Here is a 72,089-nt window from a genome sequence, read left to right as displayed (position 1 = left end):
AGACAAATGCTTTAGGAATGCATAAGGAATATCATCAGGACCAGCTGCAGTGTTTCTACTATTAGCTAAGGCAGATATTAGCTCGTGGATAGTGAAAGGAGAATTAAGCGATCTACTATATTCAGATGATATCAGACGATTTCTGTGTGAATATAAGCCATGATGAGATAAAGTAATATTATTGGTTTTATTCTTGAACTTTTCTTCGAAATGTTTGGCAAAAGCGTTAGGAATAAGTTCATGTGAAGTGATCTCTATATCATTTGAAATTAAACGAGTAATTTTTGAATTAGTTTTGTGACCTTGAATTTGTCGTATTTTTTATCAAAGTTGGCTAGGATTGGAGTTTTCGTTGATAAATGATACGTAATCTTGCCAGGATGATTTTTTACTTTTTTTAACTACGTGTTTGGCTTTGACTTTGAATTTTTTGTAATTTATTAGATTTTCAAGGCTTCTATTTTTTTGGTACCTATTTAAAGCTTTTTTGGATAGACGAATCGCCTCTTCACAAGAAGAGTTCCACCAAGGAACTGCTTTATGATTTGGAGAGAATGATGTTTTGCCAATGTGAGTCTTAGCAGCTGAAAGAATAGTGTCTGTTATTGACGTTAACAAAAAGTCTACATCATTGATTATTAGATGATCATGAGCGAGCAAGAGGGTATCAACAGCTTTTGAATACTCTGGCCAGTTTGCTTTATTTAGGCGCCAATAGCTTTGGGCAGAGGCAGTCCGATTACAATTGTTGAAAATTATTATAGGATAATGATTGCTATCAAAGAGATCGTCAGCTGTTTGCCAGGTTAAAAAAGGTGCAGATTTAGGGTCACTAATACTAAGATCTATAGCAGAGAAAGATCCAGAGGAAATATTAAAATGAGTATTAGATCCTGTGTTAAGAAGACATGAGTTTGTGCAGTTAATAATATTTTCAACTACTTTTCCCCGTCCAAATGTTGATTGAGAACCCCACATACTGTTATGTGCATTGAAGTCTCCTGTGAGTATAAACGGCTGTGGAAGTTGGAATATAAGGTCTAGGAGCTCTTCTTCTTTTAGAGAATGGTTTGGGGGGATATATACGGAGCTGATGGTAAGTTTATTAGGGCAATATATAGTTATGGCAATTGCCTCAAGATTCGTTGTTAATGGTAGCATTGTTGAGAAGATTTCGCTGGACGCAAATATTGATGCACCTCCACTAGCTCTGAAGCAGTTCGTCCTAATAAAGTGGTATCCTTCAAACGATCTAGGATGAGGAATATTAGTTGTATTAAAATTAGTCTCTTGGAGACAAAGAAAATCTGGATGGTAAATTGATATAAGGTATTGAATATGTTCAAGGCGCGGATAGTATCCGTCGCAGTTCCATTGTAAAATAGTGAATTTAAAAACTTATTTGGTTAGTAGAAAGAATATACCTTGTACTAATTACGTAATTTTAGTAAAGATCGATATCATTGCAGTTAGAGTCACATGAATTATTGGACGTAAGGCTAGTAAGTTCGTCAGCGTCTATAAAATTTAATGTGCGTTTTAGCTTTTTAGTTATTCTTGTAATGCGATTTTTAAGTGATCTATCGGATACAGTTTGGTATATTTGTGGAGAGAATGAATGTTCGTGGTGAAATTATGAGCTTCTTTGAGAGGATCACTACTCCCAAAGGAATTTTCTAGGAAGGCAATTATTTGTAATGCTGATAACGAAATTTTTTCTGGATTAGCACAAATTAATTTTTCAATACTTGAATGGGCAGAAGGATTAATTTTACCAATTTCTTTGTCATCAGTTTTTGTTTTCTTTTTAGGAGCTGATTTGGGAGTTGTGAAGGTTGTTGTGTTTGGTTTATTATTAGAGTTTAAGTTTAGGGGGCTAGCGGTAACCAGTAATGAAGGTGATTCAAGACTTGTGTCAGTGGAATGAGTTCTTTTTATCCCGGAGTTAGAAGGGACAGATAATGGTGTTATAGACTGCTTATTTGGGATTTTTATGTCAGTAGGTGGATTATTTGAATGTATTTCTTCTTTTGAGGAGGGTGAAAGAGGAGATATACTAGAAGGAGGATCAATTGGGATTTGGCTAGAAGTTGTATTTGGAGAGGGATTGCTAGATATTTCTTGAGGGTTAGGACAGGAGTCTGCAGTGTGTCCAGATTGCTTACATAAAAAGCATTCTAGTTTGTCCGAAGTAATAAAGATCCTATAATTTGTATTTTCATATGAGATTACAATTGAAGTATTTAACTCAAAGTATTCTTTATCTGGTATCACAAAGACTGAGCGTCGAAAACTGAAGATGTGAGCATATTCGTCTTCCGGTGAACTACAAACAATAAGCGAGATAGGGGAAGCAAGTTGTAATCCAAGTTCATTTTTAAGTGATTGCTCTATGAGTGCATTCGGAATCGAAGGACACACGTTAGAAAGTAATAGCCTTTTTGCAGGTGTGATATGTAAGTCTCCGAATAGCGATTATTTGATTTCTAACAGAAATAGTCGGATTATTTTTTAGAAGATTATCTACTACGGTTACGGAAGAAAGATAGATGCATATACGCTGGTTAGAAATACGTGAAGCAAAGGTTATTTCTTTAGGGGTAACAATTTCGCCGATTGCCTTTATGTAATCAAATAGCACTACGTCTGGGATAGCGTTCATAACAATGGCTTGAGTTCTACTGGGACATGATGTTGCTGTTATAGATTTTTTCTTTGTGATTTTGGTTACTGCAGCGAAGCTAGGTTGAGCTGTTTGTGATGATGATGCCATAATTTGATTTTAATATTTTGGATGCCAAAATATTAAGTATGGCCAGAAACGACTGGCCTAATTTTATTTGTCGAAAGTATTTAAGTGATATCGACTTACCAATATTTACTTGATAAACAATCACATTAAACTAACAAGTTTTTATTAAAAATACTATTAGTAGAAGCCTGATGTTCACTCGTTGGCTTCTGAAATAGGAATGAAATCCATTCAATTGTTCTCGAGTTGTTATAAAAAAATATATTGTATATTTAAAATCATAATAAGCGTATATATATATATATATATATATATATATATATATATATATATATATATATATATATATATATATATATATATATATATATATATATGTATTATGTATGTATATTACGGTAAACCGCAAGGTTACTACACCGTCTCGATTTTTTGCGTCACGCTTAATAGGATTTCGAACCCATCCAAAACCGTTACTAAATATTTTGTAACCAGTTTTTGTTCCAAAGTATTTCGGTAATTAATAATTATTAATATTAATATCAATGTTCTATAAAAACGTAAAAAAAATATTAGAAGTAATCTTTGCTTAAAATACCGGCAAATAAATTGATAGGCGTTCTATAAACAATTGTCGTGATGTACAAAATATTTAATTGTGATACAGTATCAACGACAATGTGTAACCCGTAAAGGACATAGACATCCGTTCCTCAAGTCAAATAAAGTGGGCAGATCTCCGATAACAAAATAAACTTCAGAAAAAAATACCAATACCTTGCAAATAAGTACCATTCAACAACAATCGAGAAATACACCCTCGTCTAGCGAATCACAAAACAATGACAACTATATAACAAACATTATACTGCCTCAAGAAACAGAGTCGACTGACAATCAACACGAACAGCCAGGTCTCTATTTTTTTCTAATCATTCTTAATGAAAAATTCCCGCAACTTAAGAACAAACTAGAGGCCCACAGAACAGGCACCAAGGAAACTAGCAATCAAACAGTAAACTCTGGTGTTTATAATGCTCAAAAAACTTCAGGAAATAGTCAAATAAATAGAGAGAATGGACACTATGCTTAATTTCCTTACCTTACTACTATGACTTCCAAAATGCACTAATGCAACACATACCTAAAATAGGCGCCTGAAACTCAAATGGCCTAACGCAGCACATCCAAGAAATAAAAAGTTTTTTTCGACGAGAAGAAAATTGATGTTATGCCAATATCAGAAACTTATCTAATAGAAAAAAATTATACTAAAATTCCAAAATACATTGTTCACTACACAAAACATCCAAATGACACAGCAGATGGGGCACAGCATTGTCATTAAAGACTGACTAGGCAACCTTACCTTATCTGCAGTCTACTGTCCTCCTGGCCAATCCATTAACGAAAACAACTTAAATACCTTATTTAGTTCTCTTGGACATAAATTCAGAGCAGGAGGAAACTTTAACTGCAAATATTACCACTGGGGCTCTAGGCTGATTACAACAAGGGGTAGACAACTCCTGAAATCAATAATGGGAAAAAACCTACAATGTATATCTACAGGAGAACCAACTCATTGGCCTACAGATTCAAATAAAACACCAGATCTTTCGTCAGACTATTCTTCCATTCTAATTGACGTAGACTTCAAAGTCATATTCAGAAGTAAGCGTCCAGTCCTAACCAATACTTGCCACTCAAAACAGAAATACAAATTGAAAATGCTATACAATATCTTACTACTTCCATACAAAAGGCGGGATAGAGTGCTACTCCTTAACAGACAATATTTAAATGCAATATCTTTGAGTGCAAAAAACTTGATTGAAAGAAAAGAAAACTTTTTTTCTTTATTGGAGAGAAAAGAAAAAAAAAAGAAAGTGGCAAAACACACACACGTCCATTAGCGCAGCAAACCTAAACAGAATTACCACAAGACTTAAAAATCTGTTAAAAAAAATAAGAGGATCCAAACTTATCTTTAAAATCTGACGCCGTTCAAAGATATAAACTATTCTTAATGAAAAGCGAAGAGAAAAGTAAAACGCCACAAGACGCCATACCTCCTTTAAAAAATGCCAAAGTTAAATGGACAAGAACAGATACATAGAAATCCGAGACATTCGTAGAAAATATTTGGAACATATTTAGTTCATTTACTGAATGGTACTATAAATCTCCCAATTTAATTACAAGGTACCAGAAACAACCCCATTACAGGTAAGGTCATTCAAGAACTAACCCATGATTGCTACACATTAATCACTATAATCTCCAATGTTATGTTAAGTCTGTACTACTTTCCTTTGCAATAAAAAGTGGCACAGATTATATTCATTTAAAAACCTGGTAAATATTCAAAAGATGTCAACTCATACCGACCGATTAGTCTACTCCCAGTCAGTTCTAACGTGTTTAAATGTTAATCAAAAAAATTGTACCTTAATGTAAGATGTCACTACTAACCATTAGTAGATGGTGCAACTGACACTGAATAATAAAAAAATTAAAAAATTAATTAATTGGCTTAATCTCACTTAAACATAATATTTAAATAATTTTAATTTGTTTTTAATTGAGTTTTAATGTTCACATTAGATTTATTAATTACTTATTTATTTTATATAAAGAGGTTATTGATGTTATAAAATCAAATGATACAGAGAATACCATTTCCTTTGGATTTTATATACAAAATTTTATACACTATACATTTAAAAGAAGAAGAATATCTCCGTTTTTATTTCACATGTCCGTTATAACAAACATAAAAATAAAAAAAGACAAATTAATGCCTAATATCTCTTCCGTGACAAATTAATCATGACGTTCGTTGCGTTTTTCTGTTGTCATCTTTTTTATTAATTAACATTCAAACTATGAAACATATTTATTAACATACATTCATCAAACACAGTTTTTATTCGTTGACAAATTATTCAGATGTTTTCTAAGCAATAACGTCACATACTTGGACGAAAATACTAACGAGAGATTATTTTTATGGTTTTCGAGAGTACCGTTACAGCAAATACTAAACATATTTTCGTTCATTGCTTTGAAACATCTATAGAAAGTGATACCTAGTTTTAATATCTAATTTGAGAGACATATTTTTAATGCGTCTGAAAAAAAAACGTTAGTTAAAAATAAATTTTAGTGTTATGTGAAACTACTATGTGAAAAGTGTGCAAATAAAACTAAAATAAAACGTTTCTTCATCGATGCATATTAACTGCTCGTCAAGAGCGAAGGACATTTCTAGTACTAATAGAAAAGATTTGCATAAAAAATTAATATTTTCAGATCAAATAAATACAAATAAACTCATTTTTTCTTCAAACGTCAAATAATAATGACATTACTTATCTAACTTGATCCTGTCAAAGTTTGATGTCTCCGCCGGCAGCAATTTTTTTTCCCATTTCTTTACGGCGGAGGGAAAAATGTTGCCATGGCAACAACATGAAACATGTCACAAAGCAACAATACAAATGTCATTAACAAGAATTAAACATCATTTTTATTTATAGTAATATTAAAAGTACAATTAGTTAGGGAGACGCAAATCCCATTGACGACTTAATTATTTTAATTTCTAACATCTAGACGACTTTGATAGTTGTCACAGTTAATTTCGAGTAAAAATAGCGTATGAATTGTACTATTTATGGTTGAAAATTGCTACGTTTGAAAAAAAAATAGTATACTTTATTTGGCAAAGAAGCGACTTTTCTTGACTTGCCCTAGTAATATACTTTTTTCCAACAAAATATCGATACATTTTTATGCAAAAAATCAAGCATAAGTTATGCATTGGAAAGTATTCAGTCCCTTTTATGAATTGTACGGAATAAAGAAAGTATCTTCCAAACATTACATTACACAGGAAGTATTTAAGAAGCTGTAAAAATGAAAGTTTATTCATCAAGTTATGCATTGGAAAGTATTCAGTCCCTTTTGCGAATTGTACGGAATAAAGAAAGTATCTTCCAAACATTACATTACACAGAAAGTATTTAAGAAGCTGTAAAAATGAAAGTTTATGTTAGGCTACTTACTCGAGAAAGAACAACGGAAAAGAAAATGAAACAGTTATATATATATATATATATATATATATATACTGTTAAAGTACAGTAAAAAAACACGATAGAACCAAGAGTGAAGTATTCATTTCCGTACAAGATGATATAAAAAGTATATTTAGAGCTGAGACGAAGTCACAAAATGAGCAATAATGTTAGAAATTTGTTCAAACTTAATATGATAAATAAATTGTAAAGTAGCTGTAAAATTCAGCTAATAATGACGCAAATATAGCAACAATACCTTTTATCAAAAATTGACAAGTTCTTAAAAATATAGATATAAAGCAATTGGACTTCGTATGTCCTAGGTTTTCACCCAGCGTAACCGAAAGTAGAACTGAAAGTCGATATTTAAACTCCTTGTATAACTTTGTATCGATTGATATACTATTTTACTAATTTTGAGTCATTTTGCTCCAAACATCCAGTCATAACTTTTTAACCAGAAATAAAATTAAAACCTGAACTAAATATTCTAATTCGACTTTTCAATACGCGTCGATTTATATGTTACATGTTTTATTTCTGCCACTATAATGTGGCACTTCCAGTAATAACTTTTTATAGGTTATATAAAAACTTGAAGTATTCATTTGTTTTCATCTTCCCAACGCTTGTCAAATGATATACCACTTGTACTATTTTGGCGACTTAAAAACAATACTTCCGGTTGCAACTAGAAGAACCAAACTAGAACTCTAAAACCAGAAGTCCAAGGTCTTTCTCAGTTCTCTTTAGTAGCATCTTTAAGTTATAAGCTTTCATTTGACACCTCAATTGTTATTCTCTCTCTAATAACGTAGGAGTTGTATATACGCACAGACAGGCAGATAAAGAGATTCAGGGTTTTTACATTATAATGTTGTAAAATGAGTGAAAACAGTAAATAAAAGAGCAATACTCATCGTAGGAGACCTACATGTAGGATAAAATTATCTATTATAGTAGGGTATCTGTAGAGTAAGGAGGGCAAATCAAGTCCCATAGCACTTATGCCACAATTGATGCATTTTGCATCCTCCCAGAGAGCTGTCGTCCTTAGCTCATTATCCCCCTACCATTTCCAGGAAGGTAGACAAGTCACCAGGTGACATCTCCATTATGTGGAGGCAAGTGTACGCCAGAGCTCGCCGAACGCATACTCCAGGCGATAATATTGTATTGACGATAACTCTGGATATTAATATATAATATGCTTGACAGTTTCGTCTTCTTGTTAACACTTCCTGCATAGAGGTATGGCTACTAGCTCCAGTGTGTGGAGATTTTTGCTTAGTTGACAATTACCAGTTAAAGAAACAACTGTCAAGCGTAGATTTTTACCGGTAATTCCCAAGTACTTCTTTCATGCTGACTTTGTAAGGTTACTTAGTGCTAAAGAATGAAATTTCCGCATTTTTTCAAATTGACCAATCAAAAAAATTACCAGGTCATAAGAGTCTTAGGCTTACCGCTTTTCTAGCTAGCTAGCTAGCAATGCGTTTGCCATTATTTTCATTATGTCTTTTAATCTACCTCAGGGTGATGTTATTACCATTCAAAGATTGAGTCAGTCACTCGTGACATTGTGGGCATTTTTGCCCACACCTTACTTTATGCTTAGATTCAATGATCTGACATAAATCCCTGGAATATAACCTTTTTCCATTTTAAAGCCATCGGTGTATATGCAATACGAATTTACCACGTTTGATACCCTGTGCTGTCTTCTTTCGTAGTGTTTTTCAAAAACAAACTTATGTTTAATTAAGGTACAGCCCCGTCAAGAAACGACATCTCAATTGTCTCATTCCTACATCAACGTTTGCTCCGGCTGAGCGTAGTCACATTAGTGTCACCAGCGCCATATCTTTGACATATATATCTAGAGGGGTGGTGCTAATATGCTAATAAGTAACACCATTGGAACAGTTGGTGTTGTTTTCATGGCACCTGTTATATTTAGGTAAGCCATCTGCTTAATATGGTTTAGTTTTTTTAATCGGTGTTGCCTGTAGCACTTCTTCTGCCCAAGAAATAGCTTCGTTAGTTAGCATTGGCCTAATATCAGCAATGTAGATCCTGGCGACAGTTTAGGATCCTTAAGGTTATTAAGCGCGTGATCCTTTTTTTTTCCGGTGAAGATGAACATCTTTGTTTTCTTTGGATTTCTAGATAGTGATTGTTCCTTAAACCATATTTCTATTACACTAAGAGCAACTTGTAATCTCCTACATAGTGTGTTCTCAAACTTATCACTTTGCAGGGCAGCAATATCGTCTGCATATGCTAATGCTATTGTTTAGAACGCGTTGCTGCTAAGTGAGTCAACCAGAGTTAACTCCCCTCTGTACACACTTTTGTAACCATGCCGGCGTTTCCACCGCTGCATACCTTCTTGTGCTTCTGTGGCGTGGGGGTTACTTGGGTTACAACGGAAGTTGTCAATCCCTGTCTTTTGTTAGAGGTGGCACTGTTGACAGCCTCTTATACGTTCACATTCACCTTTGTCTTGGGAGAAGCAGAAGAGGGATGAACAGATGCCGCGTACGCTCTTCATATCGCCTCTCTGGCATTCTTTCTACTTTTTGCTTCGGCACCGCATGTTCTGCGGCGTTTTCGCCGATCCCCCGAGGTGATCCTTGTTCAGTCTTCGCTTGGGCTGAAATTTGAGATAAACATTAATGCCCATTCTCAACTGTGGCTTCAGGCTAAGGTGAATGTTTTGGTTCAGCCTCCGCATAGGCCTAAAGTTGAGGTGAACATTGTTGTCCCTCCCCGGCTTCAGGCTGAGATGAACGTTTTGATCCAGCCTCGGGATTTGATTTTTGTTTTTTAGTTTTTTGTACATTTATGGTGTTCCCACGAGTATCTAGGGAAAGATTAGTCACTCCTGGTAGAGCCCCGTATTACCAGGGGAAGGCTGTAGAGATTCCCAGATATTCTAAGTAGTGATAATTGCTAAGTAGTGACAGGAACTGCTCGGGCGAGGTCGTTTAATATCTGTTTATATTTCTTATTCACCAAGCCTAGAGATTTCACTGATTTACATAAACATACTTGTTCCACTTCCGGCGCCAGACAACTGCCCTATCTGAACATTCCGCCTACGCCTCCAAACTTACGTTAAGTTTGTGTAGCCCCTATCTTGGTAGATTCTAATTCTATAAAAAAAAAGTATCAGAAAAATGAACTGTGTGAGGTAATGTTAAATGTGAGGTACAGAATTAGCCGAAGTTTGGAAGTCTGCAAAATGTAATAAAAATTCTTAAGTATTTTAGTTTTTTATTATTAGTAAAAGTGGAAATAGCACATTAGAGAGTTTCTAACGCAGTAGGTATATACGCGAAGTCATTAAAATTTGGTTTAGAATCTGCTGATAGGGAATATTATCGAATTTCCACAAACGTCTATTTAACACTATCGCTGACATAATATTTGTGTTCAGCGACCCCAAAAACTCATGAGTAATGAGTTTGCACTGATTTATATCGAATTTCCTCAAAACTCCTGAAAACGAGGCCCAGGTGCACCAGGTGCCTAGGAGACCAATGTCTTCATGCTGTTCGTGTTCAATGACCCTCAAAATCTCAAGTACCAATATTGAACTTATTTCCGTCAATTATGTTCGAATACCAAATTTATCATTTTTCATCACTTCGAAATGCACTTGTGCAAAAATGCAATTTTAATTTTCAAAATTTGAATTTGTTCATAAAATTTCTGAACTAAAATTTAATGAAAATTTGGCAGGATACCAGTCTAATTTAACATTGTTGGCGGCGAAGCTGTGCTATTTGAATAACCCCAGCGTATATATATATATATATATATATATATATATATATATATATATATATATATATATATATATATATATATATATATACCTTAGGTGTACACTACTGTATCAACGGTAAGTTTCTAACTTAATATTATATCACACCGTTTGTATTTTGTGGTAATTTATTCCTACTAAGTTTCTAACACTAACTGAACTAAATTAAATAAACCTTGTAATCTATACCCCTAATTAGTAACTAAATATCTAACTTTACTTGTGATCTAACTTAATCTAATTATACTTTAAACTACTAATTATAATTTAAGGTTACTTTTATTTTAGATATCAATAGTTTCAATTATCTAAACGTCTGATGGAAGAGAAGGTTATTATAAATACATCAGTTGTATGTAACCACAGATAAACTATTTGAATATGTGACTAGTATTATCCCAAATATGATAAGGTAGACAAGATGGTTGCAGGGAAGGTAAAATGGTTCATTCTCACCAAGTTTATTGTTCACTTTCCTTCTTATTGTCTATAGCTTGGTCTTCTTTATATCCAATAACCCTACAATCAGCTTCTGGAAGTTGTAGATCCAAACGACGAACAGCTTATATGGAAGCCAATAAAAAGTAAACACCAGATAGAAGATTTGAAGGAGGAGACGAATATAAAATAAAAGTATAAGGTCTGAAAGTAAAAGAATAGTCTTAGAAAGTGTTTAAGTTGTGATTGATGGAATAATAGGTCTTAGATAGGACTTACCGTTGATGTAAGGTGACCTTAAAGTAAAATAATTCTCAATCAAGAATTTAATCCGCTATAAGCGCCTATTTTACAAATAGAATTGATTCCTGATCCTGTTGAGGTGAAATTGAGTCTTAAATCCAGAAATTTTCTGTATATTCAGTACCCTTGGCACATGTGAACCCAAAAATCTCAACTTTTTTCCTCAAAAAAAAACAACTCAAAAAACCCACAAATCCAACTTTTAAACGAACTGATGACAAGATCTCCTCTCTCCAACCTATTAGGGCCAATAATTCAAAGTACAACTTTTAGTTCCATGAACCAATAAATTGACCTTTAGAAGTTGATGTCAAACAACCTGTAAGAAGAGGCTAAATGTCATGTCACTCAAGATAAGCATACCATGCCATTAACCTAACAGGTGACAGTTTTGATAAAGAAAACATTTGATAAGAAAACAATAACCTAAAGAAGAACAATTTGAAAGATACATGAAGATACTACCAGAAGAAAAATTAAGCCCTTTATGAAACTATAACTAAGTAAGTTTTTATAAAATAAATTCAAATCCAATTTATTGTCTATTTTATTTCTAATTTCATTGACCACATAAGGAAAATAAATAAAGGAAATATTAAACCTGTAACAACTCTCCCCTAGCTACAAAAAAGGTTTTCCTCAAGAAAACCGTAATGGAGCCATTAAAATAATTAAAATTTGTATAAATATAAGATCATTAATGCTATTCTAAGTCTGAATCGTCAGTTTTATCGGCATCTGGTGGGTGACTTTTTAAGTCTTTCGCATGCCATACTCCTAAGTTTCGTCCTTTATCGTCTTTCAGTTCATAGGACCATGGAGATAGGATCCTGCTAATGTGATAAGGTCCTTCAAATTTTGGGGCCAATCCCGATGTTATTCCTTGAGCTTTATTTGACAAGGTGTATACTCGTTTCCAGACTCGTTGGTTGAGTGTGAACTTGTCATCTCTTCTTCTAAGATTATAGCGAGTCCGACTCTTCTTAAAAGCAGTTTGAATTCGTTCAGCTACTGAAATACCTCCAGAAGTGCTTTTGATCGAGATAAGGGGTCGTATATATCGTCGAGAATTTCCAAGGCTGTGTTGTCTGAACCTCGAAGGTTTAGCTCTCTGGAAAACATAATAAAATTTGGGGTCATTTGGGTGACCTCATGGCGGCCAGACCGCATAGCACAAGCAACCTTTTGCAAGTATGTATCCCAAAGGCAATGGTTCTTTTCCACATAGGCACTCAACATGGTCTTGAGTACTCGATGATATCTCTCAACAGTGTTTCCCTGAGGGGAATAGTTTGAAAGGTAACGTTTTTCTACACCATACTTGTTCAAAATCGTATTGACCTGATGACTATGAAACTGTTTCCCATTGTCCATAATAATCTTTTCAGGTACCCCAAATAGTAGAAATACGTTATCTTCTATATGTTCTGGGATTTTTGAAGAGGTGGCGTTTCGAAGAGGAAAGAACAAAACAAATTTGCTAAATACATCACAGACCGTGAATATGAAGGTGTACCCTGCTGTTGAATGGGGAAGAGGTCCAACTAGATCTAAGCTCAAAATTTGCCATGGACGTGAGGTAGTCGGAGTCATACTTAGCATCAGTCCTCGTGGTGCTTTCTGTTCGGGTTTAGTTTTGAGGCAAGTTTCACAGCGACGAATATAACGGGCAATATCTGCTTTCATTTTTGGCCAATAATATTTTTGATTTATCCTACCCAAGGTTTTATATACACCCTGATGTCCACAAGTGACGGGTGCATGATGATCATGAATGAGAGAAGTGCGATTTTCTTTGGGAATTACTAATTTCCATTCTTGAACTCGGCTGATGAGGTTCGGATACGGAACCTTGGATAGTTTATAAAGTTGTTCATTCTTAATTCTCCAATCGGGATATTTATTTGGAGTCTTCTTTATTTTTCCTAGTTGACGGATGTACCAAGAATCTTTTATCGGAGGATAAGACGGAGTGGTTTGTACGGTTTCGACGCAAGGAACTGATCGGGAAAGAGAGTCTGGTACTACATGTTCTGCTCCTTTCCTATGTATAATCTCAAAATCATACTGTTGTAGACGTACTGCCCATCTGGCTACACGTCCGGCCTGGTCCTTAAAGTTGTACAGCCATTTGAGGCTGTAATGATCGGTAATTACCTGAAATCGCGTTCCTTCCACATAGGGTCTGAATTTCTCTACGGCATGCAATACCGCTAGGCATTCCTTTTCGGTGGTTGTATACCTACGTTCTGCCTTACTAAGAGATCGGCTTAGGTAGGCGATTACTTTCTCTCCGTCCTCGAATTTCTGAGATAATGTTGCTCCGATACCATAATCACTCACATCTGCTTGGATTATAAAGGGCAGATCGAAATTAGGACAGGTAAGTATTGGAGCTGATATCAGATGTTCTTTGATTTTCTGTAAGGCAGCCGTGCATGAATCGTCCCAACAAAATTTAACATTTTTATGAAGTAACGCTGTCAACGGGGCGATAAGGGTGGCGAAATTCGGTATAAAGCGGCGATACCAGGATGCCAGTCCAATAACTCTACGAACCTCTGAGGTAGTTTGGGGGTTTGGGATGCCAACAATTGCTTCAACCTTTTCTGGGTCCACCAGTAAACCAGATTCATTAACTACATATCCCAAATATTTAAGTTCTGGTTTACAAAAATGGCATTTCTCTCGATTGAGCGTCAAACCCGCATCTTTAAGTTTCCGAAAAACTTTAGCCAGTACATCCAGGTGTTGTTCAAAGGTTGGAGTACAAGTGATGATGTCGTCTAGATAGACGAATACGAATTGGTCCAGTTCATATCCTATGACACGATAAATAAATCGTTGCCAAGTCGCGGGGGCTGAATGTAGCCCAAAAGGCATTCTCTTAAATTGAAATAGTCCTCGCGTGGAGACAACAAAAGCCGTTAGAGGTCTGCTAGCCTTAGCCACTTTTATCTGCCAATAAGCTGACTTGATATCTAGTGTCGAAAGATATCTTGCATCCCGTAATTTGTCCAGGGTGGATGAGACAAAAGGTATAGGATATGCGTCCTTCTCACTAACTTCGTTAAGTTTTTTGTAATTGACACAAAATCGGTAGGATCCATCAGGTTTTCTGACCAAAACAATAGGAGAAGCCCAAGAGGAAGTCGATGGTTCTATTATGTCTTCTTTTAACATCTTATCTAGTTCAGTATTCACATGTTTTTGCAAAGCCGGTGAAAGAGGGTAATGTCTTTGTTTTATAGGTTGGGCAGTGGTTCTTATCTCATGTTCGACTAAATCAGTACATCCTATTTTACTACCCATTGCACGGAAAGTGGTCTCGATCAATTTGTCCAAATGCATCTTTTGTGTCGTAGATAGACGCTCGATGGAATGGATGGCCATTATGTTATTTAGTGGTAAATCATTGTCTGTCCGAAAAGACCATTGTCCGGAGTATAAGTCAGGAACGATGTTCATAGAAATCCAAAAATCTATGCCCAGGATAGCGGTGTGTGGAAGGCTAGGTACCACCATTACTTCCATAATTTTCACCCTATCTTGTAGTTGGATGGGTATAGTAATGGAACCAAGAATAGGACACCTGTAAGGAACCAGGCGACACCTCACAGTAATTAGCCTTACTCGGGCATGCGGGGCTCTGCTCGAGTGGACTGCAATTCCCTAGCTACTCGTGGGAACAATATGGAAAATAATATGGAAACCCATATTCCCGAACAACCCGTAGTAGAAAGCCCTGAAGGCACTACTATACAGATAGCGAAGCCGACCAAAAGGAAGGCGGTCAGAGTCACCTCCCTAGAGGAGGTGGATCTAATGACAGACGAGGAGGTTATTAAGGCCAGGCTGGCCGGGGCCTCCAAGAAGAAAGTAAGGGATCTGGTGGGAAAAGGCCAGGATTACATTAAAGCCAAGCGCTCGGTGATCAAGGCCAACCTCACCAAGGTGCTTGGACGACAAAAGGACAATCCCCCTAAGTCTAAAGAGAAGGCGGAGAAAAAGGTGGAAATGGCTACGCAAAAGTCTACAAAGAAGCGACAAAGGTCGGACCACAGTACGCCGCCAGCGGAAGCCAAAAAGAGGCCGAGGAAGTCAGAAATGACTTTTACACAAGCCCTTTGCTCGGCAAAGGTGGCTGTAGTATGTGATGGCTTCCCTGGAGTGAGGATGGAACCCACAAAGCTTAAGACAGTGCAAACATCCATCTTGGAGGCTCTGGAGAGAACGCCAGAAGAAGGGCCGCAAATCAGGCTGCTAAAGAGCACATTCAAGCCCGGTTACCTGGTAATGACGTGCGCGGATAGTGCAAGCGCACAATGGCTCAGGGACACTACTCCCACTCTGAAGCCTTGGGAAGGTGCAAGCCTCCAGGCTAAGGACGAGAGTGAAGTCGAGAGGCCGTGTTCTTGCACTGTCTACATCCCAGACGAGGACGGAAAGAGGTTGGGGGCGGAAAGTGTGCTGACTCGATTAAGGGTCAGCAACCGAAAGCTCAACACCCTTATATGGACCATTTTGGGCAAAACCCCTGCAGAAAAAGGGCAGGTATGGGTCCTCTCAATGGACAAAGTGTCCTTTGAGGAACTCAACAAACTTCAAATGTGTCCTTACTTTGGCATCGGAAGAATTAAATTCCGTATCAAGGATGATGGGTACATTAAGAAGGTTGCAGAGGCATTTGCATCGGGGTTGCAAGGCGTAACTGCCGCAACCTCGGCAGTCAAGGCTAAGCAAAAAAGAAAAGAAGTAAAACCTTCAGAGGGGCAAAGCTCTAAAGCAGCGCCAAAGAAGGTTAACACTTCGACCAAACACAAGGCTCGCCCTAAGGATGATAAGTCGAGGGAAGGAGCTAAAGAAGGAATAATCCCGAAAGAAGTCCGTACCGACTTGCAGGGGAGTGCTACAAACCCGCCCAGAAGGCTAGAAGCCACAGAGCGGGTGGCCGCTCCCATGGAAGGGGTAGAGGACACGGGAAAACCCGAAAGTTAGCCTTCAGTTTAGAGGAAGGCAGAGTAAAGGTCCTGCAGGTCAACCTTCATCATGCTAAAGCTGCGTCGGCGGTTTTGTGCAGAAGGTTTGACATGGAAGGCCTGGACTTGGCCCTACTGCAGGAACCATGGCTCCACGGAGGGAAGATTGCAGGCTTGAAGCTGCAACAAGGTAAGTTACTATACGATGCGAAAGGAGAGACACCTCGAGCATGCATTGTATATGGTAACGAAGTAAACTGTACACTGATTCCGGATCTTTGCTCCGGAGACTTTGTTACAGGTATTTTAACCGCTTCCACCGAGGAAGGTAGTAAAAGATGGTTGGTCTGTTCTGCCTACTTCGCTGGAGAGAAGGTCTTCCGCCCAGGCATAGTGGAGGACGTTATAACCTACAGCCGAAGGGAGAACCTTCATCTAATACTGGGATGTGATGCCAATGCCCACCATCTGGCATGGGGGAGTACGAACATCAACAGTCGAGGTGAGTCTTTACTACAGTTCATCTTAAGCATGGGTTTAGAAATAGCCAATATAGGAAATAAACCTACCTTCGTTACGGCCACGCGCAAAGAAGTCTTAGATGTAACACTTTGCAGTGAAAAAACGTACGATACTATAAAGAATTGGCATGTGTCAGAGGAACCTTGATGTTCCGACCATAGGCACATTCGATTTGATTTAATTACTTCGACTCGAATGGTGGCAAGGTTCAGGAACCCGAGAGAGACGGATTGGGAAGGCTATAGAGGCTCACTCGAGAAGTCTCTTGAGGGAGGAATCGGTACCATAAAAGATACGGACGATCTCGAACTGACAGTCGAAACGGTGAGGGGAGCTGTTCTGGCCGCTTACCAGGAGAATTGTCCAGAAAGAGAAAAGAAAGGAAAGAAAAATACACCCTAGTGAAATGAACACTTACAAAAGCTTAGGGCAGATGTAAGAAGGCTATTCAATAAAGCCAAATTCAACCAGGACTGGGCCATTTATAGAGAAAACTGACGCAATATAATAAGGAGATCCGAAAAGCCAAAAGAGACTCGAGGCGAAAGTTCTGCGAGGAAGTCGAACAGGCTCCCGCATGTTCCAGAATCCACAAGGTCCTGGCTAAGGATGGTATTGCGAATCAGGTCGGCCTCTTGAAGAAAGAGGACGAAACGTATGTAGAAACCCTGGAGGAAAGCTTAATAATGCTCACCAAGGTACATTTTCCCAGCTCATCCATTGACAATAATCCTTCGGTAGAGGTAGCTCATCCCAGAAGGCCTACTAAGGCGGACTGGAAATTAGCTACCGGCATCACGAGACCGGAAAAAGTCAGGTGGGCCATCAATAAATTCCAGCCATACAAATCACCTGGAATGGACGGGATTTATCCAGCCTTGCTACAGAAGGGACAGGATGTGATCATCCCGCATCTAACAAAGATCTTCAAAGCTAGTTTGGCATGGAGATATATTCCAACCGCATGGCGAAGGGTGAAAGTCACATATATCCCCAAGGTTGGTAGGGTAATGGACCAGACCCCCAAGTCATACAGACCAATAAGTCTATCCTCTTTCCTAGCAAAAACGCTGGAAAGATTGATAGACAGGTATATTAGGGACGACGTGCTGATGGAGAATCCACTTAGCGATCGCCAATATGCATACCAGCCAGGAAAGTCAACTGACTTGGCGCTGGATGATCTTAACAGACTGCTCTCAAAGTCGCTAGATGACAAGGAGATAGCGGTGGCGACGTTTCTGGACGTGGAGGGAGCGTTTAATAACGTCTCCTTCGAGTCTGTAATGGACGCGCTTAAAAGAAGAGGAGTTCCTGCCTTCATATGCGAGTAAACAAAGGCGACCTTAACAAACAGGATCATTGTGTCCTCGTTAGGTGAAGCCACTATTGAAGCGAAGGCAGGAAGCGGCTGCCCACAAGGAGGAGTTTTATCCCCATTACTGTGGGCTACGCTTATGGACGACCTACTTAATACACTGACCAGGGAGGGTTTTTACTGTCTGGGTTATGCGGACGATTTGGTAATTGTAGTCCGAGGACGCTTTACCAAAATAATTTCGGAGAGACTTCAAGTCGCTCTGAGGATGGTGGACAGCTGGTGTGAGGAAGAAGGCCTGAAGGTTAACCCTAAAAAAACATTTGTTGTTCCCTTCACCAGAAAAAGAGCACTGCAAGGCTTACAGCCACTAGTGCTCAAGGGAGTAGAAATCCCATTCATAAGTCAGGCCAAGTACTTAGGTGTAATATTCGACCAGAGGCTGACATGGAATGCACACATTCAGAAAGTCACACAGAAGGCCACTATGGCCCTGAACACATGTAGACGAATGTGTGGTAAGAATTGGGGTTTAAATCCTAAAATGAACCTCTGGTTGTACACAAGGGTTATAAGGCCCATGATAACTTATGGTTCAGTGGCGTGGTGGAACAAAACGCAACAGTCCGGGGCGATTCAATTGCTCAGTAGCACACAAAGGCTTGCATGCTTGAGTGTTACAGGAGCCATGAGAACAGCCCCAACGGACGCACTAGAAGTTCTGCTAAACCTACCACCTCTGCATATATACATACAGAGTGAAGCCAGATCAACAGTACATCGGTTGATCCAAGGCCAAGCTCCAATAAGTATGATGCAGGGAGCTGATAACTTAAGGCTATACCAGGACATAAAGGCAGACCCCGTTCTAGGAATGCCTGTAGACCGAATGGTTACGAGGTATAGTTTTAACAAAAATTTTCAAATTATAATACCAAAAAGAGAGGACTGGGAAACTGGTCCGCCGCTAACAGCAAACTCAATATGGTATACGGACGGCTCCAAAACGGATACAGGTACGGGGGCTGGAATATATGGCATAAAACCAAGGACGGAAGTCCGGGTATGTCTAGGAACATACGCGACCGTATTTCAAGCCGAATTAGCTGCTATACACAGGTGCGCTATGGAACTAATCGGCCGAAATGTAGATACCGACTCCATCGTTATCTATTCGGATAGTCAAGCGGCTCTAAAGGCTCTCAGTTCGGTACAGGTCGATTCATGGCTGGTATGGAACTGTTTGGATGTCCTCTCTCAGGTGGGAAGTCAAAACAGCTTGACACTTGCCTGGGTGCCGGGACATAAGGGTCATCGTGGCAACGAGAAGGCCGATGAATTGGCCCGAGAAGGCGCATCTACGCCACTGGTTGGTCCGGAACCCTTCTTTGGAATCGCAAATACGATAAAAAGGGCAGCCATACACAAATGGGTGCAACAGAAGTCTCTTGAGTGGTGGAACAACTCACCAGGACAGAGGCAGGCCAAACAGTTCATCAAAGGACATTCGGCTAAATTTACAGCAGACTTACTTTCGCACAGGCGCAGGACTGTCAGAATGATAGTGGGTCTGCTCACTGGGCACTGTAGACTCAATAGACATCTGAGTCTCATAGGCCTGACAGAAGAGGACACCTGTCGTTTCTGTCTGGAAGAAGAGGAAACCGCTCTACACGTTCTGTGCCATTGCGAAGGCCTCGCACGAATGCGGTTTCTAGAACTCGGAGAGGAAAAACCGGAAGCACCAGGCTACATGAAAAGGCCACTATCAAGGCTGTTGAGTCTCATTAAGAGGACCAAGCTAGATGAAGTGTTTTAAAATAAGGGGGAAACACAATAGATCTGCAAAGGTCGCAGTGTATCAGGCTCTATTGGCCGCCCCATTTTCTACATTCTACATTCTACTATAAGAATTAAACGTAGAAAACCTAAAACCTCTACACCGTTGGCGACAGTACATTCTGTAGGTTGTCCCGAAGGTTTCAGTGTACACACTCCTTTGAGTCGTTCCCAACCAAGACTACCGATAACTGTCTTAGAACATCCACTGTCCAACAAAGCTAAAAATTGATTACCTAAAATCGTGATGGACAAATAAGGTCGAGTGTCATACTTTGCATGAGCTAATACAAAATCTAGTAGTACGGACATAGAAGAAATTTTGGAAGTCGGATTTTAAATAGCTGATCCCGACCGACTTACTGTGGACCGGCCCGGAAGTTTTTTGTGCAGGTAGGACAATTCTTTACCATTACTCCGGCATAACCATACTTAAAGCAGAATTTTTTACGCGGATCAGGACAATTTCGGAATTTATGCGTATCTTTGTGACAGTTCAAACACTGTGGTTGTCGGCTAGTAGTGGTGGAGTGAGAAGTATCTCTCCTGTGATCTCCTGTCTTCAACCAATTAGGGCCAACAATTCAAAGTACAACTTTTAGTTCCATGAACCAATAAATTGACCTTTAGAAGTTGATGTCAAACAACCTGTAAGAAGAGGCTAAATGTCATGTCACTCAAGATAAGCATACCATGCCATTAACCTAACAGGTGACAGTTTTGATAAAGAAAACATTTGATAAGAAAACAATAACCTAAAGAAGAACAATTTGAAAGATACATGAAGATACTACCAGAAGAAAAATTAAGCCCTTTATGAAACTATAACTAAGTAAGTTTTTATAAAATAAATTCAAATCCAATTTATTGTCTATTTTATTTCTAGTTTCATTGACCACATAAGGAAAATAAATAAAGGAAATAATAAACCTGTAACAAAGCTTTTGACACATTACAGAGTAAAGACAAAGTGGGAGAAATTTTAAAACAAGTTATCTATATGCAATTTAAAACACAATTCGTCTATGAATGTAACATTTGTATGCAACAGAAAGATCAATATTTATCGGTAGATGTCTGAAAAAAAACAATAAAAAGTGGGGACCATTATTACTTAAAAATTACTTTAATATTTCCAAATAAAGAATTTCAGTGTATAATATAGAATAATATTTTGTGTTTTTATACCAATATTTTTTTATTTATTAGAATGGACAACTTGCGTGTACTAAACATATTTTTTAATAAACTTTGAAAGTTAGTTGTAACAAAAGAAGGTTGGTAATAAAGTTGTATTTTTTTATGGATACATAAAAAAAATATTATATTTTTAACGAATTATTTGTAATTTAAATCCGATACACTATATTTTAACAATATTATTCTATCTCGTCTACGTATGTTGTCAATTTTATTTTAGATAAAAATAATGATTTCAACAATATCCTCAAACAACAAACGATCTTATTTTAAAAGCGCAAAACAGTGCAATTTTGTATGTAAAGTTTAAACTTACATTACAACTTTACACTAATTTAGATGATAATCATTTAAGTGAAAAAAGTATTTTTATTAAGTTTAATTAACTGATTTCAAATAAGTAGCTCACAAAAACAAAAAGTAGTTTTACTTCTGTAATACGGAAAAAAAAGAGGAAATTTTAATATATCTAATATATATTCTGGATAAACATTTATTGAACATAAAGCAAAGACTGAGCTTCATGAATCTGTATACAGATAATCAAGAATAGTAAAGTGTTTAGCGAGCAAAATTTTATTTAATAATAGAACCGAATAGGCTACCAATAGCTTTAAGCCCCACAAGTCTTTTGGCTTTTATCTTTCTAGCTTATGCTGCAACAAAGAATAGATATCCTATTAGCCTACCTGGCAAAACTATTATGGCGAATTTCATCTAGATTTTACTCCAAAAGAATGGTGACAGGCTAGAGTCTGCTTTATTCCTAAGAGAAAAATCTCTGTCTATAGGAACCAGATTCGTAGATCTATTAGCCTAACTTCCTTTCTTCTAAAGAGTAGGGAAAAATATTTACCTGAAAAGTAAATACTTAAACGGTCAAGTATACCTTTTCGCGAAGAATAATTTGCTGATCAAAACAACAAATCTACCATAGACGCTTTGCATTGTCTAGTCAAAGATCTCAGAAAGACCATTTCCTTAAAGGAAATGGCATGATGTACATTCATAGATATAGTAGTGCATTTGATAACACCTTATTAGAGGCTCTTAATGTTGCCTCAACCTCACATACATATAAAGAAGGATTGTTCTAGAAGATGTCTTTAGGCTAATGCCGGCTCAGAATCTTAAACCGATTACCTGACTGGGCAGAAAGAGATTTTAATGATTGGAAAGACGCAAGCCATGAAAAGTTTCACAGACATTTACCTACAACAATATTTTAAACTGAAACTAATAAGTATTATAAACAAATTAAGTAAATGTTAAAAATACAAATTATTAATAACGATTTAGTTATTAATAATTTAAGTTAACACATAATAGTGAAGTTAACAACAGATAAAATTGAACAAATCACAAGCTTTATACTAATGGCTCAAAAATACTCAATGAAGTAGAAATATGAGTTACTACTCCTGACACCAGACTGTTAATAGCTTCCGAAATTACTTGTACAATAATTAATCCTTAATGTAATTCTGTAATCCTACCGAGCTATAAATGTGTTAAATACTACGCTAAAACTTACTTACTACTTAAAATAACTAAAATTTTACAAGTGCTAATAAATCAGAGGATAAGTTTAGCAGAAAAACAATAGGGTTTTCGTAGTGGAAGATCGTGTACAGATGCAATATTCATTAAAAGACATTGCTGAGAAATCACTAGAGTATCATAGACCAGCATTTCTGTGTCTGATTGACCTAAAGAAAGCGTTTGACAGAGTAACACTCAATGATGTAATCCATCTTCTGTATAATAGTGAATAAGTTCCATTAAATATTATAAAAACTATCTACCAAAACAACAAAATGGAAGTCAGAATAGATGGACAACTTACAGAACCTATAGATAGGTAGCGGAATAAGACAAGGAGATTCATTGAGTCCCATGCTCTTCAACTTGATCATATCATCAAAACCGTTAAAAATGGATGAGGATATAGAAAGGGAAACAAAGAAATCAAAATACTCTGTTACGCAAACGATTTAATATTGATAGCCCCAGATAAAGATAGTCTACAAAGGCTAGTTCACAGATTTAACATAAGAGCAAAAGAATTTAATATGGCAATTTCAGCTCAGAAAACTAAAACAATGGTAGTCAGCAAAAAACCAACTAGCCAAAATAGAAATTGATGGCATCAGTATTGAACAAGTAATGAAAATAAATTGGACAAAGAAGTAAAAGATCAAGTAAAAAGCAAATAGACTGGGAGGATGCCTTAATAACACTTTACGGCATAACAGACAGATTAAAACTGAGATGAAGTCCAGAATTTATAAAGCCAGTGTAAGACCAATAATGACATATGCCTCAGAAACAAGATCCAACACAGCCACAACGCAAAGGCTACTGGAAACGGCAGAGATTACTGGTACGGAACTGGAACTGGAACTGGAACGGTACTGAGAAGAATTACAGGAAATACGCTGGGAGATCGAAAGAGAAGTGAAGACATTAGAAGAAAATGTAACGTACAGTGTATAAATGAATGGACATAAAATAGAAAAAAAGAATGGAATAACCACATAAGCAGAATGGAAGAGACCCGTGTCGTCAAAATAGCAAAAGATAAGTCACCAATCGGCATAAGAAGTATTGGACGACCGCGCAAAAGATGGAGTGACAACCTTCCATAGAGGTATTAATTCGCCAATGAACAAGCAGAATTGCTTATAAAAAAGAAGAAATAAAAAAAGAAGAATAATAATTAATTCTTGTTTTCAGTAGTGTCTGAGAAATGCTTCAATTTAGCCAAAATAGTTATTTCCCCACAGAGACAAGCTGCATTAAATACTTTGACGTGTACAACTTATGGGTCGATAACAGAATGGTACTGCAAACAGTCCCTTAAGCAACTAATAGGACGCAATAAAATAACTCTGCTGTGAGTGCCAGGGCTTAAAAAATTGTTGGTAATGAGATTGCTATTAGTCTTACTAAAAAAAGCCAATACTTCTGCTATTTGACCAGAGCTATTCTGTGGTGTACCAAAAACTAGCATGTTGGAGAAGACAAAAATTGGGAAAAGAAACTGAGTGTAGCTTACTGGCAAAATATTATATGCCAATGATAAGCAAAAAGTTTATTGCAACCTTCGCCTAGCCAGTAGCTTTCAAAGACCGACATCATAACAAGTAACTCGTAAGATAATTTTCTCTCCAGTACTAGTAAATTCTAGTTTTACATTAGATCTGCTAAACTTCATTATGGCCAATATTTTCTATTTTTGCTTTTTTTCAGATTTTACTCCATGCATTGCAACCAAAAACATTTTAATATTTAACATAATGGTTTAACAAAACCTTTTTAAAATACGAGTCGATGTTTATTTTAATTTAGCTATACTGACGATTTGTATCCTATTTAACAGCACGTCCATGATATAAAGTATGTAGATAACATAATAAATAAGCGTTTTCACCTCATTAAGACTATTTTTAACTCATTACACCATCATTTCCTTTAAATTGTTCTAAGAATTTTTCCAGTCTTCACTAATCCCTGAAATCCTGTCGTAAGATACCGTTCTAGTTTTATTAGTTTAATCCCCGATTTTGCTGCCAAACGACTACTAAGAATTTTATTTTTGGATCAATGGGTGGATGATTTACTCATTTAGGATATTATTGCAAATAGTCATAACTTAGATGTTATTTTAATAATTTAGCGGATATATATAACAAAATATATATTAAGTTATATTAATAACAGAATATACCTATATGAGTTTCGTTCTTCTGAATGTATCAATTTCTTTTTTTTTATTTTTTTTTTCTATATACTTTTACATTATTTATTATTTTTATTTCTTCTTTTTCTTCTTTATTTATATAAGCATTTTAGCTCGTTGTATAATAATACATCTCTTGTATAATAAAGAGATCCCGCTGGATATTATAAAACAATTAATGACAAAACAATATCTATCTATCTAACAAAACAATATCTCATTGATAACAATTTTTATCAAAACAATAAAATAGAAGTCCAAATGGTTGGACAACTTACAGAACCTATATATAAAGGCAATGGAAAAAGACAAGGTGATTTACCATGCCCTATGCTATTTAATAATAATCACGCACAGAGTCATAAAAAGCGTTAATAAAAGAAAACGATACCGAATGGGGAACAAGAAAATTAAAATAATCTGTTACGCAGACGATGCAACATTGATAGTCCAAAATGAAGATAGGCTTCAAACACTACTTCACAAATTTAATACAAAAGCAAAAAAATTTAATATGACGATTTCAACTCGTAATTCGAAAACTAGAATAATAGTAATCAGTGGGTCCTATTCCGGAAGATTGCGGGGGAAAGGTTTTAACAGAATCTTAAGATTTTTTGGAACTAATTATTTTAAATAATGGATCACCTACTAGAGTTAATCATATTGGTAACCACTCTGCGGTTGCTTTAACTCTTATCTTCCCTTTCTTGGCAGATTGGTAAACTGATCCGTATATCAAGACACTTTAGGTTCTGATCACTACCCTATTCGAATTCAACTCCAAATTGCTTCCATATCTTTCGAAATTATTTCGGCAACCAAGTAGAATGTCGCTCGTGCTGATTGGTCAGCCTTTTAATATTTGAAGTTATCTCTTTAGCAGCATATGTATCTATACCTATTAAAAAACCTTTCATTTCTGCATCAGACCACCTTCGGTCTCCAATGTCGGTGTAGGCAATTTAAGTAATTTTTATTTTTATTCTACTTCAGACACCATGCTTTTACCTATTCAGCTTTTAGCGTTTGCCTATTCAAAGTTAAATTTGGCTTTAAAACAAACCAGAAACACGACACACACAATCACGCTAAGCGATCAACCCAACCTCTAGGAACATGTGTATACCATACTAAGCATGGGATCCACATGTCCGAAGATCAAACCGGTCACACTTCGCTAGTCGAAGTGGTACCTATCTGACCCCCAGGTTTTTCCACCACCCCTCCTCATCGTGTGACATACGTGAGGAGGCTTATGATCTTGAAAGTTACTAGAGTTGCCTTGGGTAATGAGACAACTCCCGTTTTTAATTATTGTGGTTATGCCACCTAACTGTAGGGGTAGCCACATCTAGGCTTTTTTCCCTAATTACTTTACTGATTCTATAGATTTTACTCTAACTGCACTTCGGGACTTGAGTCCCTAAAACAAAAAGAAAAAAAGTAGCGTGTGTGTTCCGTCCATGGAGTCGACAGCCTGAGCTGTCGACTTCATGTTCGGAAAGAGTGTGTGCTCGATCACTCAGCCGCCGATTTGGCAAAATAAATTTTGTTCTCCTCGCCGGCTGGGTGCCCGATGTGGGTCCGGCCACTGAGCCCATGTTTGCCGCACATGACCTCAGTGCTCGGGTGTCGCGAGAGGATCAGTATCACTCGATCCGCCTTAAGGGCCTATTCCGCATCAGCGGTATATAGAAGGCCTGAGGGGTCTTCTATATGGAGAACTTAAATTGACTTTGCGTTAAAACGTTTAATGATTGAAATTGATTAAAAACTAACTGTATTTAAAAGAAAACAACCGATTTTTTTTTTTTTTTTTTTTTTTTTTTTTTTTTTTTGTTTGGGGTCTTCCTTGGCGTTGGGACTTTAAAATGCCGGCACAATTCTTACCCTTTTATTTCTTACATGCTAAATTGTGTGGGTGGGTTGGGGTGTGCATTGCAGGGTGTATACGGCCTCCACACGCCCCGGTGTATAGTGTCCTTAACTAAGTGCCTTGGCACCTGTATCCTCTCGCCAGAGTCCTAAAAGAGAAGGATTTTTTTGGGTGGTTGTTTTCTGATGACTGCATTCTTTTATTTAGACGTCTTTGCGACCATCTCATTCTTCATTTATTGGTTTGGGACCCTATATCCGGCTATTTGCTGTTTAGGTCTTCTGTGTACCGTCCTGGTGTTTGCGTTGTAGTTTGTCAGCTCTCTCAACATGCTACTTGGGTGGTTATTTAGTCCATTGAAAAGTTCGTATGCCTTTTTGTCCATTGTGTGTAGGATTCTTGTTTGTCCTGAGTCTCTGTATAGATTTCTCAGAGGTACGTATCTTGGCAGATTCAGTGCGTCTCTTATTATTTGATTTTGCGCTGTTTGTATTTTCTTCCTGTTAGTTTTACAGGTGTGTCCCCACGCAGCGGAGGCATACGAGAGGACTGGTAGGATAATGCTATTCGCCATCCTAATTTTGGTTTTGAACCTTAACTTGCTTCTTCTGCCAATTAGCGATGAGAGCTGACTTTTCAGCGCTTTGGCTCTATACGTTTGCTGATTTATGTGCTGCGTGAATGTAAGCTTTTTATCGAGTAACACTCCTAGGTATTTGGCCTCATTTGTCCATTGTACTGGGGTGTTTCCAATTGTTAGTTCTTGATTCGGTACACTTTTCCTGTGGCTAAACATTACAGCCTGTGTTTTATCTGGGTTTATGGCTATTTTCCATTTGATGCACCATCTTACGAATCTGTTGAGTGCTCTCTGCAGATGATTAGCTGCATGATTTGGATTTCTCCAGCTAACAGCTATTGCCGTATCGTCAGCGTAAAGACTTAACAGGGATCCTGGTTCTTTAGGCGTGTCGGCCGTATAGATGGTGTACAAGTAAGGCGACAAAACAGCCCCCTGAGGCACACCTGCCTCCAGGGTCCCGACCTCGGACAGGGTTGCCCCTGTCCGAACTCTGAACCTTCTGTTGGCTAGGTATGATCCAAGGAGACATGTCATCGCCTCGCTGTATCCCATGGTGTTCATTTTATAGATTAGTCCATCATGCCAGACCCTGTCAAATGCTTTACTGACGTCCAGAAATGCTGTTGCCGTGTACATTTTTTCGTTATATCCTTTAGTTGTGAATTCTGTGAAACGTAGAACTTGTAGTTCACATGAATGTTCGCTTCTGAATCCAAATTGTGCTTCTGGTATGGTGCCTAGTGCTTCCGATTCTTCATTGAGTCTTTTTAGTATAACTCTTTCCGCTATCTTGCTTATTGATGATAATAAGCTGATAGGTCTATAATTTTGCGGAAAAGTGCCATCTTTCCCTGGTTTTTTGATCATAATTATATGTGCCTCCTTCCATCTGTCTGGGAAATATCTTAATTTGAGCATGTTGTTTACTATGTTCGTTATATAGACAATAGCTTTGTTGGGTAGGTTTTTGAGTGCCCTGTTTGTGATGTTGTCAGGTCCTGGGGCTTTTTTGGTATTAGAGAGTTTGATTAGCTCTTTAATTTCCTCGGGAGATGTATGAGTTATTCCTATTCTGCCCTTTCTTCTCTTTAATCTTCTAGCTGTTCTTTCTACCTCTTCTTCGAAGTCTATGTCTTCGTTGGGATTTTCGTTGTTTCTGCATGCTCTTTCTAGTTCGTCCTTTAGGACTTCAGCTTTATCTCTCTCCGTATGAACAATCCCGTTTTCTCCGTGTAAGGGAGGTATGGGTTTCTTGTCCTGTCGGAGTATTTTCGATAGTTTCCAGAAGGCGGATTTGTTTGGGTCTAATTCTTGGATATAGTTGTCCCAGTTTTCGCTTCTATGTTCTCGTAGTTGTCTTTTAACTTCCCTGTCTAGCTCATTGGCAATCCTTTTATCTTCTAGAGTTCTAGTACGGTAGGCTCTTCTTCTTTTTCTATTTTTTTCCTTTATTAGGTTTTGTAGTTCGAGACTAATATCTCCGAATCTTCCTTGTTGTCTGGTAGTGTTTTCGGTTTTTGAGCTGGCATCGATAGCATTATTTATGGTTGTTTCTAGTTTAGTTACACTGTCTTCTAGTTCTGTGATGTTGTTTATTGTTGGGATGTTACCGATGTTTTCGCTAAAAACCCTTCTGAAGTTTGACCAGTTTGTAATCTTCTTTTGGTGGGGCTGCAAATAGTTTAGTTCTATTGCACCCAGGGTCAGGACGATTAGATTGTGCGTTGAATCGCCTTCATTTAGAGATTGTATCTCGTGTTGTTGACCCACGTTGTGTAGGATTGCTATGTCTAGATGTGTTGGGAGTTGTCCGTGAAAACAGGTCGGTCCTGTTGGTCCGATCACGTAGGTGTTAGGTCTATTTTCGAGATGGCCGCAAAGTCGTCTCCCGTTGTTATTGGTTGCTCTGTCGAACCATAGGGGAGATCTCGCATTAAGGTCTCCTATAATCACTGTGGGCTCTTCTGTATCGAGGATTAGGCTCAAGTCTTCATCGAATATCAAATCGTTAGGTCTGACATAGGCTGACACTATTTTTAGTGTTTCGTTGTTGGCCTTTAATCTGACTAGCGTGGCTTCCATTGTCACCAGTCCATCTGGTGTTGGTATGTGTTCATGTTCTAAGCCTTTTTTAACTAGTATGGCTGTTCCTCCTGATATCGCTCTATGGTCAGTTCTATAGATATCGTAGCCAGGGAATTTGGTTTTCTTCCTTTCCACTAATTTGGTTTCTTGAAGGGCTACGATATCGAGCTCTAATCTGTTGATCATCTCATCCAAAAGGTTGAGTTTTTTGAAAATTCCACCGGAATTCCAGGACCCTATGCGTAGATCCTCCGTACGGTTCGCTAGCATTGTCGGTGTATTTCTCCGAATGCAGTCATCATTTTAGTTGCACGGTCCATCATGGACATCATCTCCATCATCTTCTTATTGTACTCCGTATGAAACGAAGCAATAAGTGTGGCAGCATCATGCATGGTAGGAGCTGCTTCTTCTGTAGTTGTTTTGGCAGCTTGAGCATAGCTGAAGCCCGTTGTTGTTGTTGCTGGTGTGATCGGTTTGCTCGCCGGTTTTACGGGGGCAGGGATCTTCTTCTTAGGAGCTTTGGAGCATCCTCTGTAATTCGCTGTGTGTGCTTGGTCACAGTTAGCACATTTTGGGGCTGTTTCTTTGCTCTTTTCACAATCATTGCTGAGATGGTTTCCTCCACACTTTACGCATCTGGAGATGCAGTGACAAGCCTTAGAACTGTGGTAGTAGCCCTGGCAGTTGAAACATTGTAGGGTGTCTTTTGTCATTTTGAGTTCGTCTTCGAAACGAACTCTCATGAAGCACAAATTTGTGACTCCACGTATTTTTTGGATATCATCCTCTTTGAGGGTGATCAAGAAGAAAGGCAAGATCTGTTTTCCTTCTTTTTTAGAGTACATGTTGCTTACTCTAGTAACGTCGACATTTTTTTCCCTTAATTCGTTGAGAATTACATCTGTTTTTGTATTTGCAGATAGCCCTTTTAGTATGACCCTCTTCAGTTTTTCGTTGTCGATTGGGTAGGCAATATACTCTACCTTTGGTGTGTACTCTTCGAGTATTTTGACTACTCCTAGGTAGTCTTCCCTTGATTTTGTATTTATTACTATTGTTCTACCAGATCTGGCGAACTTGTTGTCAGAAATAATACCTGCTTTTGCCGCTTTTTGCAGGATTGCTTGGTGTTCTGCGACCGTCTTTAAGATGATCGCAGGAGGTTTTGGTTTTCTTACGTTAACCTCAGCAGGTTTTTGAGGGGTTACGCTGTTTTCTTTTTCTACTTGGGTTTCTTTCGGAGACTCCAAGTTTTTGTGGGCTTTTTGCTCACTTCTTTTTTGCAGATCTTTCGCGGCTTTTGTGAGCGCTTCGTCATTTCTTTCTTGTATTTTTTGCGTTTGTTTTTCAACAACGCTTATTGGTTTTTTTGGTTTTACTGTCTCACTACTGTTTACTGATTTCTCAGTAGCGGTGCCTTTTTTGTTTTTTTCCTTCTTTTGGACTTTTGTCCATCCTGCTTCTGATTTCTCTGGTTCTTTTCCTTCTGTTTTGCGTTCTTTAGGCTTGGCTGCACCCCCAGATGTCGAGGGAGTGGTTTTCACCGTCTTGCATGGGGTTGTTTCTCGGGGCCTGTGGGTTTCCCACAAGGCCTGGTCTCTTTTCTTCTCGCCTTCTATTAGCTTTTCGTTCCTCTCTGTCAGGGCCATTATGTGGCCGACCAGTTTCTTGATCTCTTGGTCCTTCTCTTGATTCTCCTTCCTTAACTCAGTCATCTGAGTTAGGAGATCCTGGATTTGGGCCTGTGCCTGTTTTTCGCGCTGCCTGCTTTCTTTCTGGAGTTGTCCTATTTGTTCGGTCAATAAGTCGACCGATTTGTAAACACCGCTTTCGTCTTTATCCTTTGTAGATTTTTTTGGCACTTCTTCTTCGTCGGAGTGTTCCGCTGATGGCCTTTGTCGTTTATGTTTTTTGCCTACCTCCGGCTCGGCATCGTTGCTGGTGGAGATGATGTCCACTTTGGGGTCCTTCATTTCGATGAAGTCTAATGGGGGCGGGGCTTCTACGCTTGCTGCGTCAGTCTTGGCGTTCAGTTGTTCGTCCGTCTGAACGTTCAGGGCTTCGTCCGACTGGACGTTCAAGGATTCGTCCGACTGGACAGTTGATTCGGTGGCCGGGCTCAGCTCCTCGTCGGGGGTGACCTCCATGGTGGTAGAGACGCTATCGTCTGTATCCACCTCGCTGTGGTTTTCTTCCTCGTTTGGTACGAACGATTCATCATCGGAGGTATCTTCGATTAAATCGGAATCAGGGGATAATTTGGATGTAAAATTATTATAGAGCTTAATCGCTGAAGCGACCGTAGGGGTGAGTGACTCGGGATAGTCACCTTCTTCTTTTTCTTGTGATGTCACCTGCGTGACATCACTTTTTTGGGGGGGAATTTCACTCATCTTGCCGTAAGGCAGTGAACATAAGTGTTCAAAAGAAAATAGGATTTTATTACACAGAAGACTCTGTTTTTTTCGTTCCGCCAAGCCGCTGCCTGACGGTTTTCCTGGGTGTCGTCCCAGCAACCTCACGGTAGTTCACTCCCTGATTTCTCAGGGAGGGATCCTCTTGAAGTTTCTCTCACCTCAGAGGCAGGGGCCGTTTCTGTCCGACTTAGAATACAAATTACTAAGCCTTACAGTGTCATCCCTGTCGACCCACTGAGATGAACCCGAATTTTTCGTAAACACGAAGCTATCAAAAGCCTCCTACGAGGAGCCCATAAAGGCAACCCCTCGAGGTTTAACTTAGTGACAGCCTCGCATCCACTCTTCACTTATTTGAGATACAAGTGCCTGTGTCACGCACGGTGTCTTACACACCGGGAGCTGAGAAGCTCCGTTGGCAACAGGTCAGTCGTCCTCACCTAAGCACACTGCACGTCCTTACCGTCCGACCACTAGAGCCAGACAACTATTACTCACCAGAAACACGACTTCCGGTTTGAAAGGTTTTATATTTAAAATATTACAAAACTATGCAGAGACTCTAGTGTCATATGTCAATGTAATAAAAAAAACCATATAAAGATCCAAAATTACCATCAACATATCGACCTATATCGTTAATGTCTTGTCTCACTTTTTCTTTTTGGCTTAGACTTATCGTCATACAGCCCGACACAAAAGGAATAAGACAGTATCTATCATTTATAATTTACCTAAATGACCTATCAAAATAAAAGATTATATCGATATTAGGAGAACAGGGACACACTCTTCTCGCCTAGAGACCTATCAAGGCATTGATTTATACAAGACACAACAACACTAGGTCACGGAGAGGAGGAAGTTATTCAAATGGTTTAAAACAAAGGTAACAAGATTAACTAAATAATTCTTAGAGAATTATGATGATAATCTGTTTTCTTTTAAAAATTTAAATAAATAGTTGTTAACATCTACAGAGCCAAGTGATAATAAATACAGTATGTTCCAAGGAGCTGCTATTTTATATTTTAATAAATCATTTACAAGTTTGGATGAGTAGACTGTCTTTTTAGAACAACCAAAAAATATATGATCTAAATCACTTTCCTCTCCACAATGCTTACATTTTTTATCATCCAAAACCTGTGTTTTCAATAAGTATTTTGGATAACATGCACGCCCGAATCGTATTATAATAATGGTAGTTATGTGCCTCCTGGAAGCTCTACAAGACTTGTACCAAGGAAATTTGGAAATATCTGGCTGAATTAACGAGTATCTATTTTGATTTACAAAAGAGTATTCCTTCCACTGGTAGCTCCAGAAATAATATCAGAAAGCGTTACTTTATGTAAAATACCAGTATCGGTTGAAATGCTTTCTTTGGCTAATAAGTCGACATATTCATTATATTCAAATCCTGCATGTGCTTTAATCCAGAGAAAATGTACGTTGATTCCTTTACGCTATAACTAGCCACTATATATAGTCCATATAAATGATGACAGATTTAAAGTATATTTTTTGCTACATTCGTGATTGGATCCTTGAAGATTCTGTTTAAAAAGATACCGCTTCTGTTTAAAAAGAGGCACGTTATGACGTATATCACCACTTTCTGAAAAAGGTACCAAAAAAGATAATTCTCGGTAAAAATAAAGGGTTGTAAATTCAAAAACTATTTTTTTTATTAAATGTAATGTTCACCAATCTACTTTATTATTTTTATATTATTATAAATTTATATCATTATTAAAAATAGTTTATGTAATATTTTACCTTCTTGTCATAAATATACGTACTGATTTTTCTAAGAAAATAAATATATTTTTAAATATATTTATTACTCGTTATATTTCTTTGGGGGATAGAGAATCAAAAAAATTGAAGAGAAGAAAAATTTTTTTTCCCATAAAAATTATTTATTTAATTTATTATTAATATCAGAACATCTGATTTTATAATTTTCCTATACTGCTTTCTGCAATGTATTCACCAGTTTGTTATTGAATATTTTTGGTATTGATGTAGTTTTATTTATATCACATTTTTCATTTCCACTTTATATTTTTTATATATTTAAATTTAAAGGAGTACATTTTGAGATTTCTGTTTATATTCAATTAAAAATTTCTATTTATTATTTATACTACTCTTGTAGTATATTTTAAAATACAACGATGTTGTTTTGTAAGTTTAATACATGAAAGTCTTAATAATAACTAAATAATTGGAAAGCAGTAAATAAGCGTATATTAAAAATAGAATCAAAATATCAAACATATATAAACAATTTTAATAATACGGACATAACAAAGATAAAGAGAAGATGCTTATAGAAAGAATTATCACTAACAATGGAAACATACAGTGGAAACTATTTTCGTCACCAATAGAAAAAATAAAAAGTGAAACAATAACAAGAAGTTGAATCGTGAATTAATAACATGTATGTGATTAATAACTAATGAACATTAACATACCTGTTAAATGTATATGGTAAGCAAGGACGACAAAAAGAGAAGAAGAGGCAGACCTAAAGACTTAGCAAAAGACTAAAGAAAAGCAAAATATGTGGTTATTCCATATTCTCTTTTTCTATTTTGCGTCCATTCATTTATACACTGTATGTTACATTTTCTTCTAATGTCTTCACTTTTCATTCGATCTCTCAGCGTATTTTCTGTAATTCTTCTCAGTACTCTTATCTCTACCGTTTCCAGTAGCCTTTGCGTTGTGGCTGTGTCGGGTCTTTTTTCTGAGGCGAATGTCATTATTGGTCTTACACTGGCTTTATAAATTATTGACTTCATCTCAGTGTCAATGTGTCTGTTTCGCCATATAATGTTATTAAGGCATCCTGCCATTTTACTTGCTTTTTGTACTTGATTTCTCACTTCTTTGTCTAGGTCTCCATAGCTAGACAGTGTAATTTCCAGGTATTTTATTTTCATTACTTGTTCAATACTGATGCCATCATGTTCTATTTTACATCTGGTTGGTTCTTTGCTGACTACTATTGTTTAAGTTTTCTGAGATGAGATAGTCATATTAAATTCTTTTGTTTATATGTTAAATTTGTGGACCAGTTTTTGCAGACTATCTTCATCTGGGGCTATCAATATTGCGTCGTCTGCGTAACAGAGTATTTTGATTTCTTTGTTTCCCATTCTTTATCCTCTTCCTTTGTTAACGGTTGTGATGATTTCATTCATGATCAAATTTAAGAGCATGTAGCTCAATGAATCCCCTTGTCTTATCCCGCTGCCTATTTCTATAGGTTCTGTAAATTGTCCATCGATTCTGACTTCCATTTTTGTTGTTTTGGTAGACGCTATCGATAGTTTTTATAATATTTAGGTTAATAATCACTTCTCTAATATACAGAAGATAAATAACATATTTGAGTCTTACTCTGTCAAACGCTTTCTTTAAGTCAATCAGACACTAAGAAATCACTAGAGTATAATAGACCAATGCTGGTCTATTATACTCTAGTGATTTCTTAGTAATTTGCTTTATAACGAATATTGCATCTGTATACGATCTTCCACTACGAAAACCCTGTTGTTCATCCGCTAAACTTATCCTCTGATTTATTAGCACTCGTAAAATTTTAGTAGTAAGTTGTAGCGTAGTATTTAACAAGTTTATACTTCTGTAGTTTTCTGGCTGTTTTTTATCTCCTTTTTTGAATAGTAGAATTAGTTCGATCGTTCTCAATTCTTCCGGTATTTTATTGTATTTTATAATTTTAATAATTAATGTTGTTAATTGTTCTGTCATTGCTGCTCCACAATATTTCAATAACTCGTTTGCTATCCCATCTTTACCTGCTGCTTTTCTGTTCTTCAGGTTTCCAAGTATGTTCCGAACTTCCTGTATATTTATAGTAAGTTCTTTATTTGTGGTAATTTCTGGTGTTTCCAGTTTCAAATCACTCCTGTGGAAGCTAATTCGGTCACTTAATCGTCTTGATGAGTGGCCAATGTATTGCAAATTACAATTTGTACAAGGCATAATGTAGACTAAATTTGACATAAATTGTCTTTTAAGGTTTTGTCTTTAAGTTTAGAGAAAACTAAATTACTTGTTAGAACTGTTTGTTTTTGCAAACTAAAATTTACCAACAGAGTTGAATATAAAGTTTCGATGTAATGTATATGTATAATGTTTATGAGAAATGAGTGTGTCAACTGCAGTATTACTTTCTGGATTCGCAGGAGTAGAATACAGCAAAAAAAACCAAATGTATGATAACATCTAAATACTCACTACGATGTAAAATCGAAATTAATGAAAAAATGATAAAGCAGGAACTAAGGTTTAGATATCTGAGAATAGACATAAATAGTTATGGAGATGTTGAAGAAGAAGTACGACAACCAAGCCTAAAAGCAAGTAAAACGGAGGGATCTCTTAATGACACAATCTGGAAGAACAAACACCTAAGACAAGACACAAAAACAAGAATCTTTAAAGCAGCAGTTAGATCTATATTAACATACACGGTTATATCAAGAAAAAGTCTGTTGGATAGGGAGAGAAACGAAAACATAAGAAGAGCACGCAATATGGAAGACATAAATGGATGGGTAACAAAACGGAAACAGGAACGAACACATTAGTAGAATGGCAGAGGATAGGATAAAACGAATAGCACGAGATAAGTCACCAAATGGACGAATAAGTATTGGCAGGCCAAAAAAAGATGGTTTGTTAATTTAAACAATTTATGAGGCTAATATTGAAGAAGAAACAGACTCTAAAGCCTACATACAAGAAGGAAGAAGAAGAAAAAGAAGTATTGATAGAAGAATGGTTTTTACAAGGCTGTATGTCGATAGATGATTGTTAAATAGTTGTTATCTAGGAACAGTTGCTATACGTTTTTTTAAGGTTTTTTGTTGTAATGATGTTATCAGAAATGTGTACGACCCTACATTTCATTTATTAAACTAAGTTTATGATGTAAAATACACTTAAGTGAATGTTTATGATATTTTAATACCGAAAAAAAACTTACACGTTGGACCTAACCATGAAGCATCAAAATGTTTAATATTAAATTATAAGAAATTTTTAAATTGTACTGTAAATGCATTTGATCGTTAAACAATTGTTTGTGTTTTTTTAAAAAAAGTTGTAATACCACTCAATATGTAACCACATACATTTTACTGAAAGTCTGATTTCTTGTCAATCTACTAATTTTTGTGATACTGATGTTTACAATATATTTTTAATCTACCTCTAACAAATGCAATAGGTCAATACATCAATAACAAATACACGTAGGTAAATACATTATCGTATTATAAATATATTATTAAATGGATCAAGTTATCCAAAGCCATTAATTAAATAAAAAAAATATATAGATATATATATATATATATATATATATATATATATATATATATATATATATATATATATATATAGACTTTTTAGATTTTTTTTTGAATCCCAATAAATTTACAATCTGTACCAACAATTTGTAAATGATTTGACATCTGAGTAACAAACAATTAAGGAACAATCCACTGATATATCCTTTTTTATTTTAAACAAACTTATTAAACGAAAACTTTTATTTTAACGAAGGGATTGGTATTTGCTACACTTTACTCTACGCTAGTATCTGGTAGGTAGGTCATTAGGAAAAAAGCGTTTCAGCCTGCGTCTGGCATTTATATTGGTCATTAATTTCGCTGCGAAGAAGTTTGGGTGTCTGCGTAAGCGTAGGGCATAGATTTTGTAATATCTACTTGTATTGTAATTTTAGCTTTAAACCTCATTATTTTGAAGTATTTTGCAATATTGCAATTTTGGATGTATCATGAAGCATTATTGGAATGGACTGGAATATTCCTAGTATTTCGATGTTGTAATTAAAAGCCTAAGCTCAGAGTTGTATTCCATAACTCCAGATAGGCTTTATGATTATCTCGTATACAAGGAGCTTATTTTCCAATGACAACATTAATTTCACGCCTAAGAACCATTACATTCTGCTAAGTGTGAGCCCAGCTACTTCCTTTTTGTGAAGATATGTTTTTTCCATGTAAGTCTTTTGTCCAGGTGCATACCTAGGTATTTGGCATGTTCTTTTTGGGAACAAAGCTAATCGTTAAGATGAAGTTAAATGTATCGATAGCAATCGGGTAGACCCAGAAACACGTGTTAGGGAGTGACAAGAGACTCAAATTAAATCGAAACGCAACCATTTTCGCTAATTGTTAAGGATTACTGGTGGGCAATTGTCTCTAAACGTAAGATGTGCCGCACCATGTAACGACTTACTTTACTTCACTGCAATGCACCATTTCTTTAGCCACTGCTGGGTATCTTTTAGCATTCTCTGGAGTCAATGTAAAGCGAATAATTTTATTGAAGTATAATGTCAAAATGGTGGTATCATTAAATATTTGTTTTTAAAATTGGTTATTTAATGCCTTTTAAGTAAAATAATCCAATTTGAATGCATATTTATTGACCTATTTATATAGTAATGTATAAAGTAAACACATTTAAGAAACATTACAAGAAAGAAACATAAAATTAACACAACTTGCTGAATAAACTTTTCAAACTTCTAGACTATGTTGATCTCCTTTCGCACAGCACTGGAGGTAAGAATGTCTCTAATATCTACATAATGTAGTCCTAACGTCTGGCCATTCTTTGATTCAAAATTAAAAGTGTCATTAAGCAAATCCCTGCATATTAGGTAGCAAATGGTCCTAAGTGTCATTAAGGAAGTGTAGTGCTTAAACTTTAATGATGTCGTAAAAGTAATTAAACGAAATATTTGGTTTCAACATTGTCATTTCGTATTCTGAAGCTGAAGTGAACCATGGCAGAAGTTGTGAAAATTTTATTTTTGATGTTCAGTGTTTGTCATTTTATTCAAGAAGGTAGTTTTATTATCTATAGTTGTTTATTTGTTTAATTTTTTTATTAATAATAAAATATTTAATGACACACGATTATCTATAATAGCAAGATTATAGTTTTAATTTTTTCTTTTTCTTCTAATAATTGTAGTTAAATTTTCACGTTATACAAAGGAATTGGTACTACTGTATTTTATGCATTGTATCATAGGCTAGACATAGAACCGTAATAATTCATCTATGATCGTGTACTAGATTTTTATATTTTTAAGAAATTATCGGAAAAATTTTCTCTAGTTTTATAGTAGACATAATTATTCTTTTATTTTGCTTTTTACATAAATCATGTTTTGTACTACCGCGTATCGGAGAGAACTGGTTTAAAAAAATTCAGATTCACTGGATTTTTCTTTATTGATAATGTCCATTAGGAATGTATTTAATGCTTCTGGTCCATAAGGCCAAATAGAGAAAACATCATCTATAAATTTTCACCATACTGTGGGTTGTTTGTCTTGTATATGTACTTTTGTTCGAAATCCTTGATGAATTTATCTGCTAATAATGGAAATAAGGATGAGGCCATGGCTAATCCGAAATTTTGCTTATAGAAATCAGTGTTAAGTTTTTTTTAATAAATATATTTATTTATAATTTACCCCATTACAGAGCATTAACTAAATATATTATTGGTTTTGGGCGTAAAGGACAGACATCCAATGATGTCTCACCTTATTCTATTTTAATTTAGTTTTGAAGTAGATGTTGGGGCCAGGTTCTATCTAGTCTCCTTGTGGCTAGACCATTGTTGAGTAATTCCATTACTAGCTCATTTTTCATAGTGAATAGTACGTTCATTTTGTAACTACGTGGTTCGAGGGACTTTTTCTCTGATGAAAGGAATCTTTAAATCGTAGTGAAATATTTGATTACTTACGTACCATGTTACTAGCGACGTTGGCTTTGTACAGCCCCGTAGGTGTAGTCCGTAGTACCAGAAAGGTGTGAGAATGACTATGTATAGAAGAATTTTTGTTTTAGATGTTGAGTTTTGTTTTATGCCCAAGGAGCCAATACATTTGCCGGAATTTGGTGGTGAGCTAGGAGAATTAGAATCGTTATACTTTTTTTCTTAAGTTTACGTTTTTTGACTACTTGCCATGAATTTTTATTTTGGGTTTCTTGATTGTCGACTTCACTAGACTCCAAATCCGAGTTTTCTGAATCTGTAATTGCAAGTTTTAGCTTTCTGTTTGAGGTCTGCTCTACAGTAGATGGGTTGCTGGGTTGTAGTAAATTGGTTATGATTGTGGTTGTGGTTGTGTCGAAAGAGCTAATTAATTTTGTGGAATGGTTGGTACAGGAGTATTTGTCGGTTGCCAGTATATGGTGCATGTTCGGATGTGCATTCTAGTGGTAAATATTGTTATGGAGTTGGTTACATGTTCCTGGATGTTTGTTAATAGTAGACCTGCTGCTTACCTGCGATTTCTATCGATACGTTTGTTTGTGTTCCATATGTGTGAATTGTCTATTGTAGAAAACAGAATTTGCTACGCCACTGCTACTTTACTGTTTATTTTAATATCTAGATTTTTAGATTTTTACTTATTCTTATTGGTGATCACTTTTTGCTGTCGCACTCGTCGGAATACGTACTTACGATATTTAAGGGAACACTTCAGTATTAAGGTAAAAATATGTATTGTCTGTACAAAGTGTTAGTAGCTCATATCTAGATTGTACAGAACAAAAATATAAAAAATATGATCTTAAAAGAAGAAGTACAGCTAAGCATATTTTGGTATCTACAACAACTAGGTACAAAACTGAATTTAAAAATATGTGTATTTTAGATATTACCAATTTATAAACTCTAATTAATCCATAATTTCCCTATGTATATTTAAGCAACTTGAATTAGATTTTACTACCACGCTTCCTGAATGGCGAAGTATTGATCAAATGGACAGAATAAATATAAATTTATTATTATACTACTTCAAACAACTTAATATTGTACAGCTGTCTGTGAATTTATGGCTATATATTATTAATTTGATACAAAAAATATGAATGCAAAATTAAATACCAAGATTTATAAAAATACTCAATAAAATAAATATTTTATTTACAGTTATAAGATCACTTAGTATATCATTAGTAGAAATATATAATTATACAAAATGTAATTAAAAATGTCTAATTAAAAATTTATTTAATAATCCGCATCTAAGCGATATTGTATATATCTTTACACTTTCTATCCCCATTCAAATTTATAAGGTAAATAGACACGTGTTCGTTTGACGATTCCTTCTTCAATATTTTTATTTCTAATTGTCTACTGTTAGTACTTAAACTTTCATGAATATGATTTCCTAATCTTTAGTTGATATATGTATATATAAAAACATAGATATAGATAAAACTTTCACAAACATAAACAGTTTAAAAGTGTCTTTTGTCTAGTGTAAATATATTATTTAATGTTTATAACATTCAACAGATTGTTGGATAGCTTATAATTTTGACGAAGTAAGTCTAAAACGTTATATTAAAAATTTTTTATCAACCATCAACTTCGACTTTTTCGAAGGTAATTAATTTTCCTTCAGTTGGAAAAACGTTTTTCGGCTTATTTCAGATGCTCTTGAAGATGCTCTAGGAGCGAAAATACTTGCACAAGATTTATTAACAGCTAACCCCAGTCTTTTCGAATGTTTAATACCTTCGGCAGTCTTCAAAAAATATAAAATTATCACAGATACTAAATAAAACAAGATATGTTATGTCTCAATAAATTAAATATAAAATTTGATCTATACCTCTTTATAAGGTAGACACTGATTAAGAACATAACATTGAACAGAGTTTAATAAATAAATTGGAAATCATTTTCGCAGAATCATAAAACTTACCCGAAGAGAATAATATTCATGTTCTACATTAAAATAAAAATAAAAACGTTTATTGTCCGATAATATTTATAACTCAAACATATATTTTAGTCTTATTTCTTCTTTCCGACGTTTCGCTTCTGCGCCGCATTCTTTGTGGGGCTGCTTCCTCTTTGTATGGTACATGATTTTCTCTGTTTCTTTACTGCTGGAAATCTTTTTCTGTAGGTACTATTTTTGACACTTTACCTTCTTTCCTCATTTTTTGTCTTTGGCAACCACCTGGCTAGGCCGTAATTAGATGGTCAATCAGTTTATGTATAGTTTTCTCTATACATCCTCTGTATTCGATTTCTATTGAAGATGTCTTTGGTCTTTAGGAGTCTTTTTGTGGCTCGGTTGATGAATTATTTTGTACTCTTCTGAGCCACCTCCCTCCATGGTATGTACTGAATCTTTTCTTAAATGGTTGAATTTGAAATGAAATCTTGGCATGTCGATCCTTCGATTGTCTGTAACACGCCGTTTCTGTTCGTTCCAAGTTCCTCCAGTTAGATTCTGCTGTCGAACTCTAACCAGGGATTGCATACAATAAAACAGATTTAACGTAGGCCTGATATAATAAAATCTCTTTGTCCTTCGTTAGAGGACTGGTCCTTAACATAAAAGGTTGAAATGGTCTTTTTGCTATAGATGTTTTTTTTTACTTTTTGTGTGTTCCTTGTGACATTTAATCTTCTGTCAAGGTGGACTCCGAGGTATTGGACGATATCTTCTTATTGGATTCTGTTTCTTGTCATTGTTCTACTACTGGTGGATTTTGTTGCTGGGTAAAGATGATAAAGTGCGTCTTGATTTTTATTTGCAATTTTTTTAGTGAAATCCTAAATTCTTCACAAATGACCTTTTGATATCTCGACAATTCTTGTGTCTTCTTTTTCTGCTGTGTATAATGCCGCATCGTCCCCGTAAGGGTTTGTATTTATACTTGCATGTATGCATCCCTTCCTGAACTTCTAGCATCCTGGACATCTTCTGGTCAGCTGAAACTTAAAATATTCTTTTAGTTAAATGTACGTCGCATATACTGAATAAAAAATGAGGCAGTCTAACTCTGTCCATCTTGTAGATAAGGAGTTTTTTCTAGACTATATCGTCGAAGTATTTCTACGTCGAAAATTGCCATTCCTGTTTTTACTCCAATCACTGTGGAGGAAAAGAGGTCAATACCTCTAAATTTTTTATAACTGAATCGATTTTGCTAATAATTTGGAATTAGGCTTATCTTACTTCCTTCTTCAAAAGTTATATATGCGATAGGTAAGCTTTTTATTTTTAAGGGGTGAAATCACCCCTTATTGAAAATAATGAAAAAAATTTATATTAAATCATTTTATGGATTTAAATCGTGTTAAATTAGGTAATTGAAATATTGTCAATTATATTAATGGATATTGTGTACATTCTCAACCCTTAAATAATCTTAAAAACCACCCCTTTTAATAAAAATAATTGTAAAAAATCGTTTAACAGGTTCAAACGCTTTTGTAGTGCATTTATATCATCTACAATGTAATTAGCTGCTTATATAAAATAATTTTGGTTGATTGCATTACTTCAACCCTTAAAAACTACCCCCAATGTCAAAATATATAAAAAAATCTTTTTAAACAACTTCAAAAGTTTTTAATGTACATTTATATTCAAAAATTCCTTTCTTATCAATAAAATATTTTTTGATTGGTTGCTTATTTTCAACCCTTAAAAACCATCTCTATGCTCACGAAACAAATTGCCCTTTGGTAAATGTCTAAATAAAAAAATTAAGTATACTCATGCTGTTTTTATTGTAAAAAATTATGCATGAAAATACTTTACATTAGAAAGTATACAAAATATATTTACAAAAATAAAAATTATTTACAATATATCAAATTATTCATTGTCTGAAGCGTCATTCTCGTCGTGTTCTAACTCCACCTCTTCCTCTATTGCAGGACAGTTTTGACAATTGTCGCCAGAGCATGTTCCACACGTAGCATTGCAAAATAGACCTAGTGTACGACAGCCACACGCTGAGCCGCAACCCTTTTGGCAATTGCAAAAAATCAGTTTCAATAGTTCTTCTGGTGCAGGTGAACTTGTCATTTTTATTGGTTGTAAAATATCATCACTCTTGAACCATCCCCAATCCGTTATATCAATCTCTTTGTTTCCAAGCCATATCTGAGTTTGTAAATAAACTCTTTTGATATGCTCATTCAGGGCACTAACAGTTGGTACAAGAAATGATAATTTAACTGCACTATTTTTAGTTGTGGCTTTAATAAACGATTCGTATCGCATTTGTTCAAGTAATGATGAATAATCTTCGACCTTATTCATTTTGTTCATGTGGGTGTCTTTGGCAAGGCCATACAGCAAAATTGTACAGTATCTCCCAGCTTCTAAAATGTCTTCGAGATCTGAAGTACTCCTATCATTGGCACTCATTGGCGGCTTGTCCACGCAACTTCAAAGGAGTGTCGGTTCTCTGTGTTCGTTAGTTCTCTGAAGCAAATGTTCAGTTTAGAGGTGCCTATATTATATACATAACATATATATGTATGTATGTATGTATTATATACATATTTGTGTGAGTGTTAGTGTGTCTGTTACCAGTATTTCGAATATACTTGAATAAAGCATTTATATATACAGAAAATAAGTTGATGCTCCAAAATATAAATAACATGCTCCAAAATTTTTTTTAGAATAACTCCGTTAATTTTTAAGCTACAGTGTCCATTAAAAAAATATTTTGAAGGTAATTTCAAAAGCTACAAGACTAAGTAGATTAAAATATGTTAAAATTCTTTCTTTTTATATAGTAAAAGGCCAAAGTGCTCATTACAGGTGTGTCAGCCGCTGTATCTCAAACTTCAATTGGCTATATCTCTATTATTTTTCGAGCTACAACAAAAATAAAAAAATCAAAATTTCTGTTAAGGAAAAAGCTTCATTTTGTTATGGAACTATTTTTCACGTATCTCTTATAGTTTTAGATTTATTTTAAAAAAATGTAAATTTTTAGATAATTAAAAAAAAAGATTTTTTAATTTAAACATGATTTTTTCAAAAAGTACGCATTTTAAACAGGCGAAACTTTTAAAACTTATAAATAACACTAAAATAAAATGAATTGTAGAACATATACGTTTAATTTCAATTCTGATCGAAATAGTGTTACTTATACTGCTCGTTTTTTTTTTTAAACGCTAGAGTAATTCAAATTCTTTCCTTCTTATTTCGCTTTGTTTTAATCGAAATGGCTTTTAACATAGCTCATTTTAAAGGTTTTTTATAGCTCTTTAAGAAGTGTTGTATGAGTTTTTATCAAAAAATATGTCCATTTTCCGATATTTGATGTTAAATGCATCGAGTATAGTACCCCAAAAACAAAAAGTCATCTTCAAACAATTATAAATCGCTTAATATTGTACTTATAAAACTTAATAAAAAAACGTTCTTTTTGTTTTTTTATAAGCTTTTTTTTGCTCATTATAGATTTTTCAATAAAACGCTTTGTTTTTGAGTTATTCGTACAAAATCATTGGAAAACATGTTCTTTTTTGCGAAAAGTTTACTTTTTCAAGTGCGTATAACTCAAAAAGTATTAATTTAGCGAAAAAAATTTATATGACATTTTTTGTTTATAATTTGATTCTATATCAATTCCCGGGGTTATTTTGAGTGTAAAAAGTTCAACTTCCTAGATGGGGTGCCAACCACCCCAGGGGTAGAAGCACACATCGACACCATATAACTTATGTTTTTTCAGTAATTTACTACCCACTGTAAAAATTTCAGATAAATCGGTGCAGTTATAAAAAATTTAAAGGGAAAATGCCACAGTAACTGGACTATTTTTGGTTCCTGTTGAAGCTGATTTTTGTGTCCTTGACAACTGTTGTTAATTGAAGTTTGCAATTTCTTTATCTTCTGAATCCGAATTGGTCTGCTTGTATGATTCTTCTTCTTTCTGCATGAGTTTCATGAAGATGAATTTTTGTAAACGATTTTCTAAAAATATTTTTCTTTGTGATTCCAGTAGAGATATTGACTTATAACTTTCTGGTCTTCTTCCGTTCCTCCTTGGATTTAGTAGAGGGATGATTTTTACATGTTTCCAGTTATTCGAAAAATGTGCATTTTTTAGACAAAATCTGTAGATGTAGAATAATTGCTCAATCATTCTCTTCGAGAGTTCGTTCAATACAATATTATGGATATCTTTTTAACATTCTCGGATAAATATTGTTTAACATTCTCGGATCAACGCGAATTCGTTCAGTCATGATCTCACAAAACTCAATTCGTCGGTCTGGATCATCATCGCCTAGTTCTTGAAGAATTTTTGTTTTGTTTGGGTGAAATTTATATAATTTCGACACCTTTCTAACCGACTCATGCGTAAGTCCTGTCATTGCAGATACTTGATGTGTTGATGCAATAGGCTCTATTGCAAAATTTCCAAGTACCTCAATTTGGGATGCTTCATTCAGTAATCTTCCGTCATCCCTTTTTTTATTTTGTACTGATTCTTCTCTAAATTTTTCAACTAAATCGCGGACGTACACGTGATTTACATTTTTGTCCGGATGCCTTGTATAAAATATTTGAGCTGTTCGTAAATAACATTGGTTCTGGAAGGCAAATATGAAAATGATCTCCACGCGTACAAGTATGCTGTAAACTACCGTGACAACTACAGCTAAATGACAATACCAATTGTACAAATGATAAAAATATAATGACATTTAAAATTCTCAAATAAACCAAAAATTATTGAATCTGACAGAACCTAAAAAACAGATTTTTTCAACTTGTTTTGCCAAAACGGCAATTAAGTTTTTACTTAACACAAAAAAATTTCGCCGAGCACTTATAATTAAAACTAATAGTCCGGGAGATAGCATTACAAATACAAAAGTCATAGTAAGTCGGCTGATATTAACACCCTGTATAATTATTAAACAATAATTATACAGGGTTATCAACAGAATCAACAAATACCTCATTAAATTTTCCACTTAAGCCAAAGTTTCAAAATTATTGCATCATTTTGTATAATTATTATATATATATATATATATATATATATATATATATATATATATATATATATATATATATATATATATATATATATATATTGTATAATTTTGTATATAATTATTATTTATAAAATTTTTTATAGTCTTTTCAATGATGTATTATAAGTAGGGGTTTGCAATTTAAACTCTTTTGGTTGTGGTGGGCGGGGTCTAGGACGTTGATGGGGGTGAGTTTTCTTTTAAGTCATTTTATTTTCCCCTTACTATCCTAGAAACGGATTTGGGCATTTTTCGATATCAGCTTTTGTTTGTGAGATATAGCCGATTGTAAGTTTTAAAATTAACACACTGTGCATATATATAAAAATACATGCTGTTATATTTATTTTGACCAACGATATAAGAGATATACTAAGGATGGAACATGTTGATATTTTTACATGGGGTTGAATAACGACGAAACTGACATCATACGTCACATTAACAGCTACAATGTCTGACGTGAAATTGACAGGTGATTAATGTGAATATGGATATCCCCGATATTTTAATGTTAAACAGATAACAACATTATGTGTTAACTCAACAATCTAATATATTCTTTTTGATAAATCAATAAATTCGTTTAATTTTTTATTTTAATTTCAGTCACATCATAGGTGTGCAATATGCAATTTCGTTCCTGAAAAAAAAAAAAAAAAAAAAAATATATATATATATATATATATATATATATATATATATTTTATATGTTTTTATGTTACGAAATACTATTTTTTAAATTTTATTATGTTACACTTTATTATATCTTTTATTTAAATGTAAATAACAATTAAAATAAATAATTATTGTACGTTTATATGTATCAAAACAAATTTTTTCGTACTCCACTGACATTTGGGAAACAAGAGTCGGTTATTGTTATCAGCTACTTTAAACGCAAATATTTATTCATAGGTTTCATCCTTAGTATATTACATCGTTGATTTTAATAATTTTCTTTTTGTAGGATTTGCACTGACTTGTTTAAAATGCAGCTCAACTGATATTAATGGCAATTGTCGCACTGGAAGCAGACCTCACCGCGGAAATCGGGCAAGACAAATATGTCGTGGTGATACAGCAAAATGCATTGCGGTAGCATCAGGTTCGTACATAAATGTAGATAACAATACATTTTACGTTTAACTGTCTTATAGAATTACAGTAATATAAATATAGAGTATGATACAAAAGTATGGAATAAATTCATTTAAAAAAGACGACTTTAAAAAAATCTTAAGACACGTCAATTTTTATTTTTAGATGGCCATAAATTACTATAATGTGTGCTAAACATTACGCGTCATCATATCTTTGTTTAACCTTGTAGAAATAAATATTTCAATAATACATCGTTGCAAAGGCGATTAGGAGACACCATTTAAATGAGGTGTCCCATAACCTCGGTTTGTATTTAAAAAAAACGTTGATTACGTCATAACGCCAACACTGATCACGTAATGTCAAGCACTGTTATAGAGCAATTGATGACCATTCAAAAATTAAAATTGACGTGTCTTAAGATATTTTTAAAGTCTTTTCTTTCTGAAATAATAAATTGATTCCATACTTTTACATCATACTCTATGTATCTTATAAATTTAGTTTCAAAATTATTTACCATCGTATTTTAAATGATTTTTTTATAAATATGAGCTCGTATACATTTTTTTATATTATTTTATGAGATTTTTTAAAATATTAACATTCACTTATTTTTTAAACGTATAAAATGATTTACGAGTAAAATGAGTTACTTTAGGTTTTTCTATATTATTATGTTGTTTTCAATTTAATTATTATTTGTTATTTTATTTTTAGTTAACGATTACGGGGAGCCACATTTTCAGCGAGGTTGTACCCATTTAAGTAACATCTGCAAAGAAAGAGAAGACGAGGATATTGCTTTTTGCTTGACCTGTAAATCTTTACATTGTAACTACGATTACATGGTACTCAATCCTGGTTTAGAAGAATTTCTTAACATAGTTAGATCTAATAATAGTCAAATTCGAAATCAAAACTTCACTCCACCCCCTTCAACTGACTTTACCACCTCATCTGTACCAGTCGTTACTACACCGCATGTTTATAAAACTACAAAAAGTCCGTTAGCGTATACGAAGACATCTCGCTTTAATACAATGAATATTAAAAAATCTAAAGATCAACTTCAAGAAAATCTTGAGGACGATGGATTTTTTGAATTTGGTAAAAGAATTACCAAATAAAAAAGCAGTCAAACTTCAGACGTAACGTTTTTTGACGATGCCTTTATTCTATCTGCAAAAGACAATAATAGATAAAGAAGACTTTATTTAAATGTCAGAAGTTCATAGCACTCATCCATTTATAAATATTATACAAAGTAAATATCCATCTTGACCACCGTTATTAAGTACTATAATTAACAAATTTTCTGGTTTTATCCTACTTATTTACAACTAAAGATTATGGATTGTTATCATCATTATTATGTAGCTGGTTTTGTAAGCGACTAAACATGACCCTTCTGACTAATTTTCTACGCTCGTATACTGCTAGGCTAATAAACTTTTAATTTTATATCCTACTTTTATTGCAGTTTGGTTTGTTTATGTATTTATTTGAATTTGAATGTGTTCTGAATTCCCATGTTTATGTAATATACACTCTATTGTAAAAAGATCTTTATTTTCGTATTATCTTTATTTATAAATGTGTATTTTGGAGTCATTCTCGTTAACTACATTTTTATCCAATGATTCTCTTTTAAGGTTCATGTCCACTTACAAAGTCGAAAATGAAAATTATTTTCATAATTTTTCCACCTACTATTGCCTTTAATTTTATCCTCCATTACTATTATTATTATAATTTGCAATTTTCTTCCAGTCTCTTACAAATGACACCGGTTAGATTCCATGATACATCACTGTATAAGAGAATATTAAACACATGGATAAGCGCAGATGGACTGAAACTTTATATAACGTCTTATAATTACTTACTTCAATTTAAAAAAAAAAACTATTTAGTCTGCTTATTTTTATATTTGGCTGCTTAAGTGTTTATTTATTTTTTTTTATTTAAACAAGTCTATTTCTGTATTTAACTTTATTACGAGTTCTTTGATGGTCGCCTAATATATATATATATATATATATATATATATATATATATATATATATATATATATATATATATATATATATATATATATTGACCTTATACCTTGATTAGAGAGATAAAGGTAAAGAGTGTAAATTTCGTATTCAATTTTTGTGTTTTGCCGCAAATAAACTCAGGTTTTATAGAGGTATTAAATAAATAAACGTGACGCAATTTTTACCATTTTTTATTATTCTCATGAAATCACTACAGTTTATCCCGTCCATCTACCGGCCATTACATAATTTCAAGTACTAGAACCTAGTCTTTAAAATTTATAGCATGAAATTTTAGTTTTGAGTTTTGGTACCAAATATGAGGGATTTAAAATATGCTTAAAAAACGCTGAATTTAAACTTTCACATTACAAACGAAATAAAACACTTAAAATTATTTTTTTTTTATTACATTAGTACCTTTTTCAAAAGTATCTTACTTAATTACATAATTAATTACATCCAAAACCGTCCTCTTTGGGGCATTTCCCGTGACGTGTGATAGTTTGTAATGTAAAAGTTTAAATTTTGCGTTTTTTAGTCATATTTCAAATGCGTCATATTTGTTGCCACAACTCAAAATTAAAATTTCATGTTATAGGATTTGAAGATTGGTCTCTAAAAATGGAATTTTCACTACGGCTGGTCAATGAAAGTGGAAAAAATGGAAAAACTCTCGCAACATTTATCTATTGAACAGATTTGTAGAAACTTATTCATTTGCAGCAAAATACAAAAATTGCATACGAAAACTGCACTCTTCACCTTAAAAACGCATTTTGATTTTTATGGATAGTTGATACAAATTTTATTAAACATTGATTTCGCACGCGCAACTGACATTCCAAATCGCCGGTCACTTCAAGCGTTGTTTCTAAGGGAACAGTTCACTCATAAAATGTGCTAATGAACATTTTTGTTAAGAATTACCTCAGCTATATTTTTTATTTGAAACATTTTTGTCTGCTGCGTATAGATTCTTGGTAAATCCATTTTTTACGTTTGATACCCTTTCCCGGGGGAGTTTTAGGGGAAGGCCTGGGGGTAAATGTGATAAACTTTTTTGCATCTTATTTGATATCCTAAAATTGATATTTCTATCAAAATATAGATTCTTCTTATGAATTTTAGGAGTCAGATCTCTGAAGACTGAACGACTAAGTAAAAAAAAATTGGTAAACTTCTATATTATGGTCTTATTTTGTTGTGCAAGATTTTAAACAAATTCAATGTAATTTTTTTAATTTAGTTTGCAAAATTATTTTGCGAAGTCTATCTTATAAATCTATTTTATTGAAATTTTTGTGGGCTGTTTTATTATGTTAAAAAGATTTTCCAGACAAATTATAAAAGTCTTAAGTGCAATGTATGTGGTTTTCTGTGGAAGTGCAATTTCTTAAGGCTTGTTTCTCCTTCTTTTTTGTATTTATTGCTATATTGCTGCAAGCGTAACACATGAAAACATTATTAGCTAGGCGTATCTTATAGAAAATTTCTAGTTAGCATGTTACGTGTAAATGTACAACAGAATCCTCAGAAGAAAAATTTTAAACTAACAATTGACGAATTTAAAGAATTTGTATTACATTGTTTTCACATAAATACATTGTTAGTTTAAAATTCCTGTTTTGAGCAAGCTGTTATACAACGAAACATGTTAATGATATTCTGGGGAAATTTATTATCAATATTGTGTTTTTATGTTTTGTTTCATTACTAAACATAAATTTTCATTAGGTAACCAGCAATTCCATAAATATTTATTATGTTGAAAACTGTTTACCTTACCTAAGCTGTTACCCTGATGCATCCCTTACCTTATAATATTTTAGGTGTCGAAGTAGTGATAGTATAGGATGTTTATAATGTATCTAACCAGCTATCATATATTATACTATTATGCTTACTAATCTTGCTTAGTAATCTTTTCTATCGTTGTCTGCTCCTCTGTTGTATATTTGTGCTCCCAATCAGCACAGACTATGGTAAAAGTTTTTATCTTTAGTGTTGTTATAAAACTTTACAATTTTATAAAAGTATTTTTTCAAAAAGTTAATTATTTTAGATAATGTGCACTTATTTAAATGCTGTTAACCGTATTGGTTGACGCATCATGCGCTTGATCTGTTCCACTGAATGTTGTTTTACGAGGAAAGTGTATGCATGTTTTGCCAAAAATTTTATATTATTTTAGTTCTCAATAGTCCTTTCGTTCCAATAGGTGCTAACATACCAAAAGGCATAGTAGGTATTGGGTATTATGTATATCTAGAAGAAGAGGAAAATAATGAATGTGTTAAATTTAGTAGGTATCCATAAAACTTATATAAGATTTGAAAGCAGATATATATTATGTCTTACAATATTAAGATCAACATTGTTATTATTTTGAAGTAAATATAAAAATTCTAAATTTTATTGGTTTATTTTATGTATAATTGTACAGGCCGCTCACCCTATAAGAGGATTCCTGAACTAATACAAATTAGTAGAATTTATTGAAAGAAACCTATTTGGACGGTGAATGACAGCTTTTTATCAACGAATATCGATGTATATAGAACTCCATTTTAGATTGGAGAATATTAAGATTAAAATTGCTGTGGTTTTTTAGGTAATATAAAAATTCTAAATTTTATTACATTAGTTTATATCTCTATAATTGTACAGTCCGCGCACTCAATAAGAGACTTGCTGAACTCAAATTCGTTGTTCAAATATATTTAAAAGAAACCTATCTAGAAGGTGAAAAGGAATCTAGATTTGTCCACCTTTAATATACTTCAAGATACTCCTGTAGAGGGCGAATGCAGAAACATTATTAGATTATTTGTATATTTCTACACATTTAAATTAAAAATTTAAATCACAATATTTTTTATAGTTTAGGTAATAAAAAGTAATAAAAGTTAAACTAATATTTTATTTCTTACAAAAGAAAATATGGTACATGAGTAGGATTTGATTTCTAATTTTATAACATGCAAAGATTATTGAGCGCTCCCTGGTGTCGAAGGAACAGAAATAAAATCTTGTTCCCTCACTCACTGCATATTGCATATACCAAAAAATTATGTGGATGTGCTTGTCTAGTATGCGTCTATATTTGTTGTTATTATCTATTAAATTAAATAAAAGGAAAACTTTTAGTTCTCGTTTTGATAAACATCTACGGGGTAACATAATTTCTTAATAGGTATAAAATATTTTTTGAAAACGATTTCTGGATTGGAAATCGAAACGTCACAAACGAATTAAAATGACATAAAAAACAGTTTTAAAAACTTTTTAATTGTTGGCAAAACTATAAATTATATTAAAACATACCAATGGATGATTTGAATGTAACTTTGATAATATATTATGAATTTCTCTTTGCTTCTGTGTAAATAATTCAGACCTATGAACGAACGTTTGTGTAGACTCCGTGGCGCAACGGTAGCGCGTCTGACTCCAGATCAGAAGGTTGCGTGTTCAAATCACGTCGGGGTCAACTTTTTATTTTTGTGTGTTTTCTACCCCACTAATCCAACTTTTTATATTCTATTATTGTCTATATTATCCTACTCGCCATGTCCTCAAACTTAAATAAAATATATTTCAAAGAATATTTTACTAAAGGTAAAAGTCGTGCGAATTTGTAATTAATACAGTCAATATCCTAATTAATATAATCAAAAGTAATTTTAAGTTGAGTTTTAAATAGTCTATAGTTACATACAGCCTGTAAGAAATTGTGTAGATATTTTTGGATATATTTCATCAATAGTTTAGTACTGATATTCTTTCTTCTAGTATAAAAAGACAAAAATAAATTCCCACATTAGCCACCTAAATAATGAGAACTAAAGAGAACTAGAACAAAAAGTTTATTTTGTAAAAATTGGGTCTTAGGACAAATTTAAGTCAGTTCTTTACATTTTCTTATAAGGACTGGTTTATTGCATGAAATAAATAAATATTGGCCTCATCAACGGAAACACAAAAAATCCATTGTTGGTAAAATTGTCCACAGTTCATTGTTAGTAAAAACTCTCTTTAAAAATGAGAACGTGTCTGCTTACCTTTCAAGCATATCTCACATATTGAACTCACAGGAAATATACAAGATTGTCTAATCCGCTTGTGCCACAACTCAGGTGTATCACCACATCTGAATACAATTGCAATTCTATAAAATACAAATTACCATTCAATTTTCAATGCAAAAAGAAAAAGAGTTGTTAACCACAATAAAAACAGCCAAAATTGAACCTACCTCGGTCATATCATGAGGAACAGCGAGAGATATGGGTTGTTGCAATTAATTCTTCAAGGAAAAGTAGAAGAAAAACGAGGACCGGGAAGGTGAATAATGTTCTGGCTGAAAAATCTACGTACGTGGTTCAACACAACAACCACAAATCTTTTACAGACCGCAGTTTGCAAAATACAGATTGCCATGATAGTCGTCAACATCCGAAAGGGATAAGTACTAGATAGAACGTAAGTACTTTTACTTTTACCGTACATTTTTAACGAACGTTTGGTTTGTTCTGCTCCCCTGTGCCTCCTCATTCTAAGTCTTCTATAAGTTTGCAATGAGTTAACACTATTGCTTTCATCGCTATATTCTTATACCTGTTCTGTTTTTGGGGTCATCATTGTGATGAGTAACTTACTGGAATTTGATCTTTCGCATTCGCTACATTTTTATATTATAGCGATACCACTCTAATAGATAGATAGATAGATAGAACGTTTATTGACCACTTTACATAAAGTTTGAAGTCCGTATAAAAAATACAATAAAAGATATAATAATGTAAACTTAAAATTAACTTAACCATATTGGCTAAAGTAATATACATATGTAAGTATTAGCAGAAGAATTAAAATTAAAAATTTAAGATAAAAAAATCTCTAACCAAAAAAAAAAAACAAACCTAAACTGTCACATAAAAAATCTTTGAAATATGGAAGTAACAAAAATGTGCAAATAATTAAGAATATTCCCGAATCGATGACTAAATAAACTAATACATAAAACTTAGTACATTTTAATAGCAATAATACGATGTGATATGTAGATAGTAAATCGACAGTATTCTGACCAAACTGGGTACACGTTATAAAGGTGTATTGAGGTATTCTGTCTTTGAGTAAAAACAATATGTTAAAAAATGCTTTCTGATCCTATTTTTAAACAGTGGTGGAGACAGAATTTTTATTTCGTTAGGCAGATAGTTATACAAGTGAATATCAATTGAATTCTTTGTGCTCTTTGATAGTCTGAATGGTTGTGACCTAATTAAATCCCTCGATCTTGTTAGATGATCATGTAATTGGGAGTTTATAGTAAACTTATTTTTATTATCGTGAATTTCCAACAGTGTTGCATACATATAAAGCGAAGGTAGAGGCATAATACCCATGTTCAAAAATAATGGTTTACAATGATCCCTTAAATCCGCTCCAGCAAGTATCCTCACCACCTTCTTTTGTAATTTAAATATTCTGTCGGCATGACCAGAGTTGCCCCAAACAGCTATTCCATATTGTATATGACTATGAAACAATGAAAAGTAACACATTTTAAGGGTACTTTTAGGTACCAAATAAACCAGGTTACGCATTACAAATATTGTACTGGCGAGTTTAGAACTTAAGTTGTCTATATGGATGCCCCAATCTAAGTTGTCATCCATAAAAATCCCTAACAATTTGATGCTATATCCAAAAATGTGTCTTCGATCTGAACTGAAAACTATATTTTGATTTTTATCCTCGTTTAGTTTTAGTTTATTATGTGTAAACCAGTTTTTAATTTTAAGCACATCGTTTCCTATTTTGTTATTTAAATTATATTGATTCTGGTCGGTACTAATAACGGTTGTATCATCTGCAAAACATATACACCTTAAGGGGTGGGTATAATGAAATATATCGTTGAGATATAGAAGAAAAAATGTAGGTCCTAATATAGACCCTTGGGGAACTCCATGTTCAACATTGTGAAAATTTGAGTAGTTATTATTTAAAAAAACGGCCTGTTTTCTGTTTATTAAATACGATCGAAATAAATTAAGAGCATTTCCCCTTATGCCATATTTGTGCAATTTGTCTAAAAGTAAAGTGTGTGAGACACAATCAAAAGCCTTAGATAAGTCACACAATGTTAAAGACACGAAGTGACCTCTCTCTAGGCCCCTAGACCTCTCTCTAGGCTAATATAAAATATTATCATAATCCCCATACCAAGAGCCATTAATAATCCTTATTATTAATCAAACTTTTTCGATAGTATAATTGTGATATAAATACAAAACAGCAAGATCCAAATTTTAATAAAAAAAAAATGGAAAATTGAAAAATAAGAAACAGATGCCCTCCTAGCAAGAATTTTTCCACCTACAGTTGGAGTATCTTTTTAAAAGTTATTATCACACATGTAAGGGTGAAAGATTATTTCTTAAAATAAATAAAGAGTGATTTAGTTAGAACTTATTGACATGTGAGAAAATCATGTGTTGCCATATGGTTTCTCCCAGTAACAGGGACAAATAAATTATAAGGAGGTGTTGAAAATCAAACAACAGTTAAATTACAGCAACCTCTGTTGAATTGTGACTAGTGTAGATCATGACTATTGTGTTAGATGGCGCCACAAAGTTCTGGATTTTATTTCCCTAATTATTCCGAATTATTTATCTTACTGATTTTTTAAAAAGTATATAAAAATAAAAATAATCGCAAAAAGTGTAAAGTCAATAATACAATTAATAATAATTATTCAAAGAACTACTGATCTTAATGTTACGAGAATAAGATTTAATATTAAATCAAACAAATTGTGTATATTATATTACATTCGTTTTCAAAAGATTGATTTGCTGTCAAAGTGTCAAATATTACATACACAGCGGAACTGGCGTTACATTATCGGCTACAATGTCCGACGTGAATTTGATAGGTGATTAATGTAAATACAGTTATCCCCGATATTTTAATGTTAAATAACATTATGTGTAAACTCAATAATTTAACGGATTCTTTTTGGTAAATTAATAGATTCTTAAATGTTTAATATTTAGCATCCAGTCACATCAGTGGCATGCTATGGCCGTGGAAAACGAAGAAGGAATGATGATGTTTATTATGTAACCACAAAATATGAGTTCAAAGCACAGCTTAACAGTTCAACAACAAAGACTTGAAAAAACTAACTAAATATATATTATTCAGTCACTCTTGAACTTTATTTAAAAACTTTTTTTGTTAATATATTATGTAATACAAATAATAAATAACTATCCAAATTCAACAACCAAAAATTTTTTCTCTACTTTTTTTAATTTATTTGCTAAAATATTTAAACAAAATTATTAAAAATATGATATTTTTAATAGATTGATATCTATTTTGTAATTGTTTTTGGCATAAAACATAAAACAATCGTTTTGCTTGCTAACATGTTTTAAGTTTATAAAGAAAGTCCCAAAATTAATTATTTTATGATAAAAATCATAAATAAAGCTAACATAAGCGAGATTATTCAAAATTTTCTTATAGGTATTTTATCAACTAATTTTCAAATTTTTGCCTCTTATTACTTTTTTTTTCGTCGAAAAATAGCTCTAGCCGGCTTCGATTCGGTCTTAATACGTTCATAGGGAGGGAGACCTCCATATGGTAGGACGACTAATATTCGGATAATACAATCGATTGTAGGTCGTTTGTAGATGATTGTAATGGGTCCAGTTTTTTGTAGGTCAATTAATTAGTTCACAATTAATTAACTATTTTTGTGTATGACTCTAGCCTACAAAATAATGAAAATTACTTATTTTTAGATAAAAACTAATGTAATAGATATGAAATTGTTTGTTATTATTGTAATAATTGTAAAGTTATTATAAATCTAAACTATTTTAAGTGTGCATCATCATTATAAAACAAATTAGTTTTTGTAGGTTTAATAATTATTTAACAAATTATTTATTTTTTAAATACAAATAATTGTAATAGATTGGAAATCGTTTGAAGGTTATTATAATACTGACAAATCGCTTAAAAGGTCAATTATTTAGTTGTTTCTAGCATTAAATAATTAAGAAAAAACAAATAAAATATTCTACATGTTCGCTATCTGAAAGCACCGGGTCTGATTAATTATTCCTTACGAGACTTTTCATTTATTAGACCCTCAATCGTTTGTAGATTATTGCAAGAACAATTAAGATGTTTGTAAAATAAATATTACTTATTAAAAAAAACTAGTGTAATAGATGGTAAATCGCTTGTAGGTTATTATAAAATAAACAAATTGTTTGTAGGATCTCCTAGTTAGTTGTTTTTAAAGTCAAATAACTAAGAAAACAACAATTAAATTATTCTGCGTGAGCGCCATCTGATAGCAGAGTGCCCGATTAATGATCTTTCAAAAGACAATTCATTAAAAGATCTTTAATCCTTTGTAGATTATTGCAAGAGAAACATAGGAAGGTTTAATCGTTTGTAGGTTATTATAAAACTAACAAATTGTTTGTAAGGTTTCCTAATTAGTTGTTATTAGGGTCAAATAATTAAGAACAAAAAACAATTAGGTACATAAAATTTAAAAATGCGATGATAAAAACAGCTAAATCAATATGTGGAACTACAAGAAATAACAACAGAGGGAAACGAACATATTGGTGGAACGATGAAGTGAAAAGAGAAATAAACGAAAGAAGAAATTATGGAAAGAATACATACAAGACAAAACACAACAAAAATATGAAAATTATAAGAGACAAAGAACAAAAGTTAAAGAGATAGTTAAGAAAGAGAAAAAGAAAAGTTGGGAAAAATTCGGGGAAAAAATGGGAGAAAACAGCATAGAAAACGTCAAAATATTTTACAGAACACTGAAAAACCTAAGAACAACAAAGAAACGAAGCTGAAACAAATAATTAACAAGGAAGGAACAATAATAAACGACGATAAGACAATAATGGAAAGATGGAGGGAACATTTTCAGCTGATAATGAATAAAAATCAAGCTAATACAATGGAGAAGGAAAGCCACAACATGAGAGTATCCATGAGAAACACGGAAAATCCAGAAACTATAGAAAAAGAATAACTGGAAGAAGCAATAAGAAAGATAAAGATTGGAAAAGCACCAGGAAGCGATGAAGTAGCACCAGAAATGATGAAATATATAGGAGTAAAAGAAAAGGAAAAATTGTTATACATATATAACCTAATATGGAAGAGAAAAGTAATACCCAGAGAATGGACAAAATGCAGTAATTATACCTATATACAAGAAAGGAAACACAAGAGACTGTAAGAACTATAGAGGTATATTACTACTATGTGTAGCAGCAAAAGTATCCGAAACCATAATAGAAAGGAAAATTAGAAAAGAAATAGAACATAAATTAGAGGACGTACAAAGTGGAAAGCACACAACACACCGGACCATATATTCACCAAGCAACAAGTAATAGAAAAAGTCTTAAAGAAAAATAAAGAAATATATCTGAGCTTTATAGACATGGAAAAAGCATTCGACTCAGTCAAAAGAAAAGATATATAGGAAAGCCTAAAGAAGAAACAAGTAAGTGAAGAACTGATAGAAGCAACAAAGAGTATATACAACAAATACAATAAGAATGTTAAATATACAGTCAGAACCATTTGAAACAACTTAAGGAGTTAGACAAAAGGGAAGTCTCAGCCCAGTGCTATTCATAAATGTAATAGATGAGATAGTGAAAGAATGTAAGAAAACATTCAAGAAATACTGCATCGGTTGGAACAGAATGCAAATGATAAATGCTGAGATGTGTATATTTGCAGACGACATAGTATTAATTGCGAAAACTGCAGAAAAACTGAAATACAACTTATAGAAATGGAACCTAGAAGCAAGCAATTACAACGTAAACGTAAACAAAGAGAAGACTCAGATAATGAAAATATTAAGGAAACAAGGGACGGAAGATCAAATAGAAGTAATGATAGACCAACAAAAAATAATACAGACAAATTCATACAAATACTTAGGAACAGTAATCAACAACAAAGGAGACATCGAGGACGATCTTAACAACAGAATGGAAAACACAGGAAAACTATCCCAAACACTAAATAGAGGATTCCTTAATAACAAAGAAATATCAACAAAGACCAAGATGACAATATACAAAACAATATATAGACCTACAGTGGCATATGGAGCAGAAAATTGGATATTAAACAAAAGATATCAGAGCAGAATTCAGGCAGCAGAGATGAAATACCTCAGAAGAACGATAGGAGTAAAAAGAACTGATAGAATCAAAAATAAAGAAATAAGAGAAAGACTCAAAATCAAACCGATACTCGACTCAATCAAGGAGAAAAAATTGGCATGGTTCGGACATCTAACCCGGATGGACAATAATATACAAGTAAAAAGAGTGTGGGACGCCAAACCAATAGGGAAGAACATAAGAGGAAGACCCATTTAAGAATGGAACAGTGACATCTCGCAGATACTGCAGAGTAACGGTAAGACTTGGCAGGAAGCAACACAGGAATGGAGAAGGTTCGTTAAGAGCTAGGACACCTCAGAAGACTGTCAAATATTGTAATTGAATGCATTGTATTATAAACGGCCCAACACCGAAAGGTACAAATGGGTCTACTGATGATTAAGTTAAGTAAGTAAGACAATTAGGTACATAAATCAATCTGCATATGCACTCACGTCTAAAAGCAGAGTGCGAGAATAATTATTCCACAAGAGATTTCTTATTTATTTATAATCGCTTGTAGCATCCATAAAATATAAATAATAAGGAACATGGAACATGTTGATATTTTTACATATATATCTAATCAACGATGGAACTGATGTCACATTATCGGCTACATTGTTCGACGCGACGTGAATTTGACAGGTGATTAATATGAATATAGTTGTCCCCGATATTTTAATGCTAAACAACTAACAGTTCATGTTAAGTCAATAATTTAATGTATTCTTTTTGGTAAATCAATAAATTCGTTAAATTTGTAATACTTTGCATCGAGTTACATCAGTGGCGTGCGATGCGCAACTACGTACCTGTAAAATATATGTTTATATATTATAACTAACATATTAATATGTGGAATAGCCTAACATATAATACGATGTTATACTAAGAATATTTATCTCAGGGTTTTAAGAGTTTCTTTTATAACGAACATTACAATGATTTGATAAAGCTGTATAATCGTGTTTCTCTTACAAAAGCTAAACGTTAACTCACTAAATATAATTCGACTACTGTGTTTTTGTGTTCTATTTACAAAACTAAAATCAATATAAAACGGTCAGACCGCTCAGGTCACTGGTCTGTCTAACAGGAATGCCGCATGTTGGCGTTTTAAAATCTTGTTACAGCTCCTCCAGGGGCGGTTTATTACAGTCTCCCTACTTGGCTTCGAACTTGTTAGAAGAGGGGCCAGCAGAAGATGTGGTTTTCTTCCTGGAGCATCCTCGTCTTCGTCTTGGCACTACATGCGTTGGAGCTTCAGCGTCATTAAGGCTAGCTTGTGTAAGCGCGGATACGTGGAACACAATAAGGGCAGTACGAGTGTTCACTCCACAAAGCTCATAACTCAAAGGTAATACCACTCGCTTTATCCTATAGGGTTCATCTCTCTTTGGATAGAATTTAGCTGTTTTACCTTTCGACCTGTTAATAGGAGCGGTTGTTTTGACCCATACTAAATTTCCTTCTTTGGATGGACTGGGTTCCTTCAAACGTCGATCAGCATATTTTTTTGCCTATCTTGGGCGTTGTCATGCTTCATCTTCGATTCATGCCATGTTTTAGCCATGCGTTTTAGGTATGGTAATATCTGAGGTATAAAATTCTCACTTTCTACAACTTGACGGATATCTCGTCGCAGCTCACGTCCAAAAGTAGGCAGCGGTTTGTCCTGTGGACTCGCACCATACTGAGTTCATGGCAAATCTAACCATTGCTAGCTTCTCAGGTCAAGTATTATGCTCAGTTCCTACAAGCATAGCAAGTGTCGGTTTTAAATCTCTATTCTTGCGCTCTACCATATTAGCAGAAGGGTGTTTAAGTGGAGTAAAAGTCTCTTTGACTTGTAACACATAGCAAACTTGTTGCATTACATCAGACACGAATTGCACACCATTATCGCTGATAATCCTTCACGGTAGGCCAAATCGTAAGAATACCTCGTCAATAAGCTTTATAGTGCATTCTTGTGTAGATGCTTGAGTTAAAACAAATAGCTCGACCCACTTAGTACATGTGTCTTCGACTATCAGAATCCAACGTTCACTTTTTGATCCTTCAGGTAACGGTCCAAATAGGTCGATGGCAAGTGTCTCGAAGCGTTGTGCATACACAGGGTTTTTGTAACAGTCCACCTGGTTTCTGGTAAAATGCCTTATATCTTTGACAATCTTGGCATTTATCGATGTAATCAGCAATAAAACGGCTCATGTTTGGAAAGAAGAATTTTTGAGCGATTCATCTCAAAGTACGTTCAATACCATAATGACCTGCCGTTGGTGCGTCATGATACTCTTTCATTATGGTTTCGAGCTCATGTGTGGGTACTACTAACTGAGCCTCTTCTTCGCCTTCTTCCGATGAGTAACGATAGAGTACTCCTTGTGTGAGGAAGTATCTACGATCTGTCCATTTTACATATTCATTCGAATTCGGGTCTTCGAATGATTGAATTATTTTGGCAACATCTGGGTCTTTCAATTGTTCAAACCTGGTCTCATATGCCGACCGATGAGACAAGTCAATTTGAACTTCACATATCTCGCAAGACAGTACATCATTGTGTTCGCATGAGGGCCTGGAAAGTGTATCGGCTGCCATGTTATGTTTGCCTGGCAGATAATCTATGGTTAAGACATAGCCTTGGACCAATAGTGACCATCTGACCAACCTTCCTGTGGGAGATTTTAGGCTTAGCAGCCACCTTAAGGGTTGGTGATCAGTCTGCAGGGTTATTCTCGTGCCTTCTATATAACCTCTGAACTTTTCTAAGGTCCACAAAACAGCTAAAGCTTCTCTCTCTGGAGTGAAATAGTTGCGCTCGGCAGTGGTTAGAAGTCTGCTAGCTTATTCCACGGGATGCTCGTCATCGATATCTCCTTGTAACACTGCTCCTAACGCATGACCACTATCGTCAGTAAGAATGATATACGGCTGGTTTTCATCTGCTTGCTGTAAAATTGAAGCGGTAATCAGTAACTTCTTAAGCGTTTCGAAGGAGTTCTGTTCCACTTCCGTTCATTACCTTGGCTTATTTTTCGTAGATAAATTACTCAAGGGTCTGGATATATCTGCAAAATTGTTTATAAGCCGACGAACCAATTAGCCGTCTGAAGGAAAGATTGCACTTCCTTAATGTTTCTCCGGGGTAACCGTTCCGAAATAGCAGCGGTTTTATCCGGATCAACAGAAGTTCCTTGTTGCGGAGTGATCAAATATCCCAAGTATTTTACTTTTTCGTAAGCAAACATGCACTTCTTCCGATTTGTCTGAAGATTAAACTGATCTAGTCTATCGAACACTAATTTTAGATCGTGTAAATGTTCGTTAAAACAGCTAGATACCATGATAAAATCGTCTAGATTACTTAAAATCATTATATTACTAAGACCACAGCGAAAACGGTCCATGAGTCTTTGAAAAGTCATTGGGGCTTCTTTGAGACCAAAAGGCATCCGTAAGTATCGAAAAGTCCCGAACGGTGACACAAATGCAGTTTTATCATGGTCATCCTCCGGGACGTTAACTTGGTGATACCCCGGTCGTAAGTCGATGGTAGACGTATAATATGTTTGTTTCGCGGCGTGTAATAAATCGACCATACGCGGTAATATATACGAGTCACTAGTAATTACTTTTTTTTTGGCATTAATACAACCGGCGCGGCCCATGCACTTTCACATTCTTTGATTATGCCTTCTTCCAGAAGTTTATCTCACTCAGTTTGAAGCACTTCCTTCTTTGCAGGTGACATTCGGTGTGGTGGCAATGCGATTGGTGCGCTATTTCCAGTGTTAATCCAATGCTCTGCATAGTCTGTAGGCTCTTCCCCATTCTGAATTATTCTTTCTACTTTTCAAAAGTCATCGAGTCGAACTCGTTCATACTCCCTTGGCATCGCTCCTTCATCTTGTCTCAAATTTTCACAATTATGAATTTCAATAGGTTCTATACCTTTTTCTTCAAAGAACAACGGCTGCCGTGTGCTTTCATTCGCAAAATACTATTTCTTATTGTGAAAATCTAGAGCTATTTGTGCATTTATCAAAAAATCAATACCTAGAAGAGTTTTGTTGTATCTGATACCCAGAGTGTATCTGGAAAAACTAATAAACTTTGTAGGCACCATTCTATCTCTTATGCGTACATCAACTAAAGTTGTCAACTCTTGTTTCTACCAACACTATTAGCGAATTTTACAGAAATTTGTTCGGACTTAAAAGTTTGTCCTTGTTTTTTAAAAGGTTGTATGTACACTTTGTTTAGCACCTGTATCTATTAACCCTTGACCTTCGTGCCCAAATATATTAATACGTAAAACCAGTCTAGGTTGAGGTGAAATAAGTGTATCTACAGAAGAGAAATCTATTGAGGATGTTTCCGTGTAGCTACACAGTACAGTTTGGTCGAATGAAACCCGGTTTAGCACAGTTAGCACAACCGTAACAAGTTAACGGGTTGTTTATACGATTGGGCGGCGAATATGAAATAGTTGCTCCAATGGTAGCACTAACCGTACGCGAAGAACGTGCAATTACTTTCGGAGTCGTCGGTCGATCTTTGGATTGTTAATCACGTATTTTTCGACATTCATCCTTAGGATGACTGGGAACACGACAATAATTATAACACGGTCGCTTTTCATACGATTGTCTACTGTGAGGGGCTTTATCCTCCCTCGAACTAGGTTTATCGAATACATCTTAAATTTTTCTTGCTTCGGCAAGTAGCTCCGTAAAATTGTAAACTGCTTCTCGAGAAATCTTTTCTCTAATCGATTTATGTAGTAAACCATACAACATATCTAGTTGTGTTGTTTCTGTAAGGTTGCCTGGTTCTAATTGCGCGAGAACAGCTCTACATCGGTAAACGAAGACGTCCACTGTTGTTTTTCCTTCTTGCTCCTTGGCAAAAAATTTGCTGTAAACACTCTATGCCAGTTTTTTCGGACCTAACGTAATTATTTCTTAATAGGCAACCAAGTTCCTCCCATGTCGAAATGGTATCTTTAACGCCTTAATACCATGTTGTCGCGAGATCATCGAAAAAAATCGCGATTCCTCGAAATCCATTTTCATCAGACACTAATGCACAGTCTTTATATATCTCTACGGCGCTAATAAAAGCATTTACGTCGGTGTCCTTGTGTCCATCAAATCTCGAATGACATTTTAACAGGTTTCCATTTTGGAGCGACGCGGACAGCGAAACGAGAGCACTTTGTACTGACAATCTTGACAAAACCTCTTGGAATTGTTCATTGGTCAACACGACGTTTTGACTCATGCTTCTAATGCCTCAGAATGACACGTAGCAATCAAGTGTTCAAGGTTTCTGTTCTGAGTGGACCGCAAATTGACGTACAAATGATTTTACATGTACAAATTGAAGAGTAGTTGCCAGTAAATAGCGGAATGTACAATCTTGGATAAAATACCTCCAGCACCTTTCTGCACACCACACTGTATGACCCTTGGAATACGTTAGCACTAAATCACTTCCGAGTTCGACAAAAGAGAAGGTTTTAACACGTATAGTCCAGTAAGTAATACTGAAGCAGTTATCTAATAAGTTATCTAGAAAAAGTGTCCGAGTATCTAACGAGGCACAAGTTTGTTATTTCTTAACAAACAATAAGTTCACAAATTATTTATACCAACGCAAATGCCCAATATTAAATGTAATTAGCGAATTAGCTTAATTATTTTTAACTTTTCGTTAACGATCTTACACCCGTGAAAATAGTCCGAATTACTACTACCGAAACTCACTTTTCACGTAAACACCGGAGGAATGCACACTTTTCTACAGCGATTTTTCGTGAGAACTACCGAAACATAGCAAATTGTTTTTAACAATTAAATTTGTTTTGTTCTTACCAATAATTATTTTCAAATAAAAACGAGAAGCCGGGCGTCATTTATTACATATTAATATAATGTGGAATAGCCGAACATAACATAATACGATGTTATACCAATAATACTATCTTACGGTTTTTAGACTTTATTTTATAGACGTTAACTCACTAAATATAACTCGAATACTGTCTTTTTGTATTGTATCTACATCTGTAATGTAAACTAAAATCTATATAAAACGTTCAGACCACTCAGGTCACTGGTCCACAGGATGTTGGGGTTTGAAAATCATATTACAGCTCCTCCATGGACTCCGCGTCAGAGGGTGTTTTGTTACAATTTTTATTATGTTTTTATATTATAAAAATAATCTTTTTTTTATTGTACAATGTAATACGTCATTTTTTTTTAATTAAATATAAATAACAATGAAAATAAATATATATCTACCAAAAGAATTTTTTTCGTAAACCACTGATATTCCGGAAACAAGAGTCGACCATGGTTATCGGCTACTTTGGACGCAAATATTTATTGATACGTTCCATCCTTAATTTATATTATATTGATAGTTTGTATTGCAAGATAAATTTTTACATGTTTGGTTTGTCTTTATTGCTAAATAATCACGTGTTGCCATATGAAAACCGATTTGATTAGGAATCCATAACTGGACAACTGGTATTAGTGCTACCTTTACGGTGTATAGCATAGATTTAGTTGTTTATATTAATTTAATCTACTCAATCTTCTATCGTCCTAATGAGTGAGTTATCATTTAAGAAACTGTCTGTTAGCCGTTAGTTAGGTGGGTAGTTTGTTATTATGGTTAGAGTTAATCCATTATGACTCTAACTACCGTTAGAGTCATAATGGATATTAGATATGAAATTTGATGAAAATATGACGAAAATGAATTTATACTAATTTCCAAATAAAAAGTATTTGAAATATAAAACACATATACAAAAAAACGTTAAAAACAATAATAATTAGAATACGAGAATAATTAATATTATTATACATGCGTATATATGCATAATAAGTAAGATACTATTGTGGTTTAAATTTATCAATCTAATAAAAAATTAAATTCACCGACCGGTGAAGTCGTTTCACCTTATAAATAGGAATATTAGATTTGTTGTTAATAGCCCAAAGATAGCAATTTAAGAATATAAACTTTAAGGCCGTTCCTCGCGATTCTGGGCATAGCTAAATTCCATGTAAAAGTTTATATCAAATAACGCAAAAACTATGGCAGATATTGAGATGATTCTTTTTTTATATGAAAGGTCTTAAGAAGTTCTAGTGCACTATTTGGTTGTAAATTAATAAATTGTTTAAATAATAATATTTTTTCAAATATTTTTGGTTAAAATAAACGTAAAATTTTTTTTTTGAAATAGGGCACTACAGAATTTGACCCACTTTCCGAATCTGTTTTTATTTTTATCATAAAGTGTAACACAAAGCAGCTTCTTCTTCTTCTTCATGTGCCTTGTCCGTTCCGAACGTTGGCAATCAACATGGCTATTCTGACTTTGTTTACGGCAGATCTGAATAGTTCAGCAGATGACAATCCGAACCATTGCCGCAAGTTTTGGAGCCACGAGTGTCTTCTCCTCCCTGGACCCCTTCTGCTGTCTATTTTCCCTTGAATGATCAGTTGTAGTACTCTATATTTATTATGTCTCATAACGTGACCCAAGTATTCCAACTTTCTTTTCTTTATACTTATTCCTACCTCTCTCTCTTTACCTATCCGGCGTAGTACCTCTTCGTTGGTCACGTGCTCAGTCCAGGATATACGTAATATATGTCGGTAAGCCCACATTTCGAAGGCCTCTACTTTTTTCATCATTGTTGCGGTCATTGTCCACGCCTCCATTCCATATAACAAAACCGGGAATACATAACATTTCAGAAGTCGAATTTTGAGAGGTAGGGTGAGGCTTTTAGAGGTGAAAATTTGCTTCATGCTAGTGAACGATGCTCTTGCCTTTTCTACTCTTATACGTATTTCCTTTGCTTGATCCCAATTTGAGTTAACTGTTGTTCCCAAGTAGATGTACGAATCCACGTGTTCAATTCTTTCATTGTCTAATATCAGTTGCTGTGGTGGTTGTTGGGTTTTGCTTACTAACATCCATTTGGTTTTTGTGATATTTAGTCTGAGTCCGTATTGTGCACTTGTTTTTTGTATCTTACTCATTAGGCAACTCAGTTCCTCCATGCTACTTGCTAGAATCACAGTGTCATCAGCATACCTTATGTTATTAATTATTTCTCCATTTATCTTTATGCCTTCTGTGCTTTCCTCCAGCGCTGTCTTAAATACTTCTTCTGAGTATATATTAAAGATAATGGGAGACAAGATACAGCCCTGTCGTACACCTTTCTTGATCTCAATTTTATTGGTCAATGTAGATCCTACTTTTACTTTAGCTGTTTGGCCCCAATAGAGACTCGCTATTGTTCGAATGTCTCTGTAGTCGACTCCGATCTTATGGAGAACTTCAATTATCTTTTCGTGCTTTACGTTATCGAATGCTTTTGCGTAGTCTATAAAGCATATGTACACGTCTTTGTTCATATCTCTGCAGCGCTGGATGAGTACCTGTAGACTAAAAAGTGCTTCTCTTGTCCCAAGAGAATTCCGAAACCCAAACTGCGAATCTCCAATGTTATCCTCGCATTTTTTGCTTATTCTGTTGTAAATAACCTTGGTGTATGCCTTCGAAATGTGGTTAATTAGACTTATCATCCGATGTTGATCACAAGACTTTGCTTTTGGTTTTTTCGGTATGGCAACAAAAGTTGACTCTAGCCAGTCTTCAGGAAACTCCCCGCTGTTATAAATATTGTTAAAGAGTCTGACGAGTGAGTCTAGAAATTGACTGTTTGTTTCGCACAACATTTTCAATACTTCCCCGTATACGTTATCGTTGCCTGGTCTTTTGTTATTTTTAAGACCCTTTATAGCATTCTCCACTTCTGATTTTAGAATAGAAGGGGGGGTATCATCATTGCTCAGTGTATACCCACTAGGACGGTCATCATTAAACAGTTGTTCCACATAAGTTTCCCAGATTCTAACTATTTTGTCGGGGTCTAGTTGTAGATTTCCATTATCATCGCATAGCCCTTTCGATAAAATATTGTAGCTTTTCTTTGTTGTGAGTTCCTTTATCTTCTTATGCATATTGTGATAGTCGTATACCTTTTCGCAAAGCAGCTATTTGGTATAAACTTTTTAAAAAATCTCAAAGTTCTGCTAAATTCTAAATGTTACTCTCTCTCTCTCTCTCTCTCGGTCAGTACAGGCTGTCCTTGTCGATAGTTTCTGGATTCTCGCCGACGGGTAGGTAAAAATGAGGGAGGGTCATAAATAATGTTGAATAACATTATTAGGGCTTATTCCGACTTTTGACAAACCAGTGTGTTAATTGTTTTTAATGTGGGTAGTAGTACCTATAATTTGATTAAATTTTTATATGAATAGAAATAGTTTCTGTTGATTTGTGACATTTTCCTTCTAAATGTTTATACTGTTTTTATAATAATACTATTGTTTCAGTATTTGCTTATATAATAATAATTTATTATGTAGAAATTTTGGTCAATCAGTCAGTACATTTTTTTGTATTTCAATCAGAATTATTATTTTCTTTTCTTCTGTACATGAGCTCAGAGTAATACCCAAATTTTTTGCAGTAAGTATTTGAATATGGAGTTTGATTATTTATATTTATTGGACAATACCCAAATATTTTGCCGTATTTGAATATGGAATTTGATTATTTATATTTATTGGAATATTTATTTTGAACGTTTTTGTTAGTAAAGTTTACATAATATATGAAGTTTGTTTCGTCACTTGCTTGTCCAGTCATATTAGTCCAGGGTAATAAGGATTTTCTCGTGAAAATCAATAATCCAGGTAGCTGACAACTTTTTTAGTTATTGTAGACATATAAAAACAAAACCTACCTGTTTCCTGCCTAAAGTTCGGAGCCGTTTTTTAATGATTAACAATTTAATGCAAAAAAACGCGATTTTTTAGATTTTTTGCACTCCATTAGAAAGCTAAATACTTGAAATAAAATTACAAAATTTTATTTTTTAGAATATTGACAAAGCTTCAAAATGTCGATTTTTGTAAGTTGAGAAGTCAATTTGTTGTTTTGCAAACTGCAAAATAAGTGACAATTGATATTTGTTAAAAACTTTTAGTAAACTTAAACTTTAAACTTTAGAGTTCCAGCCAAGGTTGGATATTGGGGTACTTAAGAAACCCTCAAAATTTGGAACCGATGTATTAATTAGTTTAAAAGTTATTGTATTTGTTTATTCCAGAGGCCTTTCTTTTACAATAACATAAGACAGAAAATATCGATAAACGGAAAGTATTTAAACCATCTAAGATATGCAGATGACGTAGTACTAATAGCTGACAGCTGGAAAGAACTGAAGACGATGATTGATGAGCTTCATACGGAATCCATAAAAAAAGGACTGAAAATGAATCTGAGTAAAACTAAGCTAATGTCGAATAAAGATGATCAACCGACGATAACCATCCAAGGAACAAAAGTGGAACATGTAGAAGAATACATATATCTGGGTCAGAATATCAAGGTAAACAAAGAAAACCAAACTACCGAAATAAGCAGACGAGTAAGAATGGGATGGGCCGCATTTGGAAAACTCTCATACATACTGAAAGACAAAACGTTCGAACCAAAGTGTTCGATTCTTGTATCCTTCCCGTTCTCACTTACGGAGCTCAAACCTGGACATTCACAAAAAAGAACATGGACAAGATTCGAAAAACTCAGCGAGCCATGGAACGACAGATGATTGGTATCTCACTAATAGATCGGCAAACGAACGAAGCAATCCAGAACAAAACAAAAATAAAGGACGCCGCGAAACAAGCAGCTAAATTAAAATAGTAGATGGAACAAAGAAGTCGGAAACTGGCGACCGTACGATGCGAAGAGACCAAGAGGAAGACCTCAAATGCGCTGGAGCGACGATATCAAAAGAGTCGCAGGACCAACGTGGAAACGCCTAGCACACAACAGGGATGAATGGCGAGAAATGGGAGAGGCCTTTATTCAACAATTCGGATAGAAAAAGGGCTATAAAAAAAGACAGAAAATAATAAAGATATGGTAATGCCGTGGGTGACAAATGAAAGTAAAAGACTTATACCATCAATATGTATTAAAAAAAGATAAAAAAATGATTTATTATAATCAAAAATCCTGATGCCAAATTTTTGAAATTATGTAGTTTATAAACATTTAGAATAACTTTAAAAACATAAAACTTTAAAAACTTTGTAAAAAACAAAATTTGGACCAGGAAATTAATTACATTCCTGAAATGCAAGAGTGTGGTTTGTTGTCCGATATTATATCATTCAGCAATAGGCTCCATGCAACAAGTTTGATAAAAAGCGCCATCAATAATAACGCCGAAACCTTCAATTTTATTATAGCAAAATTTGTTGAAGGTAAACGTGTAAATCACACCAAGATAGGTGGCAATCGGTTAAGGTGTTTGGCAGCCTCATATAATTCTAGGGGAAATTATTTAAATAATATATTGCAAAAGTCCAACTGGTTATTACCAAAAATTATTTGCTCAAACAAAAATTAAAAAATGAATCCAGCAAACAAAAAGACAAAAAAAATATATTAAAAAACAAAGTAATAATCAACCTGATAAAGACCATGGCCTAAATGCAGAAGAGTTAGTTCAGTTGTCAGATGAAGACTTCGAAGCAATAAAACTGGAATTTTTAAAAAAATTACAAAAAAATTTCTCGGAAAGAATAGAGATTTTTAATAATACAACTAGTCAAAATAACAGTGCTGCATAGC

At 34.4% G+C, this 72,089-nt stretch overlaps 2 protein-coding genes and 1 non-coding gene across 3 annotated transcripts; 2 read left to right on the top strand and 1 right to left on the bottom strand.

Annotated features, from left to right (window-relative positions):
* Positions 1-324: 324 nt before the first annotated feature.
* On the bottom strand, positions 325-1,161 carry LOC140433833 (uncharacterized). Its single transcript, XM_072521808.1, has one exon. It carries the CDS (start codon positions 1,159-1,161, stop codon positions 325-327), a length of 837 nt encoding a protein of 278 aa, XP_072377909.1.
* Positions 1,162-38,723: 37,562 nt separating this feature from the next.
* Positions 38,724-52,481, top strand: LOC140434759 (uncharacterized). Its single transcript, XM_072523256.1, has 3 exons — positions 38,724-38,900; positions 47,885-48,022; positions 48,739-52,481. Exons 1-3 carry the CDS (start codon positions 38,840-38,842, stop codon positions 49,146-49,148), a joined length of 609 nt encoding a protein of 202 aa, XP_072379357.1. The 5' UTR covers positions 38,724-38,839; the 3' UTR covers positions 49,149-52,481.
* Positions 52,482-53,484: 1,003 nt separating this feature from the next.
* On the top strand, positions 53,485-53,556 carry TRNAW-CCA (transfer RNA tryptophan (anticodon CCA)). Its single transcript has one exon. It is a non-coding gene; the product is annotated as a tRNA-Trp (tRNA).
* Positions 53,557-72,089: the final 18,533 nt, after the last annotated feature.

Source organism: Diabrotica undecimpunctata, chromosome 2 (assembly GCF_040954645.1).
Source record: "Diabrotica undecimpunctata isolate CICGRU chromosome 2, icDiaUnde3, whole genome shotgun sequence".
Taxonomy (NCBI): Eukaryota; Metazoa; Arthropoda; class Insecta; order Coleoptera; family Chrysomelidae; genus Diabrotica; species Diabrotica undecimpunctata.
This window is presented reverse-complemented; position numbering and strand designations above follow the sequence as displayed.

What these genes read in the sequence shown, in the direction of transcription:
- LOC140433833 (XM_072521808.1), bottom strand. Translation starts at nt 1,161, where the DNA reads ATGCTACCATTAACAACGAATCTTGAGGCAATTGCCATAACTATATAT.
- LOC140434759 (XM_072523256.1), top strand. Translation starts at nt 38,840, where the DNA reads ATGGCAGAAGTTGTGAAAATTTTATTTTTGATGTTCAGTGTTTGTCAT. An exon ending in TTGTCATTTTATTCAAGAAG is followed by an intron (nt 38,901 to 47,884) that starts GTAGTTTTATTA and finishes TTCTTTTTGTAG; the next exon opens with GATTTGCACTGACTTGTTTA. An exon ending in ATGCATTGCGGTAGCATCAG is followed by an intron (nt 48,023 to 48,738) that starts GTTCGTACATAA and finishes TTTTATTTTTAG; the next exon opens with TTAACGATTACGGGGAGCCA.